General features: G+C 40.2%; 6 protein-coding genes across 10 annotated transcripts; 2 read left to right on the forward strand and 4 right to left on the reverse strand.

Annotated features, from left to right (window-relative positions):
• Positions 1-14,779: 14,779 nt before the first annotated feature.
• Positions 14,780-18,893, reverse strand: LOC144705699 (KH domain-containing protein At1g09660/At1g09670-like). Of its 2 annotated transcripts, XR_013582090.1 has the most exons (8): positions 18,502-18,893; positions 17,321-17,406; positions 16,628-16,770; positions 16,369-16,503; positions 16,165-16,281; positions 15,482-15,625; positions 15,158-15,398; positions 14,780-15,056 (listed from the first exon to the last, which is right to left on the reverse strand). XR_013582090.1 is itself a non-coding variant. In XM_078578470.1 (7 exons), exons 1-7 carry the CDS (start codon positions 18,609-18,611, stop codon positions 15,252-15,254), a joined length of 882 nt encoding a protein of 293 aa, XP_078434596.1. In that variant the 5' UTR covers positions 18,612-18,893; the 3' UTR covers positions 14,780-15,251. The 2 variants fall into 2 exon arrangements, 1 of the variants encoding a protein (XP_078434596.1); XM_078578470.1 differs by having other exon boundaries at positions 14,780-15,398.
• A 3,176-nt stretch (positions 18,894-22,069) lies between these two features.
• Positions 22,070-24,053, reverse strand: LHCB5 (light harvesting complex of photosystem II 5). The gene is made up of 5 exons (XM_078577815.1): positions 23,721-24,053; positions 23,585-23,635; positions 23,374-23,494; positions 23,160-23,294; positions 22,070-22,430 (listed from the first exon to the last, which is right to left on the reverse strand). Exons 1-5 carry the CDS (start codon positions 23,990-23,992, stop codon positions 22,170-22,172), a joined length of 840 nt encoding a protein of 279 aa, XP_078433941.1. The 5' UTR covers positions 23,993-24,053; the 3' UTR covers positions 22,070-22,169.
• A 7,914-nt stretch (positions 24,054-31,967) lies between these two features.
• Positions 31,968-34,980, reverse strand: LOC144706092 (elongation factor 1-gamma 1-like). Its single transcript, XM_078578988.1, has 7 exons — positions 34,845-34,980; positions 34,524-34,673; positions 34,381-34,441; positions 34,248-34,300; positions 34,066-34,167; positions 33,465-33,981; positions 31,968-32,560 (listed from the first exon to the last, which is right to left on the reverse strand). Exons 1-7 carry the CDS (start codon positions 34,851-34,853, stop codon positions 32,181-32,183), a joined length of 1,272 nt encoding a protein of 423 aa, XP_078435114.1. The 5' UTR covers positions 34,854-34,980; the 3' UTR covers positions 31,968-32,180.
• Positions 34,981-35,088: 108 nt separating this feature from the next.
• On the forward strand, positions 35,089-40,218 carry LOC144706091 (protein serine/threonine kinase). Of its 4 annotated transcripts, none has more exons than XM_078578983.1 (14): positions 35,089-35,194; positions 36,375-36,484; positions 36,572-36,618; positions 36,698-36,768; positions 36,854-36,967; positions 37,044-37,219; positions 37,302-37,390; positions 37,474-37,591; positions 38,007-38,080; positions 38,187-38,234; positions 38,559-38,727; positions 39,073-39,165; positions 39,268-39,393; positions 39,926-40,218. In XM_078578983.1, exons 2-14 carry the CDS (start codon positions 36,401-36,403, stop codon positions 40,112-40,114), a joined length of 1,398 nt encoding a protein of 465 aa, XP_078435109.1. In that variant the 5' UTR covers positions 35,089-35,194; positions 36,375-36,400; the 3' UTR covers positions 40,115-40,218. The 4 variants fall into 4 exon arrangements, with proteins under 4 accessions (XP_078435109.1, XP_078435113.1, XP_078435110.1 ...); XM_078578987.1 differs by having other exon boundaries at positions 39,271-39,393; XM_078578984.1 differs by having other exon boundaries at positions 35,101-35,202.
• Positions 40,219-53,284: 13,066 nt separating this feature from the next.
• LOC144706113 (Class I peptide chain release factor) lies at positions 53,285-54,552 on the forward strand. Its single transcript, XM_078579016.1, has 6 exons — positions 53,285-53,587; positions 53,696-53,771; positions 53,862-53,992; positions 54,052-54,122; positions 54,212-54,293; positions 54,372-54,552. Exons 1-6 carry the CDS (start codon positions 53,309-53,311, stop codon positions 54,390-54,392), a joined length of 660 nt encoding a protein of 219 aa, XP_078435142.1. The 5' UTR covers positions 53,285-53,308; the 3' UTR covers positions 54,393-54,552.
• Positions 54,553-60,085: 5,533 nt separating this feature from the next.
• On the reverse strand, positions 60,086-61,628 carry LOC144705510 (pfkB-like carbohydrate kinase family protein). Its single transcript, XM_078578235.1, has 4 exons — positions 61,388-61,628; positions 60,744-61,289; positions 60,500-60,616; positions 60,086-60,397 (listed from the first exon to the last, which is right to left on the reverse strand). The coding sequence occupies exons 1-4, from the start codon at positions 61,571-61,573 to the stop codon at positions 60,257-60,259; spliced, it is 990 nt and encodes a 329-aa protein (XP_078434361.1). The 5' UTR covers positions 61,574-61,628; the 3' UTR covers positions 60,086-60,256.
• Between the last annotated feature and the right edge of the window lie 8,731 nt (positions 61,629-70,359).

Consider the following 70,359-nt stretch of genomic DNA (forward strand, 5'->3'; position numbering starts at 1 on the left):
TCATAAACAAAGAAAGATGAGACACAACTGACTGTAAGAGGCCGATGCGGGACTACCAGAGGAAAGCCCACACCCGCTAGCTAAGATAGATAGTTATTCCCTGTGTGCATATTCTATATTTAGAATCTCTTCCCGACCAGGCTAGCAGGTTGGGATGGGAATGTCTCAGCCCACATGCATCATTTGATTGATGAAAGCACTCCACCTTTTCAATGAAAGCTTTGCTTGGCAGGCGCTGCATACTCATCCTACTCCCTCAGACAATGCAATGCTCTGAACACTCCAATTTGAAGTTCATCCCCCTTCTCCCATGAGGAGTCATAGGCAACGCCCCAAAAAAAAGCATGAACGAGCCCACATGCAGGAAAACATCCATGTGTGGTTCTGGCCGGGAACCCCAGGATATTGTACTAATATGTGTAGGTCCCTGTAATTTGAGTGAGATTGTCATGGCGCAAAAGCAACTACGGTTTGGTATTCCCTTGTTCCCCGTATTGGTTATGTTCCTTATTTCTTGTCTAGCAGCAACTAATCGAGCTCTATCTGAATCAGTTGCAAGTTATAATGTAGAATATGTGCAGGATGTGATCCTTAAGAATTCACTGTTGGCGGAAGCCAATGTCCCGGGGTCCTGGGGACTCATTCTGACTGAAACAAGGGGTGGGTCTTTACCAACTTTAAAATACAAGATTTCTGGTTCAGCATTCAAAGGCACTCTTCATTCTTCATTCGAAACTCATGAATTTCGGGGGTTTCTGTTCAGTTACGAAGTAAATGAAGGGAGTTGGGTGAAGAAAACTCCCTCCTTGGACGAGCATGGAGCTTAGTCAAGTAGAACTGGGTTGCGCTGCTTCATGCTCCGATCAAAAACAAATCAGTGGGGACATGTCGGTACGACAGAATATGTGTTAGAAAGGTCAATCCCTTTCCCCCCTTTTCATGTAAAAAGAAAAACTGGGCCCGCCCGCTTCCATAGAACAATATCGTGGCAACATAGACCTAAGTGAGTTTATTGGATCCTAGGAACCATCACAAGTACGGTCGGTTGAACGAGAATGCCGTGTCGTCCAGCGGAGCTTAGAACACGATGATTTGCACAGATAGCTGACTCCTTTTCAATAGAAAGGAATAGCCCAATCAACCCAGCTGGCTGGTCAATTTCAGTGATCTTATCCACCGGTAAACCAGAGATGGATGACCACGGTCCGGACCTTACCAGCATCATAGGTTTATTAATCAATGAACCCCTAAAACCCATTGTACTTGCTGACAAAGTCAACAAAGTCAGAACAAACCGTCATAATCACGAAATGTTTTTGATATTGATGGAGTTGGAGGGAGTCAGAGACAACCACTGAATCCATCCATAAACCGTCACCCCGATCACCTTCGTAATCAAAGCGTCACTTTTCCAAAAGTCACCCTTATCGAACCTCCTGTATGGGGCTAAGGAGGAGCACGTAGGAATGCCGACCACTACATAAGCCCCTGGTGGCTGAGGTTCAGCATGAAAAAGCAGGGGAGAGTCAAGTAAAGAACAACAAAGTGGGACCCTAGTACTTAAACAAGGGTTGCTTCTTAGCGCTAATCTTGCCTTTTTCAGCAGGTTCTGCAAGAAAGAAGCAGTAGGTTCTTCTTTTGCTCCTAAGCGCTAAGCACCTTCTCTAACTTCGGAAATATTTTAAAGTATTTTCTTATGATGACCTGGTCGAGAGAGTACGAAACATCGGTGTAAAAGATTGAGTGGAATCAGTGAGGTTTACGAAAGTAAATGCTATAAAATTTAGGTTAGGTTTACTTTGCCCCCTTGGCTTTTTCTACATCTCCAGATAATCCCTCCACGGGCTTTCTCTTTCCCAGCCACTAAGGTTCCATTCGGTCCTCTTCCCCATGGTATGGTATATGAGCGTGAGAGCAGAGCTTTATATAACACACATAAATGAATTAACTTTATTACTGATAAGCCTAAATTTAGGGGTTTTATGTTGTTGTTCTGATTCAAACTTAAACAACAATATTTATCAAAATTTTCCACTTAAATACTCTATAAATAATATAGGGCAAGTAATGGGTCGATCCACAGAGAGGCAGAAATTTAATTTCAGAATTTGACACGAGTGAGCGAGCATGAAGATTAAGATTCAGATGCGAGTGAGCGAGTGGGTTCTTAATACCTTTTCCGCCTATCGCCGGCGGCGACGGCAGAGCGGTGGCAGAGCTGCTGCGACAGCGACGGCAGACCGTATGAGTTGGGGGGGGTCCTTGTGTAGCCCTTATAGGGCTGGCCTCAGTGGGTCACCCCACTAAGGTTCAGCCCAATTCGGCTAAGTCAAGACTTAGCCAAATGGGCTATGCCCTAATTGTCTTGACCCAATATGGTTAGGACTTAGTCAATTTGACTAAGTCGTCCCCTCTCCACTTTTTTTGCCCTAAATGATGGATTTTAATGGTAAATGGATAGATGATGATGTGAAAATGGAAATCTAGGTTCCTAAAACCTCAATGCAAGTAAGGTGAGCCCTCAATGCTTCCTCTCAAGTCTGGATCCTTATATTTTTCCAAGATCAGGCATTTTTCAATGCAAACAAGAGACGAGATAGAATGAAAACTTCAACAAACTTACATCAAGCAGGTTGAACAACCTGGATTCTGAAATATGCCTTGTCCTACTGGCCAGCCACTTGCTAGAGCACGTCCAGAATGAGGGGAAATGAGGGAGAAAAGATTATTTATACATTGGAATAATTACTAAAATACCCCTTTGGGTATTTATTATTTCTGTTTGCCTCTTTTTCTCCATGGGTTGAGAGTTTCCCTTGTAATCTTCAACCTCTTTATTTGGAAGGCTTTTGAGAGCCCAATGGACAGGTCAGGTAGTGGCCCATCTTCCTCTGATTACTCATTTGAGGGCCCCAAACACCCTTTTCTCCTTTCTTGCCCCTTTTTGAGAATCACTAAACTCTCAAAAATTCTCCAACTCTTGAAGAATTGTATCTTATTATTCCTGTGAATTTATGTACATGTGAAACAATAGAATACTCATCAGTACTAAAACTGCTTGACTTCAAAGAAGTCAAGGAGTTTAGTCAAAAATAACCATGATGTGGAAAAATTGGAATTTATAGCTTATGCATAGATGATTCAAATAATAACATGATAAATTATGAATTAATAATACCATAATCATTTAAAATGTATCTAAATATGCATTAAGTTATCATGTTATCAGTTACCTAAAGTGGAATAGGCCGAGTGAATTACATGTGTCCTGCCTTCGGGTTCCTATCGAATGAATGATTGAAGGAAGTTTGTTAAACATTTTTTTTTGACACTGACGCTTGTGGAGCATAAAAAAAAAGCCCACTCTGATTCTTTTTATTTTATTTGAGGGCGCACGCGATAAAGCTTCTATTTAATACCAAAGATATGCCTTACCATAGAACCATTAAAAGTGCACGCCCACTGGAGTTTCCTTGCAATGTGCTTCTTACAGGGGACATTCTCCACAAACTTAGTGTTTCCATATCTATATTTAAGAACCTGTTTCAGGAACCATGATGGAATTAGATTCCATGTCTGAATCATTTCCATACACCCAAACTTTTTTTCCGATCCTATTCTATAATGGTGTGTATTCATTCTTCGAAAGGCACAACCTTCATTTATCTGCTGCATAACCTTCGCTCCTGAAGTCACTTTCGCTCCCGCTCCTAAAGTAGTGTGTCGCTTCTGCTCAACATTCGCACCTTGCTTCTGCTCCTTTATGCTCCTCGTGCCTGTAGAACATAATTTAACTTTTAGCATTCGGCTAACACTCCCACTGCCTACTCCCTCCTTTCCAAAAGTTAAGAATGAATTCGATGATAATCGGAAACAACCTCCACCCAACTTTGAGATCTCCGTTTGGTTATATTATGTAAAGTTGGATTGGATTATGATTGAATACAACCACTAGCTCAATGGATATTTAAATCTGGGTCCTGTTCCTTTCCACCTAAGCTGGAAGCAGCAGATCTTACTCTCGCACGTACCTCAATGATCCTTTTTTTGTCATATGTCCCTCTCCCGCTCCTCACGCCTTCTTCTCGTTTGGATAGATAAAAGAGTCTGGTTTGATCTTAAGTCACATTTCTTGAGGTGAATCACAATAGGCCCGAAATAAACTAGTTGACTAATTGTGAGTGAAGATCAAATAGCATCTATATTAATATTAAAAGCTAATTAATTTCACCTTTCTCTGAACAAGTCAAATCTCTGATTTAGGAGTTGGACTTTCTATGACAGGAAGATAAAAATGTTCTCTAACATTGTTCAAATATTTGTCCTAATTTGACCTCGCTTTATTGATTTAATAACTTTGTCAAATTCTTAATTACTACCTTCCAAGATTTTAGGCTAATTTTATTGATTATTTAATGAAGATTAATTACATGAACATATTACTATCCAAGGGTGATATCTTGGGTAAAACAATTAGTAGAAATGCCCGAAATTTTTAGATTATTTTAAAGTTTAAATCGTTGGCAGGACAGCTAACTCTTAACAGTTCAGAGGTATTTTGAACTTATGGCTAAGTAGTACATATAAAAATTTAAAATTATAAGGATAAATATTTCATATTTTCTAATAATAATCAATATGTATAATTGTTGGACTCTTGAAAAATTATCATTATGCCCTTTTGAATTTCTAACTCTATTTGTAGAGTTTTGAGCCCTAGCTTCTAACTCCCCTTATCCTTGCAGTCCCAGAACTAGTTTTCAAGCCATTTTCAGGACTTCTTCAAGATAATATATATTGCTAACATAGTAACACCATATATTTGGTATTTAATTCAAGTAATTAGTCCAATTTTATGCATTTAAAGAGCTTAAAATAAAGTTTTTATCATATATTTACATGTAATTAATTTTTCCAAGTAATTTCTGATTTTTCCCAATTTTCTGTAATTTTTTGAATTTTCTGTAATTTATTTAAGCATAGAATAATTATGTTTAAATGACAATTGCATGTTTTAAATTTTAATTTTGATGGTAATTAATGTGGGGACAAAGCACTCAATTTTCTAGAATTTTCTGCAATTGTATTGGAATTTTTGGGAATTTATTCAAGGAAGAAATGAATTTTAAGTAGAAAAATGATATATTTATAAGGAAAATATGAGTTTTACAGAAGTTTCTAAAGTCGGAAAGGTTTTCCTTGAATTTTTCTTGCAATTTTTGTTACATAAAAGTCCCTTAAAATAGCTCTCAGTCGTGTGCACAGGTGTAAAGATACTATTATTTGCAATTATTAGCAGGTATAAGTAGCAGGGTTTTATTGCAATTATTCAGGATTTTTTATTGATTTTCAGGGACAAAATGGAGGAGAGAGGAAGCAAGAGGGGCATAAACACAAATATTTTTTGGGGGGCGTCAGTTTGTGCGTGCCCATTTAATTAGGGAATTTTATGCAAAGTTCACCTCCCGCACAACACATACACAGCGCACACACAGGACTTAATGTGGCACCGGCTGATTGGCTGGATGAAGTATACATGCACAGCGCTATGTATGATGTTTATTATTATTTTTTCTTACTTATAGGAGGGGGTACATGGCACCCCGAGAGAGGAAGCACCAAATGAACTTGAAATTTTGCAGCCAATCAGCATTCGATATGTCATTGCGTGTACGCAAAACAATTAATTAAATAAATGAATATTGATCTAATGGCTAAGATTGGTCAAATTCATTTATTACTAGTTTTGATCCTAAAGTCCAATTTAGGTGATTTTTTTATGGATTTGCTCGTCTTGACATCCTCTTTCTGTCTGTATGGTTGGATCATTCAGATCAATCTTATATTGATGGATAAAAATTAATTACTTATTGGGGGTAAATTTGTAATTTTACCATTTAACCAAGTATAAAAGCTGACATTCGAGATGAAGAGGTCATTCTGGAGGTGGCTCTATCACAACTGCAAGACAAATAGGAGCTTCATCTTGGATCAACCCTATTAGATGCTTTCTACTTCCTTGAATTTGAATTTTAAGTGTAATTTGGATGATTTGTTAGTAAATTTCTTCATGGTTATTGATAAGCCAAAAATAGGGGTAAATTTTATGCAATTTTAAACCCTTGTCGTTGTCAATTTTAGCTTATACAATAAAATTTATAAAAACTCTACTTAAGATGTGTAGTGATAAGTACGAGTGTCGTCCAAGGGAAGCTAGTAAGGAATCCAATTGATATTCTTCTTTAATAATTTGAACCTAATTGGGGTTAATTCAATCTTCAACAGAGATTAAATCACCCTAATTAGATGAGAAATTTGGAAAGGGGGTTAGAATAGATGAGAGAAGTAGAAGAAATAAGGGGCTCTAAATTGAATTAATTGATCCAATTGAAAGGATCAAATAAGTCAATTAGAGAGATTAATAAGAATATTTAGACGTGTCTTGGTTGATTCTATAGATTTGATAATTCACGAACAACTACTCTATTGAATAATGGAATGGGAAATTCAATCTCCTAGAAATTTAACCCTTTTTATGTTTTTTTATAGTTTTCTTGAAATGCACTTGAATAGCCAGGTAAATCTCTCAATTTCTACTCTCAATCCTAGTCAGCGCTTGTACATGCTTCTCAAGCCAAGAGATTTAGAAGTTCAGACAGAAATTAAGAAGAACGATTACGAGGTTCAACTAACAACATCCAAAATACACCAAAAAATTCAAATACAATGAAGGAAAAAGTACCAAATAGGTTGATTCAAGCTGGAGCTCCTCTCTGTCTTGCAGCTGTGATAGAGCACCATCAAGAATGAGCTCCCCCTCTCGAAATTTAGCTTTTATACTTAGGTTACATGGTAAAAATCACCATTTTACCCCCATTTAGTAATTAATGTTTATCTATCAATGTAGGATGGATCTGAATGATCTAATTATACAGATAGAAAGAGGGGATCAAGACGAACAGATCCATAAAAAAATCATCTCAATCGGACTTTAGAATCAAAAGTTATTAATAAATCAATTTGAAACCAATTTAATCCATTGGATTTAAATTGATTTATTTACTCATTTCTTTTTTTAACACACCATGACGTGTCGCTCTCTCATTGGCTAGCGCATTTTGAATTCTCCTTTTTGCAGAAAAGTCCTTAAAAAGCCTGGAATTGCTGCTGGACGCCGCCCAAAAGTAATTGTGTATATGCCTCTTGCGCACTCTCTCTCCTTTGGTTTCTCCTAAAAACATTAAAAAATATATTAAATAATTGCAATAAAACCCCATAACATTTTAAATCATATCTTTACGCATGCAACCACGACCGACAGCTGTTTTGAGGGTATCATTGCTACAAAACTTTACAAAAAGGCTCTTCAATGTTTGAAAATAATGTTAATATTCTTTTTTTCTTATAAATATATCTTTTTCTTAAAAAAATGTATTTCTTCTTCAAATAAATCTCAGAAAAATCCTAAAAAATCCTATAAAATTATAGAAAATTTCCTGATTCATCCCTGTATTGATAAATCTCAAAATTAAATATTAAACTTTCTGTTTTCGTTCAAAAATAATCATTTCAAGCTCAAATAAATCCCTTAAAATTCATAGAATTAACAGAAAATTAGGGGAAAATCAAAAATCACTTGAAAAAAGTATTTTCATGTAAATCAATGATAACAACCCTATTTTAAGCTCTTCAACTGCATAAAATTGTGCTAATAGCATGAAATAAAATCGAATTTAGGGTGTCATCAATTATTCTCCATCTTGGTCTGAATTTCTAAATTGCTAAGCTTGAGCGGAATGTACAAGCCCTTATGAGATTAAGAGGAGAGATTGTAAAATCTACTTAGCTATTCAACTTGAAAATTAAAAAATTTATAAAAAGTTTAATTTCTAGGAGATATTAGATTGCCTTTATGATCTAATAGTTAGTGAATTTTGATACCAAATTCAGATTTTCTTCTTATCCCCTTTAATTCACCTCTTTGATCCTTTTTATTGGATCAAAAAAGTCAATCTAGAGCTCCTTTCTTCTTCTATTCTTCCAATCTATTCTACCTCATTTTATAAAATATTCATCTAATTATGGCATTTGATCTTCATTGAAGATTAAATTAACTCTAACTAGGTCAAATTATTCAAACATATCACTAATTAAATACCTCACTAGCTTCCCTTGGACGATACACATACTTATCATTACAAATTTAAAGTCAGGGTTTTATAAATTTAAATGTATAAGCCTAAATCAACAACGACAAGGGATTATAAAATTGTAAAATTCATCCCTATTTTTGGTTTATCATAGCACCAATATGATTCCATAGAACATGGAATCGTGTTTTTTGCTGGCCTATGAGTTTTGCACATCCTTGATATGCCAAAAATAGGGGTGAATTATAGAATTAAAATATATTACTGTAGTTAATTTTAGCTTATACAATAAAATTTACAAAACCCTAACTTAATATGTATAGTGATAATTATGGTTATCATCCAAAGGAAGCTATTAAGGTACTTAAAATAGTGATCTACCTAAATAATTTAACCCTAATTGGGGTAAATTTCATATCCAATGAAGATCAAACCACCCTAATAAGATGAAGAATTTAGAAAGGAGGTTAGAATAGGTGGGAAGAGTAAGGATCTTTAAATTGACTTCTTTGACCCAATAAAAAGGATCAAAGGAATCAAGTAAAGGGATTAAGACAAAATTTTGGTTTTAGTTTGTTTTGGTGGGACTGGAATCGAAGCTAACTAAGTAGTATCTCATAACTATAATTCAATATTTTCCTAGAAATTAAACCCCTTGTTATTTAATTTTTTTTGTTCTTAATTTTGCAAGTGGAATAGTTAGATAAATTGAATACTCACTATTCTTAATCCTAGGAAGGAATCATACATGTCGCTCAAGCCAAACGATTTATAATTTCAAACCACCATCAAGAAGAATAAAAACAAAATTCACTAACACATAATCCAAATTACCCTAAATTTCAAATACAAATACAATGAAGTAAAAAATACCAAATGCAGTTTATCCAAGTTGGTTCTCCTCTCTGTGTTGTAGCTGTGAAAGAGCCCCTTCCAGAATGACCTCCTCAACTCGAATTTCTGATTTTATACTTAGTTAAATGGTAAAATTACCATTCTTCCCCCAACAAGTAATTAATTTTCATCAGTCGATGTAGGCTTGATGTGTATGAGCCAACCATACAGATAGAAAGAGGAGGTCGATGTGAGCAAGCCCATAAATTTTGAGCTCAACGCGACTTCAGGATTAAGAGTTATTAATAAATGAAAACTGACCAATCTGAACCATTGGATCAATATTTCATTTATTAAATTTAAATTTCAAAAAATCCCGCATTTTGTGTTGCTTCCTTTTGATTGGCTGGAAAAATTTTAGAGACTTTTTTGGTTCTCTCTCGGCGCTCCACGTGCCCTGTCCTGGCAATAAGAAAATAAAACATAATACATGATGATTTACACTTATCTGTACGTTTATACTGCCAACTTTTCCCTCATCCACTCTATTCACATCACTCTAACTGCTGTCCCATCTACCGTCACATCTTTATTCATCACCTAGGACCTCTCTTCACATCTCATGATTTATATCACATCACCACCTTACCATATGTGTATCCCTTCTCATCCTATCTGAATCATCATCTCCCTAAGTTTTGTTCCTTGTGGAGATGACTCCTACTCATCCATTAGCTAGAAGTCCATCAGAACGTAAATTTGGCCCACAATTTGAGTTTATCATGTCCACTGATGAGGATGGGGACCACTCAACAGACGAATCACGGAGAATAATTTCTGAGAGGCCACTAATGAAGCATTTAACTTGGCACAAGGGTGCACTAGAAATAAGAGAGGTCTATGGCTGTAATTTAATCGCAGCCATTGGATCATGCAAAATGGATATCATTCAGCTAGGGGTAGATCCGACACTCTCCACCCGTATCCATCATTTTCCTTTCACCAAACAATACTTTTCAGTCACATTGGATGATTAGAAGTGATCCAACGGACAAAGAGACCCCTCAAGTCAGACCCTTGCCATCTACAACCTCCAAGATGTTTTACTAGACCTTAAAAGGGGTCTCTTCTAAAAATATTTGATTATGAATTTCAAAACATAGAGAATAATCAAGATTTAGGTTTTGGGTAAAAGAGAAATAAAAATACAGTTTAGTTTTTCAAAATGCATAAGTTTCAATTTTGTGTGCCTAGGTTATCATAGATAAAATAAAAATGTTATTATGGTTAGAGTTGCAGGAATATTTTAGAAAAAGAGAGAAGTAGGCACGAAATAGAAAAATAAAATAAAATAAGGAAGGTAGTTGGTTGTGAGCAGTGTGGGAGAAAGAAATCGAAAAAAAAAGTGTGATTCAGCTTCTTGGAAAATTTTTGGCAATCTTGAGTTCCTTGGGGAAACTTGGCGATTTTTTTTTAGATTCATTGGAAAATTTGGCAATCGTGTGCAGCAACTCAGATTCCAGGGAAACGTGGAAGACCTTGTGCCGCGACTCAGATCATTCTTGCGATCTTTGATGTTGATCAAACTTGTCAACCCTGAAGATCTTGGGTGAAGGTTCTAAACGGCATTGGCAACATTGGTAAGTGTGACAGATTCTACGACCTCAGCATTCCTGGTAAGAACAGAACATCAAATTCATTGACATTTTGAGTTCCTTTGGCGAAATTGAATGTTTGAAATTCGGAAAATAACAATCAGGCTTGCATTCTGAACGAATTCTCATTCCTGCTGAAATCAAGATTAATCTTCCTTTTCATTTGCAGAATAAAAACAAATTCTGAACGAATACTCATTCCTGCGGAAATCTTCGATTAGTTTCTCTTTTCATCTGCAGAATTTAAACTCTGAACGATTTAGAATTACCTGCTAAAATCGTTGATTAAGATAGAAGAGATCAAGATTAGTTTCTCTTTTCATCTGCAGAATTTAAACTCAGAATGATTTAGAATTACCTGCTGAAATCATTGATTAAGATAGAAAGAGATCAAGATTAGTTTCTCTTTTCATCTGCAGAATTTAATCTCTGAACGATTTAGAATTACCTGCTGAAATCATTGATTAAGATAGAAAGAGATCAAGATTAATCTCTCTTTTCATTTGCTGATTTTAACACTCTAAAAGAAGAGAATTGGATTTCTATTTTTTTTTTACTGTTGAATTTCAAATCTGAAAAAGGGATCAGATTTTCAATTCTCTTCTTTTCAGAGTCCTGATACCTGAAGAAAGTAGTATTATCACAGTATCAATCTTATTCTTTAAGTTTTTTAAAAAATAATAAGGACTTGAAAAATATTCATATTAAAAAAAATTATATTGGAATATTTTTGCTCTTGAGCTAACCTTTCAGGTAAATCGAATACAAGTTGTTCAATATTTTCACAAGGTCTTTCAGCACTTGTGAGAATTGAGACACTACTTTGAGTAAAGGCAGTTTTTGGAAGCTGAGAAGGACTTGAGTGGTCCATTGGAAGAAGAAGTGAAAGCAAGGATACCGTCAAAAGGCTGAGGGGGCTCAAGGTCATTCTTGTTTTTCAATTTCTAGATAGGAGGTATCCGTGTATCCCTATTACCAGGCTGTTTTAGCTTGGGGGGCTATAAAACTTGGTTAGGGACATATTAAAACTCCGGCTGGATACCCCGGGACAGGATTAAGGGATTAGCCCTAACCTGTATAAAAATTTTGGGTCTCCACTTCTTCTCTCTCTATAATTAGGTAATAGGTAGAGATATCAGGAAAATAATAATACAAGAAGAAAAAGAAAAACAGGGAGTGGTCTAATTCACCCCCCCCCCTCTTAGACCATTCGTAGGATATTAATCCAACATCTTCAACCCCCATATCCTCTTCATACACCTTAGTTTTCTCTAGCCATCAGGGGTGGAACTTTGGATGGTAGGAATTGATGTTCACATCATCACCATTGCATCTCCCAATCATAGCAAAGCTTGTCTTTGATATTTTCATTGGGCATTGAATTCTCCTCATCAACATCTCCATGCAAGTTATCCTCATCATTCTTAAATTTATTAGATGTTCTCGTCATGTCTCCTTCTTTAGGAACCATTTCCAGCACATGAGGAATTAAAAAATATTTCGTTGTGACCTGGACGATGAAGTTGAGGATGTGTGTGACACACACACGTGTAACTTAGTGGTAAAGATTGTGTTGATGACTTTTATCTTCTTTCTGATCACTAGTAGCATCCTTTTGTTTAGAGAGGCATTATGAATTTCATGATATACACTTGCCAAAAAAGTATATTCTTATAAGTGAAAATTTCCAAAAACTTTTTTGAAGATGTATACCTTGCCACGTAGTCCAAACTCTTCTAGAGTCTGTAAAATGAGTGATGCCATATCCTTGTCATTGTGTTTACTTTCAAGTTCTTGAATGGTGATTACTCGTTCATGGTACATCCACTTTGTATCCACCCAATGAACAATGATGCTTAATAGGCCAGCACCACTCTCCACAGTCCATGCATCAATAGGGAGCAACATTTGCTGAACGTTATCCCATAAGTTCTTTAACATCTCCTTCATGTGGTCGTGCATCTGGACTGTATATCACTTAATGACTTTTGTACTATAGAGGTCTAACACAACCTCCGTGCATCTGGACTGTATTGCCACAGCTCGTTGAATGTTTTTCTCTTAATGTGGTCCAGGACATATTCAAGCAAATGAAATCTAAAACTACATTTTTTTATTTCATCTAAGGTATGGTCCCTTAAAGGTCAACATAGTAGTGACCCTCCATGTGATTTGCCACCCATAGCCTGTGTGATAGACAGATTATTTTTCTCATAAAACCCTTTAGTTTGTCATGCCGTTAATGCTGAAAAGCCATAAAATGTTTCCAAAAGATATTAGTAATCATGTCCAGCTTCTGTTTTCTCGCTTTCTTCTTATTGTGACACAAGAGGCATGTGTAGTACACACCAGCAGATGATGTGAAGTAATATACAATGTAAGATCTGTTTAATCGTGGGTGACTTTGGCCCCCATAAGTTCTTTTGCCATGCATATCCTAATGTTATTGCATTTTTCCCTCACATGTGTATTGGGGAAGGACATAACTATGATATGCAGTCATAATTCTGAACATCAATAAAAGATAGTCAGATTTCTGAGAAGTTTTTTACGAAGGAAATTCAACTAAATAAAATATATAAAAATAATAAAACCAATAAATAATTTAAAATAAAAAAGCATATTCACGTCCAGAAAAAAATACACAGAGCAGAATAAGCTATCTGCCCAACGAATAATTGAAGGATCAAAATAAATTTAAATGGATTGTTGGTCAGTAATTTCTTATAAATTAAAAATATATATTAATTCTCAAATATGAACTAAAAAATCATAGTTTATTTCTCAGAAGAGGAATGAGAAAAGGAGAATGAGGAAAATGTGAAAGAGGATAAAGTGAAGGCAAAGGAGAAGAAGAAGAAGAAGGTGAAGGCAAAGAGGGAAGAAGGAGGAGGAGGAAGAATAAAATGAGGAGGAGCAGAAGGTGAAGGTGAAGGAGAAGGAGAAGAAGGAGGAAGAAAATGAGGAGGAGCAGAAGGATAAGGTGAAGGTGAACTCCTGCTCTGAAACAACCTTTTCCTCGATAATGGATGCATTGACATTGTGAGATCTGAAAAAAGGGAAACAAAGACACCGCTAAAGGTGAACTCATGCATTGACATTGTGAGATCTGAAGAAAAAGCGTAACTGAAGGTGTCATGATATCAAAATTGAGTAACCTTGCCCTTTGGGTCGTTTTATGGAATTGTAATTGCTCCAGCACCACGAGAAGCTTTGTATATAGTTTAGGGAGCTGGAAGACCAGGCAAACAGCTCATTCTGAATGCATAAAGCCTTAATGACATGTTCCTAGTATACGAGATGAACAATAAGGCCTCCCTAATGAAAATAAACCCTGATGTGAAATCGTTGACCTCTGAATGATCATAGTGTTCTAGATGTGGCAAGTCAACTAGGTCAATACCAACAGATATATGATACCTGATACTGTTAAAAATGATAGGTATCGATGTTGAACCAGACATGTATCATTATCAGATATTGAACCACCAATACTGATACCCACATCCACTATTGGTCTGATTGTGTCAATATTGGATACCATTATGGAAATCGAATATCTGTCATTAGAATTGTTAAGAATGTTAATGGGTTATTATAGATCTTGAGTGGTACAGTTTGGGGAACTAGCTGAAAATTGAATTCTTCCTGTGAGACTCTCTATGTGAGGTCTATCATGAAATAGTTAGTAAGCTATATTCAAATGAAATTACTGATGAATTCTAAAGGTTTTTGAGAGGACGGGACAACATTGGTCAGGGGAAAACCAAAATCTGAAAAAACATAACATGATGTTGAGCTGTGACCCATTCCTGATGTGCATGGAGCCTCCTATGGGAGATCTCGGATACGAAAATGTTACTTAGAATTATAAAACTTTTAAATGTTTACAAACGGAATACATATTGGAGGTGAATCCAATTCAGATGATGGTATCTGTTATTGATATCTGATAACAGTAACAATACTGCTATAATCAATATCTGTATCAAAAGCCAATGGCAGCATCATTATTCAATCCTTCGTTATTGGCAGGATGATACTTGAGTACCATTCCCTGCTTATGGACTTTGCTTGTTTCTTGCTAATTTCCGCGACGAAAATACATCAGTTTTTCCTCATACCACTGTAAATACAAAATACAAAATACAAAATAATATTTATTTATCTCTGAAATAATGAGAAACTTTCATTACAGAGTCAGATAAAATAAGGGGATGAAACGGGAGATAATTGGTCCCTTTTGTTTTTTTGTTTTTTTGTTTTTTTGTTTTTTTGTTTTTTTTTCAAATGGCACCAGATCTTGGATAGTGAAATATCAGTCACAGCAACAAGATTCAACCAAACGAGAGTGAGGGAGAGAGAACTGGCTGAAATTGCTGTCTTTCCCTCTGACAATATTCCTGTTCCCTTTTTTCTGCTTTTCACCAAAAAAGAATCTCAGACCAATCAGTCACTTGGGCATGACGAATCCCAGAAGATTCAGCAAGACATTTTACAACGACGATGACTACCCACCTGAAGATCTTCAACTTCTCCCGAGAGTCCTAATGGATAGCCACAAACTCCACTGCCCATTAATCCACAACAGTAACTAGTGCTAGAGAATGGGTCATCGCCCCGTCTTTGCTCTCTTCATTCCATTACCATTAAATGGTGAAGCGCTGGGACTTCTGTGGGGGCTTTCCTCTCTCAGAGTACCATTGAGCAGAGCCAATTCTCTCAGCTGCTGCTTCTTGTAAAAGTCCAGGGCCTCATCCTGCCAGGGGTAGAGAGAGATAATGGCCTGGTCTGTGATGATCATTTGAGCTGGACATTCTGGGAGTGGAGTGCATGACTTACCACAGGCTTCAGAAGATCTTCTAAGATGGTTATTGCCTGATTTAGCTGTGTGTCAATTACTTCCGGCGGAGACTCTGCCTCCACCAGTACATGAAGGGGCTCATTCAGATGCTCATATCCCGGCTTATCTCTTAATTGTTCTTCCTGTTCCATATATACCATAAGACTTAAGAATGACATAAAGAGGAGATGGAAAGTTAGATGAATAATTGATGGGTAGATGGAGAGAGAGTGGTAGAGAAAGCGGGAGAAGGGACAAAAGGTACAGGGGAATGAGAGAGAGGTAATAATGAAAAATAGAACAGTTTAAAGTGACATACAGACATACAGAAAAGCGGTAGAGGGAGAAGGGGAGGGAACATAAGAATAGGTTTGGAGAAATGGGAAGATAAAATAAAACACACACATAGAAGAGGAAAGAGAAAAAAAGAGAGCAGTTTAGAGAAAGAGATTGATAGATAGGTCGATAGATTGAGATAGACATATATCTCCAGAGATAGACTAAACTATGTTTGTATATAGAGTGAACAGTTTAAAAATAGAGATATAATGAGCAAAAAGATTCAAGATAGAGATTTACCAATTGAGAGACAGACTGATAGGATGTAGAGATAGATCGATGGATAGAGATAAATAAATGGATCGATAGAGACATCAAGATATAGAGAGAGAGAGAGGGAGACCTTGAAAGAATCTTTGACAGAACCCCGACCACGTATGTAGACCCTACACTGTGTCGTGGCTTCAACCCTTTTGAGAGAATTGCCACGTGGCCCCAGAAGCCGGCCCACAAAATTGTACTGAAACGTACAATTAAACAAAGAGGAATGAATGAACCAGGCATAAATAGGTAAAATTTACAAATTCCGTGTGTATCTTGTGCATACATTTGGAAACTTATCAACCGGCACGTCGAGGCGGACAACCTTTTTTACCACAGAAGTGTTAGAGAGGCTGGAATTTCCGTGCCACCCAGCTGAAGAAGTCTGAGCGCTGCCCATTCTCGAAAAACCTCCATTTTCCTAAAAAAGGGAAGATTTTTCAGAATTTCAGACACACAACTGAGGAAAAATTAGCTACTGAAAACAAATTTGATATGGATCATTAACTATTCAGTGGTAAATTGATACAAGTTTGAGGGTTTACCTCTGTTCCCATTCCAGACCAAATCTCCAGGTCCATTGGTCCAGCATTAGAAAGATGACCAGGGAACCTCGATGGACTACCGAGCTCGATTCGGTCTGGATCAAAACTTTGGTTCGAAGCTAACCCAGATACCCGGAGAATCTCTGAATAAAAGATCACAGAAACTGTTAAATGATTTTTATTTAGAGAGCACTCAAAATAGTACAGTATTTTTTTCAGTTTTAAAATGTACGGGTTGCAATTTGACGCTGCAAAAAGAAGAGATGGGTTTTCTGCAAGTACGCAGGAATTTAGACAATAATTTAACTGGTGTTTGATTAAGAAGAGTCATTCAAACGTTAACTTAAAAAGTTTCCAGCATACTGAAAATGAAAACTTCTGCTTGATGGGGATCCAAAAATGAACAAGATCATGAAACCAAATGTTGCATAACAACATTAAAGTTAATCCAGGCTCAGTCAACTCTCTTCTTGCGTCAGAATCGAATTCGCATTCCAACTTTAATTTCCAAAAATATGCATAAAAACAACTTATAAGAGGATGAGGCTCCAGAATCCCAACGTATGTTGAATAGGTCATGACAATATAATGAAGCAAGTGAAAGGAAACAAATTTTTTTCCCAGATTATGCTTCAGAATCGGTGAATTTTTTTACGAGCCTACTTCTAAAGAGAAATCGAAGAAGATGCCAACCCAGATTTAAAAGCCTGCTGCAAAATGGTAAGACTTGGATAAAGGGTGTCAATTTCTGTCTCTCTGCCAATAGTTCAGCCAAGTACCTGTCGTTGGATGAACATAAATTATATCAACCGCATGTCTTACGAAAAGATTCTCCAGGACAATGTCAGAGATTATTTGGTGTTTCGAGAACGGTTAGAATAATCAGTCATCATTAAACATAAATCTTCCAGTCCTCAATAACAGACTGATGAGTGCAGTTGGGGTAATAAGATTGAGAATTTAATATATGACACAAATAGGCTAGAAAAGGTACAAACTTAAGGAAATAATCCATTAAAAACTTTGATGGTAAACACAACAAATCATTAAAACAAGTGATGAGCACGAGCAAGTTTTAAAAAAGAGCAATAATCACTGGGACAATTTTCAACAGTAGAACCCTTATGGAACATAGATGTCAAGAAGGTTAAGAAAGTTGTATCCACAATAACGAAAACCAAGTTCTTCATCTTCTTTCTCTTCCCATCAGTCGCATCGTTAGTTCTTTGCTCTAGCAACAAAAGAAATATCAATACGTTTCTTACAGTCAGTCATGAAAAATATCTCACTAGCCAGAGGGCAAGAACAGCTTAATTTATTTCAGAACCGAACACAACTAAAAAAGATGAGAATTAACAGCAGCTGGTTCGAATAAAGACCTCAATTACGCATAGCAAGTCAAAATTTTGCCTCAATGGACGACGCTACCAAGCACCAAAGTTATAGAGAAGAACAAGAAAAGGCGAAACATCCTTTTAAAGGATTCACTATATCCGCATACTTGTTTTTAGCCAGTCGTTAGGGAGGAAAGGGCTGACTCAGTTCGATACCAACATGAATTTCATCGCATAATCGGGAGAACGTATATCAAGAAACGATCAGCATCACAACTCGGCGACTAATTCACAAGACCCTGCGCGAATCTAGGGCGAATTTTTGAAAGGCATGCTATCGAAAATCACCAAATCCATAAACAGGATGAATTTAATGCTCTCAAATTCCAATTGGCGAATCTATAATGAACGAAAACACTGAGCTGCAACTCAGCCGCAATGCGAAGATGAAAAAAACGCGCAGGATCTCTGACAATCCAACGAGATCTCGCAAATTTCGGCACGAAATCAAGAGCGATAATCACGGGCGAGAAAGCAAACCTTTCTCTCTCTAAAGAGGCCGTATAAGACCTGAGAGAATTGCGCGGCGATGCATGGATTCCTGATGGGGAATACTGAAAGTACGAAGCCGAAGGAATCCTCTCGTCCATGCTCCGATTCTCCACTTAGCCGGGACGATTCAACCAACGATTCCCAAAAGATCTTCACCCAACGGAGGAGTTCTAGAGCGCCACTCCTCTCCAGACCCAATCAGTAGAACCCGATGAGAGACTATGAGGGCGCCTCTGGATTCCAAATTATTAGCGTTTTTGAGAGCAAAGATGAAATCTGGTTTCAAGACTTGGTTTTTTGCGTGGACCCCTCTCCCAACCTGGGCATCAATCTCGGTCGTCGAGCCCGCCAGAGGTCAAAGACGACAACTTTGAAGAATCGCGAACTCTTCCCTCTCGATTGGATTCGACCCTTCTCGCCGGATCGCTCGCCGTGTCGAAATTTCTACCTGGGTCTCGCTATTAAGCTCGTTGTGATAGCTTAATTATCTGATTAAGCGCTAGTCACGACAGGGGGAAATACGCGAACTCCCTCCTCACAGTTGGATCCGACCCTTCTCGCCAAATCTTTATCAGCGTCGAAATTCCGACGTTTGTATCGCGATTAACCTCACTGTGATTGTTTAATATCTGACTAATCGCTAATCACGACTCATCCGACAGGCCAAATACGCGAGCTCCCTCCTCACATTTGGATCCGACCCTTCTCGCCGAATCTTTATCAGCGTCGAAATTCCGACGTTTGTATCGCAATTAACCTCACTATCATTGTTTAATATCTGACTAATCGCTAATTACGACTCATTCGACAGGCCAAATACGCGAGCTCCCTCCTCACAGTTTGATCCGACCCTTCTCGTCGAATCTTCATCAGCGTGGAAATTCCGACGTTTGTATCGCAATTAACTTCACTGTGATTGTTGAATATCTGACTAATCGCTAATCACGATTCATCCGACAGGCCTAATACGAGAGCTCCCTCCTCACGGTTTGATCCGACCCTTCTCTCTGAATCTTCATCAGCGTCGAAATTCCGACGTGGTTATCGTAATTAAGCTCGCTGTTACAGCTTTATTATCTGATTAAGCGTTAATCAGGATTCATCCGACAGGCAAAGTACGCGAGCTCCCTCCTCACAGTTTGATCCGAACCTTCTCTCTGAATCTTCATCAGCGTCAAATTCCGACCTGGGTATCGTAATTAAGCTCGCTGTGATGGTTTAATATCTGACTAATCGCTAATCATGATTCATCTGACAGGCCAAATACGCGAGCTCCCTCCTCGCAGTTTGTTCCGACCCTTCTCTTTGAATCTTCATCAGCGCCAAATTCCGACCTGGGTCTTGCTGTCAAGCTTTGCGTTGACAGCTTAAGATCGTTTTACGAAACAATAACCTCTAATTAATTGCTAATCACGAATCCTTTATCTCTACCGGAAACTTTCGTTTCTTCTATAATACTTTCGCATTCTCAGTCGAATCTACTTGGATCTTAGCTGTCACATCACGCTTAACTGAAAATTTGATTAATTGCTAATCACGATTGATCTGTTTCTGATCTACTGGTGTTTAACCCGACAAGATTACCCAGGGCGAATACTGGGGTGGGTCATTGAGAAACGATCGTTGAGTTTCTGGTCTGTTAAATCACTGCCACTCTCTCTTTCTTCTGTCCTGGTGGGAAACTGATGGGATAGCTCACAAGGGTAATTTGGTCTTTGGGTCATTTGTATTTTTCCTCGATAGTAGCAGGACAACCTGTTGGGGGACAGCGAACAAGAGAAATCAGAGAACTCTTAGATTTTATTATCTTCTATCGAGTACTATTCACTCTCTTACCCTACCGTTTGGTCATCCCTCTGAAAAGGGTATTTTGGTCTTTGAGTCATTTGTATTTTTTTCTAGTAGGACCAAACAAGCCAATTGAAAGAACTCTTACTTGTTAGTAAATTCTGGTGACTGATTAGTTTTTCTCTCACAAGGGTATTTTTGTCCTTCAGTTGTTATCTTCTGTTTAAAGAACCTGCTTACCTTAGGAGAGCAGCAGACAACTGAAGTGAAAGAACTCTATGATGTCGGTATCTTATTTTGATTTAGTTTGTATTCTCTTACAAGGGTATTTTTATCTATCAGTGTTTGTATCTTTAGTGAAAGAACCAGCTAGTGTTCGCCCATCCCGATACCAACATCGGATTAGGGTATTGGGACGGATGCTCAATCGGATATCAGAAATCACATTTCCGATATCCATTTTTACTGATATCCGGATATGGGATAACGATATTGGACATCGGATAACAATATCGGATATCGGTTGCTACAGTACCGATATCCGATATCGTTATCCGTCTCCATGTCGTAATCTGCCTCCATATCTCTGAAAGGATGACAATATTGGATATCGGAGTTGGATATCGGATTTCGATATCCAACTCGGAATTGTTGTAAAAATATGTTTATTTGTTGAACCTGTCATCATGCAATGGTTTGGAGAGGAAAACTGTCGGCCAGCAGGTAAGAAGAGAGTTTTTAAGTATGTTATCAGCTTGTTTAATATATACAATCAAAAAAATTTATTTCTTCCATTTGGGAGAATAGGATTTGGAGGCAAGAAGAGAATATTTAAGTTAATTATTACCTCGTTAAACTCCGAATCCTATTATCCCATATGGAAGAAAATAAAATTTTTGAAGCGTATACAAATGAGGTAATAAAATTATTAAAAGATTTGGGTGTTGTTAACGTTAAACATCTAAAATCATGTTCATTATTGATTATTTCTCTTGATACTGAAAATCGATATCCAGAAATCGTTTCCGATATTTGGATATCGAAAGTCGATATCCAGTATCCGCCTCGTCCTTACCTATTCGATATCTGCCCCGATGTTCATTTTACACATTAATGTCGATATCCATTTGATATCTGATCTCCGGTATCAGAAACCGTCTAGATCTTTTCCAGATATCGGATATCAGTTGTCCGATACTGGATATCGGACGGATATCCGACAGCCGTTTACTAGAACCAGCCCTCCTCCAGGACAGCAGCAAACAAGAGAAGGGAAAGAGTTCCTACATGTTAGTATCTTTTAGTGCTTTAATTAGCATTCTTTCTCACATGGGTATTTTCATTCTTCAGTCGTATATTTTGTATATGTTTGTCCTTCACTCGTATGTATTTTTTGTTAAAAGAACCAGCCCTCCCCCCAGGAGAGCGGCAAACAAGTGAAGTGAAAGATTTTCAACATGTTAGAATATTCTGGTGATTAATCATCAACACATTTTGTTAAAAGAACCAGCAGGAGAGCAACGAACAAGTGAAGAAAAGAGCTCCTACATATTAGTAGATTCTGATGATTAATTAGTCTTCTCTCTCACGAGGGTACTTTTGTTTTTCATTCATTTGTGTCTTTTGCTAGAAGAACAAACCATCCCCAAGGAGGGCAGAAAACAAGTGAAGTGAAAGAACTATTATATGCCAGTATCTTCTAGTGATCAGTCCTCTCTCTTGATCCCTTCCTTCCATCATGACAGGAACTTGGAAGAGACTGATCAAATTAGATGAAGGGCAGATGTATTGGAGGGCTGATGTCCAGACAAGGAAAAAGTATCACCAGAATGGCAGGGCAAAGAAAAAATTTGCAGATACAATGACGATTACAGAGTGGGGACTCTCTCAGCAGAGCTGGAGATGACGGTGAGGAGGTTGTTGCCAAAGGGGTCGCTGAGGTGCTTGGAGAGGTTCTCCACTGGGCCCTCGCCGGTGACGTAGGCCTGCAGGAAGAAGCCCAGCATGGCAAACATGGCCAGCCGCCCGTTCTTGATCTCCTTCACCTTCAGTATCGCCGCCTGGTCTGGGTCACTGGCCAGGCCAAGTGGGTCGAATGGGCCTCCCGGGTGCAGCTTGTCCTCCAAATCCTAACCCAGAAGAAGGCACAGGTTAGAATTTGAATTACTTAGCACTGTGCTAAAAGCTATAGCTGACAGCAAAGGCTCCATCTTTTATGTAAATATAACAGGATGTTGATCTCCAGCACCCCAACCCCACAACACCTGCCACTGGCCTAAGATATCATCTGGCCCTCTGTGCTATAAACTATATCTGATAGTAAGGCAATTCAATACCATGTTAGGCCTTTCCTTGTCAATACCATGTTAGATTTGAGGGCCTATCCACTGTGCTAAAAGCTATAGCTTCCCATCAATACTTAGGATGTTGATATCCGGCAAACCCCCCACCACAAACCGCGCCAAGGCCCGACCTTGGCTTCAATCCCACGTTAAAATTCAAGCGCCTACCCACTGAGCTAAAATCTACAGTTGATAGCACACTGTTAACAGCAAAGCCACTACGCCACCCATCAACACTTCGGATGTTGACCTTGACTTCAATACCATGTTAAGATTCAAGCACCAACCAACTGTTCTAAAAGCTATAGATGAAAGAAGGCTCTACAAACAGCAAGCCCACCTCCCATCAACACTTAGAAAGTTGATTTCAAGCACTCTCCCCCTAAACACTGAGGAGCGACCTTGGGTTCAATACCACGCTAAAATTCTAGCTCCTACCCACTGCGCTATAAACTATAGTGGGTCTCAATGATTCTATGTTTCATTCTAGAACTGTGGGTTTATCTTTCTCCTTACCAGCCCGTTGATGATTCTGTAGTACTCGGCCCCTCCGAGGAGGACGACTTCGGCGATCACAGCAACAACAAGGTTGATGGGGATGTTCTTGCCGAAGTAGTTCAGGGTGTTTCCGTCGAGCAGGAGAGCCCCAGTCTGCAAGATATCTAGAGAGTGAGCACAATTAAACAGACTTCTTCTCTTTCATCGATAGCTTCTTCATCGATTATCGCACCTTGAACCAGACAGCCTCGGGGCCGCAGTTAGCGCCGAACTTGTTGAAAGCTTCAGGGATGATGAAGCCGGCAGCGCCCAGCATCGCCCACCTCGCGTGGATCAGCTCGTAAGCCTGGTACCTGAACAAGAAGACAGAAAACGGTAAACAACAAGAGAAGAGAACGAAACACCGACCGCCATTAACGGAGCTCGAAGGAAGAGAAACCCACTTGGCGAAGTCCTCGGGTTTCTTGCCGAGGCCAAACGGGTCGTACCCATAGCTGTCAAAAACGATAAAAATCTCAACTTTAGGCTTCTCCGACGACGATAACGCTAGAGAATTGCACTGCAATGAAGGGGACTTACTCGCCGGGGACTTCGCCGTTGAGGTAAGCGGGGACCTCGGATCTGTCGAGAAGGCCGTCGGGGAGGAAGATCCGACGGTCAGGGCCGTACCACTTGGCGAGCTCATCGTTGGCAGGGGGCGGGGGGGCCTTGGTCTTGGCCGGAGCCGCCTTCTTCTTGGAGAAGAGGGCGACGATCTTGGCGGGGGTGGAGGCGCTGGCTGAGCTTGGGCGAGAGGCGACGGCGAACTTGAGAGGCGAACCCAGCATCTCCGACACGCCAAGGGAAGCCATTTCCTCTCACGCGAAGGGGGAAGCTGAGTTGCGGTCTGTGAAGGTGGGGAAGGAAGAGGAGGTGCAAGAACGACTAAATGCAGGATCTAGTGGATGTGGTGGAGACGAGGGAGGACTGACATGGAGAGTTCTGATTGGCAGGGGGATATCCGTTTGTAATCCTCTAGGAGGATTTGGTGCCTCTTGAGAATTGAGATGGCAGATTGCGTGCTGACGTGGTAGAATGGTAGCCTACAAAACCCATGTTCGGATATACCAAAGACTGGTGGCTGACCTTCAGGAATTTTCATTTTTGCAAGTCTCAGGCCACTCTTTTTATTGGTTGTGTTTTTCTGGGTACCCATTTAAAATGATAGATGAGGGGGGAAATGAGAACAGGCATATTTTCATTAAATCAAGTGGTGGGGTGTGAAAAGAAAATGGTATCATTTGAGTTTACTTCACTAGCTTTTAAGTTAACTTGGGTTAACTTGGTTCATTGTTTATTCTTAAAATTATGCTGACATAATCTGGTCTTTTAAAATAATTTTCAATTATACAATGTTTTTATGTTTCAGCTCATGATGCCTTTACTTATTCATTGCAAGCTAGGTGCGGTGTTGAATGTTCACTTTGACGGTTGTCATGTCAAAGGTGGAGAACACATTACCCCAAACTGAGGATGAATTGGCAGGAGACATGATGTATGACCTGTCAAAGGTTATAGACTACTGAAAAATGTTCCCATCACTAAAATATTTTACACTCTTAAGGGATTAAAAATATGAGTGCTAAATTTGTCATGCCAAAAATGCAACAAAGATCATATATGTGAACCAACTTTTGAATGGCAATACAAGTGTCTTTTGGCGACACTTCAAATTTCTCCACCCTAAAGAACATGATGTGTTGAAGGGTACTAATACCATACAGTGTTGTTTGGAGGAGCTCTCCGGTAATGGGATGTGAGGACTCTTTAGGGCTTAGTGACCCTGGAGGTTGAAGAGTTGACGAAACCAAAGACGTCATTTCTCGCGTTGTTTGTCATTCCAACTTGACATGGTGTTGGGTAAATGTGATGCATGGAAGAAAACATGGTGATATGCCACAAAAATGGAGGTGAACCCTCCTGGTGCATGTGTTATTAAGTTGTGGATGTTATCTGACGTTTACTGGGTATCAAGCAAATCCAAGAGGTTGACGACAAAGAATGATTGGGCCCTTTTAGGCATAATTGTTTACTAGATTGATGTTAGTTGGAAGTATCATAAGTGTATCTACTCCATTTGAAAGCTATGTGGGAAGCATAATGGGGAGTCTATGGTTGCGATCCTCGTAGAAGTTCTGAAGGAATTCAGCTTGGCCGAAGAGGTGCATAATGAACAATGTCCTTATCCATGGTATTATAGTTAATGGGATGGAAAGTTTTTTATAATGACTTGCATTACATGTTTGTGTAGTGACGAAGAAAAAGGCTTCAAGCGACAAAAGAATGATAGTTGTCCAAGGAAGAAAATTACACAATCTGTAACTCCAGACAATACATTCTATATATCACACACATATTGAACATCATTTTTCAGGCAGCACTTAAAACTTATGATATCCTTTCTAAGGCACCTATAGTTAGGCGGAGAGCATTATCATGAAGATGGCAGACTTGTATGACATTGACTCGGAGACATAGTATGTTTAGACGAGGACTCATCACAGGGGCACACCAGATCTTTGGGTGATGTGGTGATCAAGCTCAGAATGTTGGTTAGGGTCATTTGTCTTAATACAAAGTGACAGAGGTAAAATGCAGACCTTTGACGAATGCACAGTTTGAATGCAAAGTTACCTGTACTTGACATCCCGACATGGTGGAGTAGCACTAGAGATATTCTCAAGGAATCTATTGCAAAGTGGGACATGTTCAATGCAGGTGCTACATTCTTCACAAAAAGAGGGAAGTACACAAAAACTTGTAGTCTACAAGGCATTATTTTGGAACAATTACATCCTTGTTGCTTCCCCACTTGACCCATTTTTCAATAGTATGTGTTTGATGAGGCAATCTACTCAATAGCTGTCTTATAACTGAGTTATTTTCCTTGTTGGACTACTGGCCACACAAAGCAGAAGTGATGCAAATGTCGTTAGATGTCAACAACCACCATCATGGCCTTGGTTTAATCAAGGCCTAACCATTGAATATGCAACATAAAAGACATTAACAGTTTCATTGTAGGAATTCGACATCTTCCTAAGTGTGAAACACTAAAGAGGAGGTAAAACACGCAAATTGGGGGCGGGGGGGGGGGGGGGGGGGGTGTGAAGTAAAAGTGTTATCATTTACCCTGCATTAGCAAAGATTGCTCATGAATATCTATTGGTCTCATCTACAAGTGTTATGTCGAATTATCTTTTCTTTCAAGTGTCACCTATGAACAATCTTTGCTAGAGGCATTTAGTATTGAGGCACTCATGTGTGTCAAGGGTTGGTGTCAAAGAGGAAATCTAGATAGGCATGGCATTTGTCTTCAGGTACTACTCAAATTTAATATGCACTTGTGTTGGCCTTATTGATACTACAATAGTTTGCCCATTAACTTTGTTCATTTCACTATGTTATCAGCTCCAGCAATGGCTTAGAGATTGATAACACAATGAGGATCGGAGAGAAGTTTTTATTCATCAGTCCAAAAGGCTCATATAGTGCCTGAAAATATTATCTCGTGTTTATTTTGGACTTTCTAGAACATTCGTTATCCTTGACATTGGGATGTTTCCTTTTAAAAATATATTAAATGTCAATCTACATATGTCAACTTTGTGTGACTCTTTGTCTTCCAAACATGGAAAATGAATTCTTGCATGGTATCATAGGATATGTTGCATCTAGTCTTGAAGGCTTACCCAAGTGTGGTGATGGCATCATGCGGAAAACTAATTTGATTTACTGAAAAAATTAATAAGTGTTGGAATGATCATCTTAATCTGAAAAACTGTCAATATTATTAGGTAAATTAAGCTTTAGTATTTTTCATGTAGAGGCTTCTGCACATGAGTGAGGCACAAGGGTTGGCAAATGATGAGCCATGTAGTGCCCATGCAAAAAATAAGTCCCACACACATGGACTAAATGTGTTGCATTTAGATTTCCAAATCTGTATCTATTTTTTATGATAAAAGGCTATGTCACTTGGAGATTCAAATCATGGGATTAGCCAATGTCCCCATCTTAGTTGTCCAAGTCCACAACGGAGTTGTACCACCACATATTGTCAACATAGAACCATAACTTCACACTAACAAGCGATTCAATGCTGAAAGGGGAGATGTGTGCTCCCTTATAAGTTAAAATATCATTCCCCAATGAGAAAAATCATCCTGCTAGAGTACTCATTTCACAAGAAAACAATAATTCTCTTGTAGCAGTTGCAAGTACGGGAACCATTTGTCTCATGTGTTGGTCTAGTAAGATAGGGGTGTAAAACTACTCTATCAGGTGTGTTTTTTTCCAGATATGGCTTGTGAAATTTTTATCATCCATGACTCATTCATTGTGGTTGTACATCATGATTTTTAAAATTCTTAATGACTTTTAGGTTAAGGGTCTAAGTATGCATGCCTGGCAGAGCTCCACAACTCCTTAAATGATGATTTCTCAATAAGGGTCCAAGAATAATCAGTCATGCCAACAAAATGCTTAAAAGCATCTTTCATATCATCTGAGGTATGATCCTTCAAAGTTTGACATTTTAGCACCCCTTGATGGGATCCATCGTCTATAACTTGAGTGATTAACAACTGAGGAACGTTGATATCAACCTTCAGTTTGTCATATTTTTTAGGACATTGAGCCGTGGAATGTCTACAAAGACACCAATACTCATGTATGCCTGATGCATGATATATTTTCTTCTGATATAGAGGACTCTTTTTAGGACGCATTAGGCAAGTGTAATACCTGTCGCTAACCTGTCTGATGTTTTGGCGCTTGCTTCCTCATTTTGTCAGGGTGTGCCCTAGACGTGTTTTCGGTCAGGAAATTATTCTCATACATAGTCATAGTTTTAATAAACATTGGAAGGTGATCAGATTTGTGGGCATTAATACATAGAAATATAAACCAAAATAAATAAATAATACTATAACATATAAATAAAAAATATATATTTACCTTCAAAATAATGACACGTAGCATAATAAGATACTTCTGAAATAATAATTCAATGGTTAAATAAAATTGAAAGTTTTTTGGTGAATAATTGTTTATGAATTTATAGTTATTTGCCAACAAAACACAACAAATGTTACAAATGTTACAAATGAAATAGAAAACGCTAGTGATAGAGTTCAACTTTTTGTCCAGAATGGACTATGATTAGAAGTTGACCTCTAATGGTAACTTACCCTCTTAAGAGAGTCATGTTTTATCATAGTCCATTTTTTTTATTCGACTTTGGATCACAACAGAGCTCTAACCAGAGTTGACTATGATAAGAAGTCACAGTTTGATCATAAGTTGACTCTGATTAGAGTTGCCTCTAATTAGAGGCTATTTTTTATTAGAGGTTAAACTCTGATGAGGGTCAAAATTTCATAAAAAAAAGATTATGATCATTAATAGCACCTCTAATCAGAGTGGATTCTTATTAGAGTATATCCATTGGTCATATACAACCTCCATTCAAATTTGACTACGAGCAGAAGTCCATTTGTGATTGGCATTAAGCTTTTATCAGAGGTAAATTTGAAAATAATAAGGATAAGAAGGAGATTTAGAAGAATAAGAAGAAGATGAAGGAAAAGTAGATTCCTTGTTCGTCACTCTCCTGTGCACCACTCGTTTAACTGCCCACTTGTCATCTGCAGCTTAATGGATGAAAATTTTGGTGATAATTTTGGTGTTGTTGTAAATTTATTTGCCAAAATCCATTGAAATAAAAAAAGTTATTTAAAAAATGTCTTAAATACATGTAATGGCAGTGAGGTCATCCCCCCAAAGACTGGTCTTTAGAGATCTATTGAATAATTGATTTAGGATTAGGGAAAATTGGATGATTATAAGGATAATAAAATAAAATAGTCGTACATTTTTGAAGGAGAAGGGATAAAGTAATAAGGAGAATATAGTAAATGTTAAGATATCTATAATATAATATATTAATTATATTATTTTTAGGATTATTTTTTTAGAGGTACTTGAGATAATAAGAAAATAGTATAAGAAAAAATAATGTTTAGTATTATGTTAAAGCAGGATAGTAAGAATGATGGTAAAAATTATTTTTTTGATTCAAATTATGATGCAGGAGGAATAAGGTGCAGATAGATGGGCATGGATACTATGATTAATTAGTGATACAATTAGTAGAATTATTTAGTTTCATTAATACTTCATGATGTGTAAAATATAAGGGATAGTAAGTAAATATATTACTATTAAAGTAGGTAGTGTGAATATCAAATATTATTTAAAGAAGAGTGGAGAAGAAATGTACAATAATATTACTGATAATAAGAAAATTATTTTTTAGTTATATATAGAAATTATGGAAGGTGATTATAGACATAAATTGGAGTGTAAGAATTAGGTAAATAAGATCATAATGGTTTTTTTTATTTTAGAAGGATTTAGGAAATTAAATTGAGAGAATTTATTTTTAATTATTGGGAGGCATATAAGGATTTAGGTGGAGAGAGAAGAATGGAAGATTGTGAGGAATAATTAATTATATATATCAATTTGAGGTTAGGGAATATCATGTAGTACGGTAATACAATTTACATCTGTACAAATATTTAATGAGTATTTTTAATATTTTTTAAAATGTCCAATCGGGAGAAAATAGTGGAGAATTGTAGAAGATCCTTGGTGTCTGGTAAGTGTAAGTGTTTGATGAAATGATTAAATGAGATAATCCCATGATTTTTATTCATATTTCGATTCTGATGGATACCAAAATAATTCTAAACCTTAAATCAAATATAAGAGCATCAAGAGGAAGATCAAGATGCCATAATTGCCCTGATTTCATGGCTACAAGAGAAAGGGGCACTGATCGCTTCTTTGAATCATGTCCATTGTGCTGGCTCAAATCCTAATGATCTGGAACTTCCCTTGCACCTTCCTGAGTCTGTTGAGTCATGGCAAAGCTATCATATTTCTAAGATGCATCCCCCAAGCTCTGAAAGGATCTCCACCATTTCTATGATTCCTCTAAAGAGAGATATTGGAATTAGTTTTCAAAATTGAATCTAAAGGGTCGAGAGGGACTCCTTATTGACCCTCAATCGAGTGGTCCCCAATCCAACGGATCGCCCAGGCCATAAGATTGGTCCATGGCTTCCTGTCACCAAACTCCACTAGCTGGATGATGGAATGGACAGATTTACCCCCTCGGTCTTCCAATTCCCTCTTCGATGAGTCCAACAGCGTTGATTAACTTACAACTGTAGACCCATCTCTAATGGTGTATCCCCTTGTTGCTACATTGTCTACCCTGCAAGTGGCTGACGCTTTGATTGATTCATTTTACAGCCCCATCGTTGTCATTCAAAGCTGCTGGCAAATTAGAGAGCTGAAAAAGAAAACAATAAACAAAAACATCCGATGATACTTGGGCTATCTGATCTTCCTTTATAGGATCCGACAGTTGAGATCAAATGGCCACTTATGTTTCCTATCATTTTGGGTTCATCACTACTTGTTTCTGGTTGCTTGCTACACAATGCCTATTGCTCTCCGCCTCGCCTAGCTATCACTAACTGCTTGTCACTTGTCATCCACGTCAGCCCTCCTTTTAAATACCTAGGTCCCCTAACACTAGCCAGTCTCACGTAGTGTTCGTAGTGTTCGTGTGTCAAATACTGATATTTGTGATGGAAATTATAGGGTACAATACTACGCGGATGGCAGGTGTCAGACTGTCAGGTATCAAAATCAACAACAGGAATTGATATATGGATATCAATTTCTGACAACTGGATAACAGTTTAAAATATCACCCATTGTCCCATATTGAACAAAACAAAAAGTAGAGAAAGCTCCATCATCTTTTTCAAAGGGAAACATAATCTAAAAAATGTTCTTTGTGACTCGTGTTGACGCTGCCCAATTGGGATTAGAGATCGTGGATGTGATCTAGTTTTGGGGCGGGATGGGATAAAAATGTTCGGACTTGAAACCGACAAAACTCCATTGCTTTCAAGCTTTATGACTAATCACATTAACAATGTTTTACGTTATGCAGATAGATAATAAATATACCTTGTGCAGCTTATGTATTTACATGTTTCATAATAAATAATGAATTGTATAAATTATATTTCAATTTATATCTTAGATATGGAGAATACTAATATCCAATACTTATATCTGATATCATCATACAACCCCTACTACAAAGACAATATCAGATAAAAGCATTGTGTACTCATAATGTGGCAACCAATATCCAGATATCGGTGAAGACACATATTTGACATCACACTTCAAACTTCTGATCTCTAATGCAGCATCCATCCCAATATCAGGATCAGGATGTGTATAGACATATCTCACTCTTACACTGGCTCACCCCCCATCGCACACTGAAAGTAATCATGGGAATGCAAAATCAAGAGTTGAGAATACATAAGCATAATAGTAATGATTCAAATCTATATAGTACCTGACAAACTTATTTTGTTACACATACATTTGACCAATTTAAAGTAATTACTTTTATTCATTCAGAGGAGATAAAATATAAATAATTTAAATATATATTATCAATCTTCCTACTAATGAATATTTCTAATGATATGTAGTATACAGATAAACCAGTACCCAAAATCGTACCAAATAATTTCATCCAACCTCAGACAGAAAGGAGAGAAGGAGAGGGACAATTTAATGTACCAGTTAACCCGATTGTATTGGGCTACATGGCAGTAGTACTGTAACAACTAATAACCAAGATCATCTTCCAAGCTCCGGATATCAACAGAGGGAGAGAGAAACTTTTAATATACGAATAAGTCCCAATTTATTGCGTTACTTCAACCCAGCCTAAGACATGACGTAACAGCAAGAGCATTCAACTCAAAGCGGGAAGAAAACTAAGGAGTGTTCCATGGGGCCAAAACAGGTCACCGTCAGGCCTTGAGAGAGAGGGAAAAATTAAGGCCACAGCAGAGAGATAGATAGAGAGATATAGTCAGAGAGAGAGATAGATCACTTGAAGCACTTGGCATCCAAGAGGGGCTCGCCTTCAAACGGCTCCAGGTCTTCGATCATGGCGTTGACCCTTTCCTTCTGAACTTCATCGTTGATATCCGCCTTGGTCCATTCATAAAGCTCCATATCATAGCACTCGTCCAGCACAAACTTTGGAATTTCCGTGCCACGGAATAGCCACAACCCCTTCACCTTGTAAGGCGCCGCCGCCCCGATCACCAGCATTTTTCCGAAGGCGTATTTCCTGGCCAAGTCCATCCTCTGAAGAAATCCGCCCACCTTGTTCAATGTCACGAACGAGACCGTGTTCTCGTCGTTGTACTTGTAGTCGCAGAACCACAGCGAGTACCCCTCTGGATCGTACATATCCCAGAATCCTGCAATCAAGATTTCAGTTTTTATCGCCATTTCATTTCTCCCATCTACTTTGTTTTCTTTACAGCATAAAAAGAAAACTTATGAATCAGTTGATACGATGAGTTTTCAATCAATTCATTTTACCCGTATAATTTAATTTCGTTTTAAGGAGATATAGATGAAAACCAACGCGAATTTAACGTATCCCAGAACCCTGTCATAAAGATTTCTTTCAGTTTTTATCGTCATTTCATTTCTCCAATCTACTTTGTTTTCTTTGCAGCATAAAAAGAAAACTTATCAACCGATCGATATGACGAGTTTTCAATCAATTCATTTTTACCCGAATAATTTAATTTCGTATTAAGGAAATACAGATGAAAACCAACATGAATTGAACGTATCCCAGAACCCTGTCATAAAGATTTCAGTTTTTATCGTCATTTCATTTCTCCCATCTACTTTGTTTTCTTTACAGCATATAAATAATACTTATCAATCGATTGATAAGATTAGTTTTCAATCAATTCATTTTACCCGTAAAATTAAATTTCGTTTTAAGCAAGATACAGATGAAAACCAACATGAATTGAACGTATCCCAGAACCCTGTCAAAAAACAAAAGCTACTTTACCATCGCTTCATTTTTTCGTTTTCAAGGAAATGAAAAAAGAAATCCAGCAAGAATCGTATTATTTCATTCCACCCATTAAAATTATTCTCGTTTTACAGGAAATGGAAAAAAGAGAAAGAACTGCTATTTCATTTTACCCATGTATAAAATTTAGTTTCTAAGGAAATTAAAAAGATACCCGGCATGATAAACTCAAATCCCAGAACCCCGTAACAAAGATGTAATCTTTTCATTTCACCCATTCCTACATTTACGTTCTAAAAAAGAAAACTAGCATGAATCAGTCATACCTTTGATGGCGACCTCGCGGAAGTTCGTCTTGGTGTTGGAGTAGAGTCTCTTCCAGTCGTCAAGAATCATCTTGCTGGGTGGGAGAAGATCGAGAGGGTTCTTGGGCTTGGGCTTGGGGGCCTCTTCTTCCTCCAAAGCGGGGGTTTCTTCTTCTTTAGGTTTGGGCTGCTCCTTCTTGGGCTCCTTCTTGGGCTCTTCCTTCTTCGGCTTGGCCACTTCCTTCGTTGGCGGCATGAACTTCTTCTGAATCGCCGGCACAGCCTCGGCCTGCTTCACTTCACCGACTACTTTGGCGATTTTCGGCTGGTTGACAACAGTCCAGAAATATCTCTCCACATGGGGAAATTCAGAGGTGAATTGCTTGGTCATTATAAGCTTGAAACCAAGGTACAGATTGCAGGCCATTACGATATCTGCCAAGGTGATTGAATGCCCCACCAAGTAAGTGTTGGTAGAGAGATGGGTGTTCAGAGCACCCAAAGATCTCTTCAGAGAAGCAACGGCAATTTCCTCAGCCTGCTCAGATTAAAAAAACCCAATAAGATTCAGAAATGAATTGGTAACTCGTTTTAATTTGTTTTGATGAACGATTTTACTAACCGGAGCCAAGTACAGCATAAACCCCATTCTGGGATACAGCCACCGGCCGATATGTGCATCGACTTCCGAAGCAGAGAAGTCCATCCATTGTTCGATTTGAGCCTGATGATAAACTTGGATGAGTAAAAATTTCTTTTCACAATGCGGTAACTACCAAATAATGGTCAAATGATAAAGCTCACGTATTCAATCAGGGATGATCCGAAAAGGGGATTGTCAGGAATCGAACGGGCAACTGGAGAAACAAAGATGAATTCAAGTGAATGTAGAGTCTACAGAACAAAATTAAAATTTCACAGTCGGAATTTTGCTCACCATATCGAGCAATCGCGTTGCTTTCAAAGACGGGACCGTCGGGAGTCTCAAGGACAGGAATCTAGAGACCGGATTCGCAGAAATTTCACACTTTAGACATTCAGAACAAAAAAATTTCAGAAAAATATCAACGACGAACTAACCTTTCCGATCGGATTCATCTTCAGAAACTCAGGCGTCTTGTTGGAAACACCCATCTGAAAATCCTTGGCCAGCTCGATACTGACGCCGCTATACTCAGCAGCAATAAGAGCCTTTAAGGCATTCTTGTTGCCCGGACCGGTGTGCAGAACCTAAGAATCAAAACCAGGCACAAACCAGAAGAAATCAGGACAAAATCCTAGAAAACCCAGCTTCAAAACCCTAAAAAAGTACCCCACAAAGAATCACGAACTCAAAAAAGAACCCCTTGTCAGCCATACAAGACGAAGAACACAAACAAGTTTGAAAGAACGGAAGTTTACCAAGACCATGGCGAAGATCTAGAGGAAGATCTTGAGAAGAGACGGACTTCGCTTGCGACGATGCGTGCGCCGGAGGATGAAGAATTCTCGAAATCGAAGGAGAGGGATCGAGTTATTTATATGGGTTGATAGGGCAACATGGTTGAGGGGAGTGCGGATGGGAAATTCCGAAACAACCCCCGCAGATTTCGCGGAAACTGTGAACTGCCACCGTCAGACTAATTAACAAATATAAATGCGATAAATTTGCTTATTTATTCCATTTGTTTAAATCCATCAAACGACTCTCTCCCTCTCTCTCTAAACCTCCGCCGTCGCCGCCGTCGTTGCTGCCGCCCGCCGCCATCCAGGCAATCCTGTCTCTCTCTCTCTCTCTCAATCACCAGCGCTAGTTCTCTCTCTCTCTATCTTTGATTTGGAAGATGGAATTTTTAGTTATTTTCCATTGTGGGTAGGAGAAGAATCGATGAAATTCGTCTTTTTTCCGCTTGTTGCGCCGGATTCTGATTCTGACTTGGTCGTTTTTCTCTTCTTATCTGTGCTGTTCTTGAATGGATAACGTTGTCCCTCTCTCTCTCTGTTATGAATTTTAGTTTTGTTATATGCTTTTTGATTTATCCTGTGTGTTTCAGGTGTCTCTCTGTCTATTATTTTCATGAATTTACATGATTTTTCATCGATTTCGAGCATGCGGACGAAATTTTCTATTTCCGCTTCACCATCTTTACCTATCCTGTGTTCCCCTTGAAATTCTACTGATTTTTTGTGTAAGATTATTTCCTGTCGAACCATGCTATTCTATTTATTCATTTTCGTGGAGTTGGATTGCTCCTGAAGACGCTAGAGCGTGGAGTGACGTTTTCCTCAGTTGTAACAAATAGCTTGTTCAATCAATGGCTAGATCGATCACTATTTGGTTTAATTTTGGGGGATAAAGCTTACAAAATCTAAACCTTGTAATGCTATTTTGCATAATTTTATAATGAATTTATTGAAAAGCATGTTTTTCATCATTGTTTTTCGAGAGACTGAAATACAGTTTTGAGTACGCGATCTAACCTTAGTTCGTGATAGTTTAGAGAACGCCATTTAACAAACGAGTCAACGCCGCAGGGACCTGCGCGAGGAAATATGATTCAATGACTCGTAGGCCGACGGAATGGGACTGAAAATATAATGTCACGTTTCAAACTTTTTACTTCTTTTTAAAGATTTAAATATCGCACTTTATTTCACATCCTTTTGATGTTTTCAGAATTCTTAAATTAATGGAAGAAGCCGAGGAAGTGGACAAAACTTTATCTTCTATCTCTCTTCCTAATCTGATTCGACCATCAGTGTTTTATTCTAGATTCTTCAGTTTACACCCGAAAATATTTCTCCCTTCAATGATTTCTCTTTTTCATTGATGTACCAAAACATTCTCGCTCATTTGTCTACACATCGTCCTAATTCACGTACTTCAGTCGTTGAGAAGGATACTTGAGATATCGGGCATAATCTTAAACTGAACCCTGAAACTCTTTTCAGTTGGCATTACTGTTTCTTAATCAAACATGAAGCTCGACGTCGATGCACTTCGGTACCTCTCCAGAGAAGATTTTAGGGTTCTCACAGCTGTGGAGATGGGAATGCGGAATGTAAGATTTCTGCCATCACTTAGAACACATTTTATGCCCTCAAGTTTTACAGTGATGATTCTGATTTTGTTTGGTTCCATTTGGCAGCATGAAATAGTTCCCTCAGAACTCATTGATCGCATTGCATGTCTCAAGTAAGAAAAGCGCCTGATTTTCTGTCTTTTTCTTTACTGATTGGTGTTATGCTTCTAACATTTATATATACCATTTCAGGCATGGAGGCACTTACAAGGTACTAAAGAATTTATTAAAGCACAAGCTGGTCCACCATGATTCTTCCAAGTGTAAGATACATAATCTTTGTGGATATTGATTTTTTTTCTCCTTTTGGTTGTAACCCGTGGGATGAATTCCTTTTGCTCTTTATAGATGACGGTTTTAGGTTGACCTACCTGGGGTATGATTTCCTTGCAATCAAAACTCTTGTCAACCGTGGTGTCTTTGTTTCTGTTGGACGTCAAATTGGAGTCGGAAAAGAGTCTGGTAATGTCATGGCTTACATACTATCCTTCTAATCATCAGTTTTCTCCACATTGCTCATCTCACATTTTTTTGAAAGACATTTTTGAGGTTGCCACGGAGGATGGTACCATTTATGCTATGAAGCTGCATAGGTTGGGTCGGACGTCCTTCCGCGCTGTGAAATCCAAACGCGACTATCTCAGGCACAGGAAAAGTTTTAATTGGCTATATCTTTCAAGGCTAGCAGCTCTCAAGGAATTTGCATTTATGAAGGTATGTTTTTATGATATTCAAACTATTCATTTTGGATTTATGGGATTACTTGTAGTTTCTCAAATTTTATGCAACACATTAGGCTCTTGGAGAACATGGATTTCCAGTGCCCAATGCTGTGGATTGCAATCGGCATTGTATAATCATGTCCCTAGTCCAGGGTTACCCGCTGTAAGGAGTTACTTCTCTATTTTGGCTAATCTGGATACTTATTTTCTGTGTCGTTTGATTCAGAAGAATCCCATTGTGTGCAGTGTGCAGGTGAAGGAATTGCAGAACCAAGATGTTGTTTTCCAAACTATACTTGGTCTTGTAGTTCGTCTTGCAGAGCATGGCCTCATTCACTGTGATTTTAACGAATTCAACATTATGGTATGCTTCCACCATTTTCTTATTATCACTTTGCTCTTGTCAAGGCTATTTGTCTCTTGTGTAGTCCCTCTTTTTTTTTATAATTGAGCATATACATAGAAAAGAACCTGGCATGGCACTTTCAAATATAAATGAAGAAATATCTGCTGAAGTTACTTAAATATTATTGCCTAATAGACACAAACTATCGTTGATTTGAGGTGATTAATTTACCATGTTCTCCAAACCTTGTAGACCAGTTATATTGATCCAGGATAAAAACTGTTTTACATGAAGATGTTTATGGAGACTGATAAATGGGTCCTTGTATTCCTAATGTGCATGTGCTCTTTAAAACTCTGATATGTGAAATGAAAATTCTTGATAATGTTGAATCTAATTTGTAGACTGACGATTCTTTTTTGATTCTTCACAGATTGACGATGATGAGAATATCACAATGATTGATTTTCCCCAAATGGTCTCAGTTTCTCACCGTAATGCACAAATGTAATGGTTATTCATGTCCCGCACTGTTTCTTTGTAGATGTTATTAATTTTAGGCCTTTTCTTGCGGTCAGTTACCTATATTTCTGAACTATATTTATGGTTTCAGGTATTTTGATCGTGATGTGGAAGGCGTCTACAAATTCTTCAGAAGGAGGTATATGCAAATTTATTTCAAGTCTTTCACTAAGCCCTAAGTGATTGATAAATCAAACATCAAGTTTTGGGTTAATTCTGCTTTTCTGATCCATAATAGAGGAATAGATTTGTCTTCATATTACTAGGAAGATTCGTGTGTGCTTAGAAATGTTAAGTATAAGTCCTGAATTATGTTTCCCGAAAGATTCACAACGGAATGATCAAGTTGCCCTTGTGGTTTCCTACATCTTATTGACATTATTTTCCACCGTTCTTTCAATAATAATTATCTTCCACATTTCACCTGTTGAAACTTGGATGCGTGAAATTTCGATTTTTTCAGGTTCAGCCACTCTGGTGAAGACTATCAAGAGAATGGACATGAGACCGACTCTGAGAGTGAAGAAAATGAAAGGCCATCATTCTCTTCTGTGGCCAAATCTGCTGGCTTTCTGGATAGGGAACTGGCGGCCAGTGGATTCACTCGACGGGATCAAGAGCAAATAGAAAGTGTAAATTCCCTATTCAATGAATCATTTTATTTTACTCATCAACAGCGACAGAACATATTCATTTTCCATCTGCAACTCTCTTTATTTCCGAATATCACTTATCAGTTCGACATGAAACTCTTGTTATGTTATGTATGTTTAATTTGGTTGTTACACATTTTTATTTTTGTTGTAAACATCTGTTGAATAAGATATTAATCTAGGACTGATAATTTTTTTGTTTTAATTCATAGCGTCTCTGTTTAAATGTTTTGTAGAACTGTTTTTTCTATTTTTTCATCTCTTTGCACTTGCCATTTGGCTTTTATTCTACAATTAAGATGAATCCTGATCACTGGTTAACAGTTCATCGAGGGGAGCGAGTCTGAGGATGGTTCTATCTCAGCAGAAGAGATTGAAGATGTGAACTCGATGAGTTCTCTGCGTTTGACTGATATGGTGCAAACTCTTTGATTTTTTTGTCTTCTTTGCATTTGCCACATACTTTTCGTTAATTTTTTGCTTCCGTACATTTTTTGATTCGGTTCAATATCCATTCAGCAGGACAACACGGTTTCGAATGGCGAGGATGGTGCAAAGGATGATGTTCTTTGCTCAGTGTCTGAAAGCAGCGCCCTTGATTGCAATAATGATGATTCTGACCCTAAAGTTTCGACAAATGAAGATGTACACAACTCTTTCCTTCTTTCTCTCTATCTCTCCGATTCCAAATCACTTCACCGATCTTTCTTTATTTTTCTTTGTTTCTCTTTCTTTCTCTGTCTCTCTGACTCACTTTCTCTCTCTCTCTCTCTCTCTCTTTCCTTCTTTCTCTGCCTTTCTGACTCACTTTCTCTCTTTCTTTGTCTTTTTTCTATCTCTCTGTGTCTCTTTCTTTCTGTCTCTCTCTCTTTCTTCTCTGTCTCTCGGCCTCACTTTCTCTCTCTTTCTTCTCTGTCTCTTGGACACGCTTTCTCTCACTTTCTTCTCTGTCTCTCAGACTCACTTTCTCTCGCCTTCACTTTCATTCTCTGTTTCTCTCTTTATTTCTCTCTCAACACCTCTCTTTCTCTCTCTGACTCTTCCCCTCTCCTCCCCTCCTTTTCTCTCTGTTTCTCTGCCTCCCTCTCCCCGCGCTCTCTTTCTCTCTCTCTCTCTATCTCTCTTTCTCCTCATATCTGAAATCTCTATCTCTTTTTTCTGGGTTCCTGTAATTCAGGGGGAAGTGTCTGAAGATGACACTGGTGATGCTGTTCTGGAAAGACGCTTGCTCAAGCAGAGGCGCCGGGCTGTAGCGGCTGCCCAGGGTGCAAAGAAGGCCATCTCCTCTAGAAACTCTTACAAGGAAAAGGGTGGCAAGAGCTCCCAAAGCAACTCAAAGGCTATCCGTCAGGCATGCAAGTGGTAATTTTTACAGTCTCCTCTCAGGAACCCTCAACCCCTTTTTTTCGGGTTCTTGGGAGCTTTCTTAAACCCTTCAGAATTTAAATATATGATCTCATTTTTCATTGAGATAGATTTTAAACTTAAACCCTTCGGCCTAGTGCAATGGAAGGAAATGAGATGGTGGGTCTGAAAATCATCTGGGTGAAAATGATATTTAACGGCATGGTATACAACAGCTAGTAACTGAGTGGACCCTAAATTAGAATCTTACTCCTACACCTCATGTTGATCAGTCATTCTGTAGAGATCAGTGTTTAAACCTAGAGTTTGACTTGTAACACAAGTCCAATGACAGAATTGAGGTAAATCTGCATCGAAAAGTTAAAAAATAAGAGTTGATAAAATTGAGGTAGACTCTACGTCTGAGGCTTCAATGGTGCCCAACCAATATTGTTAATTAATTTTTAAATCTAGCTTAGAAGAAGAGCAAAGTAGATCCAATAAAGGATAACTCAATGTGTGTGAAATCCTAGACTTCTTAATGTGATCCTTATATAGGGCATATTAGAAAAAATACAATCAAATATCTCACCAACTCAGAACAAAGTGGTGAGCCAGGGGTCTAAGCTAACATTGGACAGGACTAGAGTGAATGATTTGTCTAAGCTGACATCAGTTTTTAATAGCAAAAATCTCATGAAATTTGAATGAAAATGGATACACGTTAGGAGGAATAGAATTATAATCAAATCTTAATGAAATAGTGTGGATCTAGTCCTATTTCTGATATTCAGCCTAATTGTACAAATTTATTTAGAAACTAAAAATTATGAGGGTATATCTAATTGTATTAGCCCACATGAAAAGAGTTTTATGGGACATACTACCTCCCCCCCCATTCGTAAAAATTGCTACAAGAATTGAAAAACCGTCACACACGCATAAGGGGATTTTATCAAGCTAGTTTCAAAATGCATTCAGCCACTATGTGAAGTAACACATTATGCCTGAAGCTCACAAATCCAAATAATAATGTAAGAGCTCTTGTCAATTAGGGATCAGGGAACAAATAGGATAAATTGTTTGAATTGGGATCAAATGATTTGATTGATCAAAACTGAATTCAACCTGATCTGATAGAATTTCTGTATCAAAAACTAAGTTGGATTGAGATGGTTCTAGATATTTGATCAATTCAATTTCAATAATAATAATTGATTAAAAGGTTATTCAAACTGCTTGAAAAAATTGAAACATCTACCACTAACCATATTGGTCAAGCTTCACACTGTACAACCGATCCTGGGGATAACATCCATTTTTACTAGCTTAATATGACCCTATCTATATGTGTATTTGCATTAAATTAATTATATATGCATGTTATCAAGCTTGAAATGATTAAATTTATTTTTTGAATGATATTCTGATATTTCTGCATTTTCTTGTATTTTTGGGGATTTTTATGACATTGCTGAAAGAATATAATTTTTTGAGTAAGAATATGATTTTTTGGAATTTTTGGACATTAAATTTGTTAATATATAAATATTCTAAGTCAAAATATATATTTTCATATTTTTGGGTTTTTATTTTATTTAATTTAAATTTTAGAACATATTTAAAATCCTTTATTTTCATGAACCCTAACTTATAAAAACCTAATTAGCCGCCTCTTATCATTCACTTTCCTCTCCTCTCACGCCACCATTCACATCTAGCTCAATCCTCCATCTTACGCAACGATACACTAGTAGTAAAAATCTGCTACTTGTCCAGCTTCCTAAATTCCACCTACCTTTATCATAATCACTATCTCTATTCATTCACTGGCTTGTATGTTACGTAATGCTTCTCATATTCTCGACTTCACCCAATCAAGAGAAATACTTCCCTAACATTGGTTCCCTGTGGAGATGACCCTTACTCATTACTAGCTAACTAAATTATTTATGAGTATATACTTATAAATATTATTGATTAAAATTAATTTCACAACGGCTAAATTTTAACCCTAATTTTGAGTTGATCACCTGGTGTAGAAGATAATGCTTCTTTCGCACCATGTAAAGGAGGCAACGACAGTGATGACATGTGTAGAGAAGCTGCTGCAATGGGAGGTTTTCAAGTGCGTGCTGGATCTAGGCATGACCCACCTCCTCTAACTTGCTTTTTCCCTCTCTATCCTGGTTGCCCTCCTCTAATGGGTGACGACTACACACAATGGTGGTACCCAATGAGCTTGAACATACTGTTATCGGCATTCTTGTCCGCCATCATGTACCCAAAGTTGGCCTTGTTTATAGTGTTTGTGTTGGGTTCTAGGATCTTGATTGAGAAGAAACTTAAAGTATTTGCACAATGGAAAAAGAATGACGAAGTCCTAATGACTTTTCTAATCCAATGATTGAATCACCTTAAAACAGATTGGATCCACAATTTTCTCATATCCATGAGCGAGATTTGTTGGGCTGTTTATGCGTCTAGCCTTGAGATGTATACATGTGATCCCCAAAATGTCAAGTCTCCTCCTTTATTTTGATGATACACGTTATCACTCCACCATAATTGTTTGTCATTTTTATTGTGTCAATAATGAAGGGGAGCCAAGGGAGATTAGAGGAGGCTGGGCACCTCAAAATTTTATTTCTGGGTGCCAAGGGGAGAAGGAAGAAGGGTGATAATTTGATGAATCAAAATGCCAGTTATTTAATTTGATCATACCCAATGGTGGATCAAGTATGAATGTTTGATCCGATCAAACATTTGATTAATCAGATAAAATCGCCGATATTCCTATTGTTAGTGCACTTGTGAAGCACTTTAATCACATGTTTATTGAAGGCACAACCCTTTGACCGATCTGGCATGGGTTTCCATGAATAAGAAGCTCTTAAAAATATTTAACATTGCCCTCGAAAATCGTGCATTTTCTCCAATGACAGTGGTCAACCTGTTTACAAATAAGATGTAGTTCAATGCCTCTTATAGAGCCCCATCATGCCAGCCATTCACATCCGACGCATCATTGTCCACAATTGACTTTGCGAGTGGTCCAAGCATGGGGATTGGTGGTGGGCATCCATCATGATCTGCATAGGCACTGTCTACATCACGACACTCATGCGATGACATTCTATGATGGCTGCATACTCTCCAATGCCCTTGGGGACATGAAATTGCTTCTAGAATGTGAAACCTACTTAGTGAATTGCCAAAGGATGACAGTTGTATGCCTTTTCTTATTATCGTTGGCATCTGAGAGGGGAGTCCATTTCTATATTGGGATATTAATGCTTATTCCACACTAAAAAACTTTCACAAACACTAAAATACCCATAGTTAGATCAGTCCATGAGCACAACCATCGTGTCGGCAATTCCTTGCACCTTATTTCTGCTAATAAAAAGGCTTCCTACCAGTATGTCAGATATGAAATCATCCCAAGTGAAATTTACTCTATCACTCATAAAGTGGCTTGTTGATAAACCAGAATGGGGATAAAATATGCAATCATACTTATAATTTATTGAAGGAAGAGTTGAATTCACAAGGAACAATTAATTAGAGAGTAAATTTTGGTTTAATTTTTTTGGGGATTTTCAGCTATTATATAGAAATAAAATTCATTAAAATAAAAGAAACCTCGGTAAAACTATTCGTAAATAATTGACATAAACATTTATTTTATTAATTTTTATGATTATAATATTTTTTGGGATATTTTTAAAGCATAAAATAACTTCAAACACTTTATGTTGGAAATTCAATGCCAAAATCTACAGATAATTGCATTAGCCGGGCAGAATTTGGGGCCAGATGCACGTTAAGGGACAACATCATTGGGCAAGGGCATGTAGTGGATGATAAGTGTCGTTACTTCTGTTAGCAGGGGAATCTTTTAACATTGTTTGATGTATTGGAAAGCTTGTCATTTAGGTTCTCACTTGCTCAGCCTGGAAATTTTTTTTGAGAAAATTCAAATCAAACATACCTGAGATGACACACCTTATTATCTATTTTCCCAAGGGGCAAGTGGTACTTTTTCTCCAAGAATCTTTAAGAAACTTGAATCCTCTATCCCATAATTGTGTTGAACAAGAATGTATCAAAGAAATATTATGCAATAGCATGCCAACAAGAAGTTGTGAGCAGAAATGTAAGATGGGATACAAGTAGATGGACATGACTTTAAGTAGAGTTGCCCTAACCCTCCCAACCATTGGATTTAATTCTCAGGGTTATGAGGGCTTAGTTATCTTGTTCTCCACCCTTTATCCACCTCATAAATGGTTAAATTCAAAAACAATTTTCCATAAAAAAGTTTGTGGGTTTGTCCCATAGTTCTTGCCTCTATTTGGCCTAGCTCGTAAAAGGCCTCAAATGGACTCCAACAATGGCTTCTTGGGTAATAGACCTTTTTTTAATTTCTATTCATGCCATGGGATTCTTGTTTAGTATAAGACATAGCTCAGCGTAAGGCCCCAAAGCAGGTGACATTCTTGCACAAATGCATGTGTGCTAACTCGAGGATATGCACGCATACATGTACTCACTCGTGGAGAGTAAGTTTGCAGCGTGGACACCACATGCATCACTGGTAGTGATGCTCTGCCCTCATCTTTAAAGTCAAGGCCCACCAGTGCTTATGTTTGTCGTCGCACAAGCGCGGTGGATCGCAACAAGCTGCGCCCGCGTGCTATCAATGATACGTGGGCTCGGGCGCGACATGTCGTGTGTGAAGGCCGGAAAGCTGTGCTGGGTTCTAGAGGCCTATGTATGGATGAACAAATCAAAATATTCAGCAGAGGAAGACTTGAATGGAATTGAACGACATCGTTAAAACCATGAAATGAAGTACCTTTGCACAAATCACATTTTTGATTTCTTGTATCCCCGAGTGAGACAAGTTGAGCTATTCAAGTGTGCAGCCTCTAGACGTATCCACACGATTTTCGTCATGTCATCTCCTCCTTCTAATTGCTAAGCCCCGTTCTACATGCATCGTCATCGTTACGCCGTCCCGATCGCATTGGTGTTAGAGAGGGGGTGTGGGAAGAAGGGAGAAGAAGGGAAAAGGCCCCTGAACAATTCTGGTATGTTGAATTTTGTTCAGGGCCTTCTCCTATTTATACTAAGTGGGTATTTTTCATAAAATACCATTTGCATAAGTATAACTTCCGATGTCCAAAAGACCATTTGCGTGTGACCCTCTAGGCCCATGTATTAGTCTAGTTAACTCCAACAGCCCAATAACCTTTTTTGGCCTTCCAAATTAATCAACTATATCATCATATAGATTAATTAACGTCGGATCGATTTAACCCATTCGATAGGTCGAGTCTCCGACACGTGGGGTGCCAAGCTACACCTCGTGTCCTAGAAGATACAAAGGAGTGTGTATCGACTCACTCATGGAACATGTTCATCATCGGTTACCGTGTATGTATAATCCCTCATCCACTTGACGCTCTTTGGACGACTTAGGGTATGGTCAACTGTCAAACCCTAATCGATCATCTGAGTTAGTACTGATGCATTCAGAAATCATCGGAGAACTCTTCTTAGATATTTCACTGCCTTGGCCAAGTACTTCATCGCTTAGTCTTTCTTGAGTTGTCACCTCTTATACCGAGGGTGGACGATCCTATCTTGTCCACTCATTCATCTTCGTGAACTTCTTGATGTACCCGAACTAAGACCGTTTAGAATCCCATGATTAGAAACTCGTTGGCCATAGTTAAAGTAAAACCGTCCGTCCACAAGACGTCTTTGGTGTCTCAAACCTAAGGAACACTTACACAACCGTGATGTAAATCAACCTGATTGGCATTTTGGTGTAATACCATTCAGGATTCGCACAAATTAATTCAATGAACTCTTTCCACTAAAGAGCACCACTATCTATCCTTAGTGTTTCTATACAAATGGCTACAGGACCGGCCATACTCATCATATGAGTGAGGCTATATAGTGCTATTCTATCCGGATACTTCGATGTCCTTCTCGCGTATCCTTTGAATAGGAATGTTTAGAACACATGCTTAAAGACTAGTGATCTTCGTATTACGATCTCATCATAATTCACTAAGTCCGATCATGTATTCATGGACTTCATTATAAGCATCACACGTGCACTATAATAAATAGATTGTATTAGTGAACATGGAACGAGTTGTGGAATGTGTGATTGGCTTGCCGACCACATATCTTTCCATCACGTTGTGCACACAAGCTGTGGGTGCAACACACACTAGCTACTGCATATGCATGGACGCTAAGCATTGTGTGAACATAGGTCGTGGGTTCTATCCGCACATGGCGTGGGGTGGGAGGCATTGCGCTAAAGGCATGACATATATAACATTGAGATAGTTGCGAGGTGAAATGTGCCTCCCCAAGTAGTGATATGGTGCATGGGTACCAAGGCTTAGGGCATCGAGCACGGCATATTCAAGGTTGACCAAAGCAGTTGAGGTGTTTATGCAAGTGCTGGTGGCATGTGGAGCGTCAAGGTTGGGACTGCACAAGGTTGCAGCGGATGGGCATCGGGGCGTCAAGAGCCATGACCCGCGAGCAGCTGGCTCCCAACCCGTGGGCACATTTCTAGTGGTGATGCGCCGCGTGCATGCGGGGCTTTAGGTCTCAAGGCATAGGAGCGCCACAACCAAAGGTGTGTATTGTGTCCCGTCTTGTTACTTCAATATCATCTCTGGTCTCCCCCTTGTAATGGCTAGGACCTATGATGTAATCATGTTTATAATAATACAATGTCCCTATGAAGCTACGAGCCTAGCCTTATCCTCTCTCCTTAAACTCCAAGCAATCTAAAGCTGCCCAAGAGACTTCTAATGCACAAGTGAAGGCTGCTCAATGTTCCTGCCCAAGAGTTGAGGTCGGCACGCATTCTATTCGAACATTGTTCGCTGCTCCATATTTGACCGCGTGACTCTTGGGCCTCTCCTTTTCTCCCATTGGCATCTAAATTTTACCATTTTATTCACATTAAGTCATTTACTTCAAAACAAGTCCAAGAAAATGCCATATATTTCAATAAAAACTCAAAGAAGATTTAAGAAAAAACCAATTCCCTAAGAGTCAAGTGGGATTTATCTTAAATGCCTAAATGCATTGGCGTTTGCTCTTACGCACCCATATACACTAATATCGATAGAGTGTTTTGACAAGATCTTTCTCTCATAAACATGCTCTAAACTTAGCCCTTATCTACACATCACCATAACATACTTGCTATGGGAGCTATAGAAAGAGCAAAAGTCTTGAAGATTAAGCTTTAAGGGCATTTTTAGCATAATGCTTTAATGTCTATTTTGATGAATGTTCAAAGTTGTGCATGCTTTAATACAGTTTGTGATCAAATCACAATAGGCCCTTGGTCAAGTAGTTGACAGATTGTATGTGAAGATAAAATATGAGCCTTACATATATTAAAAGGCTATTTAGTTTGACCATAAGTTGAACAAGTCAAATCATGTATTTAGGACTTGTATTCCTTATGGCATGACGATAAACATAGTTTTTAACAATATTCAAGTATTTGTGTAAATTTTTAGTCATTTGATTTGTTGAATAACTTATCCAAGATCCTATTTATTACCTTCGAGTATTTAAGGTGCATTTACTAATGATTTAATGAATTACATAAAGATATTTGGTGGCGACGACGTCACCGCATCGACACCAAATGCACCACCGACGTCATCCGACACGCCGGGCATGCAGAATCGTCAATGACATCAACCAAATAACTGCCAAACTTCGGATGTGCCACCACCGCATCTCGAGACGTCCCGCATCATGACACGTTGTCAACGACAGATCCAAAACTGCCCATTGACGTGACATGATTACACGTCTCCCACGTTTTATTTTTACGTCATTTCCCATATTTTCTCTTTCCTCTAAGGCCTATATGAAGGCCAAAGCTGTAAGAAACCTTTAGGCAAAGTTTATTTCAAGAATTGTGTTTTTTTTCTCTTCTTGGAGGACTTGCCCTAACTCCCTCTCCTTCTTCTCTGGATCACCGCCGCCAACCGCCATCCTCTCTCGTCCTCTCCATCTTCCCTCTGCAAGTTGTCATTCGCCCACGCTTCAAGCCATCTTGCGCCCTAGTGCCAGCCGCCTGCCAGGGTTGCCCTCACCGAGAGACCTAGTGCTGGTCGCCCACGCCAGGGCCGCCCGCACAGGCCACCAATCAGCAGCCTGCGCAGGCGCCCACACCACCTATGCAGGCAGCCAGCCGGCCGCGCAGCGCCGCAGAAACGGAAACCGGCGCCGCCGCCGGCCGCACGCGCTGCAGCGAACCGGCCGCCCACGCAGGCAGCCAGCCGACCGCTTGTGCTAGCAGCACCCGCGCAGGCCACTGCCGGCCGGGCGCGCCCAGGTCCGCATGCACAGGCAGCCAACCGGCCGCGCAGCGCCACGCCACCGCGCGAGCAGCCAGCCGGCGCCGCGCAAGCAGCGCCTGCGTAGGCCGCTGGCCACCCGCGGCCCTCTCGGCCGCGCAAGCTGCCGCCAGCCGCCCAAGCAAAGGCCGCCCGCACGAGCAACCGACCCCAGCTGCCCGCGCCTTGACTGCCCACGCAGACGTCTAGCCAGTGCCCGTGCCCCTCTCAGCCTCGCAGGCTACCGCCAGCCGCCCACGCTGAGGCCGCCCGCGCAAGCAACCGACCCAGGCCACCCGCGTCTTGGCCACCCGTGCAGGCAGCCTAATCGGTGCCCGCGCCCTCCTCGACTACGCAGGCCACCGCACCAACCTCGTTCATCACTCGTCTGGTAACTGTCCTCGCTCGTTAGCCTTGTCCTTCACTAGGGCCGCTCAACGCCTGGAACGCCCAGCTATATCGTCCAGTGGGCCATACAATGCCCGGATCGTCGAGCCACGTTACGACCAGAATTCCCGCAGCCTCATCACGCACTCCGGTGCCGAGGTACGCCTGAACTCTTTGGTGTCGTTTGTTCTTCGTCCACTATTCCACGAGAATTCTTCCACCGCCGTCGGATTTGTTTTGAACTTCTTGGAATTTTCCTCGACTAGTGGATTAGGTCTTTTCGTGAGTTTTCCCACGAACGCGAATTTGGAGTTTTGGACTTGGTGCTTTGGCATCGTGGTGGTGGTTGAAGACAGTATTCTCGCCCTTGACGAGGAAAGGGGCTACACCACCATTATTTCATCGGATTTAAGTTTACGAAACCGATCGTATGGATTTGTGGTCAGATTTATCCCTCCCATTCCCAAACCATTCCTGCGTCCTGCACCCATCGTCATCCATCCCGTATCCTTAGTCGTCAGCACCCGTTCCTCTAGTTGTCCTACATCAATATTATTATCCAATGGTGATACCTTTATTTAAATGATGTGGTAAACATACCTAAAAGTTTAATATTATTTTTAAAACTGAAATCGTTGGCATAACGCCTAGTTTTCGCTCTAACTCTTGAAAGATGTTTTGAACTAATGGCAAAATTATAAATACAAAAAATAAAATTAAAGTGATTATTATTTTATGTTGATTAATCATAGTCAACGCATATGACTGTTGGACTTTTGACAGATTACCATTATGCTGTTTTGGATTTCTAAGTCCATATGTGCAGTTTTGAGCCCTAATTTCAAAATCCCTTCGTCTTGCCCTTTGAAAATTTCAGTCCAAAATCTAGAGAAATTTCTCAATTCATGGAGCAATTTACAAGCACTGTTTGAGCAATCTTTGAAGAGATCATTTGTTTCTGACATCAATGCAAGTCCATAGAACTTGGAATCGTATTTTTTTGGTGCAGGGTATTTTAAGATTCGAAGGAAAGAAATCCGACATCCAAACTTTGCACATCTTTGACCTTGTGATAAGCTTACAATATTTGGAATAACTTTCATACTGATTTTGAGCTTTTGTTAAACATATCAATTGTTGCTAACGTCCATAAAAAAACCAAAAAACTTGGGTTCACATCATTTGGTTGAGTCTGGAAAGAGTTATATGGGTTTAGAGTCAGACACAAAGGGATCGGGCGGTAAACTAAGGACGTGGAAAGATTGATCTCTAGATATTTGTCTGATTTATTTTTGAATACTGTGTGTGAGATAATAGTTGTGAAAAATTGTGTTACAAAACTGTTCCAGGTAGAATCATTGCATTTGGTGCAGCATTGAAAAACATATTGGAGTTTTGAGCATCAAAGGTCAAAGGCGAATCAAGAATTTCATACAAATAAAAACATGGAGGAGAAGAGGACTGAAGAAAGAACAATTACACACAAGGAGTTATTACTGAAGGGAAGCCATAGTTATATATATGAACATTATCTCAGAATTAATTAAACTTTGAGATAAAAATATTCTTGTTGGAATACATAATATTGGTCATTGTCTTGAATACTATTTTAAGTAGCCATAATATTCAGAAATACACTATTATTGCTTGATCTTTGTGATCACTCAGGTTAAGGCTTTGGGGGCCATAAGAAAAAGGTTTTGGGGGCCAAGTTGAAGTAGATCAAACAAACTCATTCTGCTAAAACCTTTGAGGGTTGAGGACGACAAAGCTTCATCAACTTTTTTTTTTTCTTTGTATCATTGTTCAGCCCTATATCCAAGTGATTTGCTTGGGGGGCATTCACACAAAATTGGTTAGGGCACATCATCACCTTGGGACGGAGACCCCCGAACAACATTAAGGATTAGCCTAAGCTGTCTAAAAAAAATAATTTTCTCTCCCATTTCCTGTACCTCATTTCTTAGGTAGAAAAATCCTGGCTAATTAAAAAGAAAAATATAATATAAATAGGGAACCTAATTCACCCCCCCCCCCCTTAGGTTATTTCTTGGCCACCTAAACTAACAAGTCTTCTTGTTTTGCAGGGTCTACCATGAGAGCACTGGATGTCATGCAATACGTCAAGTAATAGTTATGGAGAGCACACCACCTTATACCACCTATTTTCCAATGCTCCACACTTACGTGTGATATACTTTGCACTTGGGGAATCCTGATGGCTTTGACCCCTATCACTACTCTGCTACAGATTGTCCATTGGCATACACGACCTATAGGCTTTCTAAAGCTCAAGTTAAAGGAAACTCGGGCCTAGCAGGTGGAAGTGGTATCCTACGAGATCACACAAAGCGTATCACTTTTGCTTTCTCATCTTTTTATAGAGTACATACTGATACAACAGCCGAAGCTATGGCGATACATGATGGCTTGCTCCTTTGTGAGAAGCGAAACCTTCACAATACCATCCTAGAATTGGACTCACAACTGTGGGTCAACATGCTCCGTGTAGACTCATCTCTTAGTGGCGTCTCTAGAGAGTACGTCAAGACATTATGCGGTGTCGCATACGCTTGACCAGCGTTCATCATCAGTTGCGTGAGGGTAACTAGACAATGAATGCCCTTGTCAACTATGCGGTATGCTCCAACACCCCTTCCATATATCACTTGGTAGGATCTTCCTCGGGCGGCTCGTGGCTACCATTGCGTTGTGAGCCTTAGCTTGCTCACTCTCCTCACGCGTTGCATCCTACCAAATGTTGGCCCATGTGAGTGACATATTGCATGGAGCACTAGAGGGGGGAGTGCACGACTACACGCCAAACTGTTGTACCCTTTGCACACCTCAACGATGATATATGATGGCACAAGGACTGCTCATACTCCATGCATCATCACCTTTGAGGGACACAATCACACTTTAGGCGCCCCCCGACCTTCTATAGGAGCTCCATCAATATCACTCTTGTAAATTTTTTGTTTCGCACCATGGGTATGGGTGAGTAGGGTACATGTGTAAATAGGAAATTTACGCTCGCTCCACATCTATAAACACTTCACTACATAAGTAAAACCCCCTTGGGTGGTGTCAAGGGCACAGTTGGATCGGTCTACGCACACAACTTTTTGGTTGATCGTACCCAGCTTCGGGGTTTTGCCAATAAAATAAAAGTGGGATTAGTCTCAAAAATAAAAATAATATATGTATAGAAAAATAGAACGTATGGAAATAAATTAGAATTTTCTCATTTTAACCTTAAATGGTGAATGATGAAAGTAAAAACCTAAAATAATGGCAAAGGGCATGTATAAAAGCTCATTTTTATTAACTTAGTTTGATGTTATCACTTGTCCAATGATATAAATTTTCAACTTCAAAATTATCACTTATATTATGCAGCAATAAAAAGGTGAAGTCAGCGTTATTAGAAGAGTTGAAGAAGTACCTGAATATGACACATTATATAATGAAATAAATTATTTGCCTTGATGGGAGTGTGACACTACATACTACTTTCAACCCTAGCAAAACTTGTGAAAGACTTTTTTGGCTGTACGAGCAAAACTTTGGCTCATTGGGCATTTTTCTTCAGTTTGCTTGGGATGATGATGTTTTTTCCTCTTCTTGGATTTGATTTCAGAAACCAGTTTGATTGTAGTGAAGGGGGCGGACTGAATGATGTACTTCTGAATTTTTCTCTTCTTCCTTGAACAAATTAAATTTGGCCCTCTTTTAACCCTCTTCACACCTTTGCCCTCAACTTTCAGTATTGGGAATTTAGTCATCTGATGTGATATAATGTATGCTAATCCCGATGGACTTAAATCAAAATTATATATATATATTTAAATTCAAAAGATTTACTAATGTGTCCAAATGCTATCCTAGGCATTTTGATGTTTATCAATTAATATAAGACTTAAATGCAGCATTTATATTATTACGGATTTTATTATGACTTTATTTTGTGTTCGTAATTCCTTTAATGCATTCGTAAATCTAATATAAATATTTTTTATAAAATTTCAAAGATTCTCTACCGGGTCCATATGTCATCCAATGCCCTTTGATGTTTACGAATTATGATAGACTTCAATCAATAAAGAATCTTTAGATAATAAAATAAAAGATTTATCTTCATGTACATACTTCATTCAATAGGCTCTGATGTTTTAGAGTCAGGATAGCCTTAAGTACACTAAAAATGCTAGTACAAAAATATGAGTGCTAGAAAATAATAGAATTTCTTGAACTAATATTTCATTCAAGGAATGAACAATCAGTTCAAACTGTTAATTCATTGAATGAAATATTTGGATGGTAGAGAGAAGGGGTCAATTAAGTACACATTTTCATAACCAGAGAGACTTCAGAGCTCTCCAAAATCTTTATAATAAGAAGAAGCTTAGCTGAGTGAGATAATGGCGAGGACAGTAATTCGCTGGGCTCCTCCAAGCTTGGGGGGGGCGCTACGCTTCCGCTGGAGGGCGCCCGCGGCGGCGATCAAAGCCTTCTCCGCCGGCAGCGGTGGCGGCGACGGCGGCGTTCATGGCAAGAATTACTTGCGATTGTCGGATGAGGAACTGATGGGGCAGTGCGAGATGGACACGTTCAAATCGTCCGGTCCCGGCGGACAACACCGCAACAAGAGAGAAAGCGCCGTCCGCCTCTCTCATCTTCCCACCGGAATCATCGCTCAGGTCAGCTCAGATCTCGCACCGAATCGCTTGCCCAACTCTGATGGAAATCATCCTCTTCGATGTGCAATTTCCCCGCTTTTTCTCTGAGTTTTTGTTTTGAATTCGCAGGCAGTCGAAGACCGTTCGCAGCACAAGAATCGGGCGTCGGCGTTGGCCCGTTTGCGCGAGTTGTTGGCGCTGAAAGGTTGGTTCGGCGTGATTTCCTGAATCTCCTATCTTGCAATGGGATAATCTTGAATTTGAGAGATTTGATTATCTGCTGAAATTGGAATAGTGAGGAGGGAAATCGACCTGGATGGGTACGAACCTCCTCCTGAATTGATGCAAATCCTGCCTGCAAAATCGACGATCAGAGATCCAAATGCCGGCCCGCAAATCGGGCCAAACAACCCGAAATTCGCCGCGGTAAATCCAATCACCGTAGCCCGTTAATCAAGGATTACTCTTGTAACAACTCTTTGCAGGGGGTGCAAGCTCTGCTGGACCTGATTTACGCCGTTGAAGGCTCTGTGTTGGATGCAGCGAAGAAATTAGGGTTTGGGTTTTGAAAATTTCCCAAATTTCTGGGCTTTTTTATTCGTTTTTCTGCGACCCAAAGGTGAAAATTTATGAATTGAATGGCAGGCTGAGCACGGGGGCCCTGTCTCGGCTACTTCTCTCCGATGATTCTCTAAGAATGGCGGTAAACGAGCTGAGAGCGGCCAAGGTGCGACGCAATCGCTGTAATAGTTACTATGGATTCTTTGTTCCATCGCTAAATCCTAATACTTTCTTCATGGCGCAGGGGCTGAAGCCGCTCAGATAAACTCGTTCTTCAATCTTTCCATCAAATTGATGCTTCCAAAATCCTGGAAAGACGGCTTTTATAATTGCAGGAAATAACCAGAAAATCACACAGAGAGAGATTGCTGTAGATACATTTTATTTACAGGTTAAAAACCTGCGACATCGTTTTGAAAGTTTAAGTATGAGATCCCTACCGTGTTGAGATGCCATTGTTGCAGAGACAAGAAAAAATAGTCATTAAACATTCAGGAATACAGTAATTTTGTTTATTTATGATACCATTCTACTATTGGAGGCTGGGAAAGGACAGACACTGTGGGTCCGGTTTTACATCTGGTCCAGTCTTGGTTAGTCATGTTAACTAGTCAATGTAAAAGTCAATATCAGGTTGACTTTGTCGTCTCACTGGATCTAATTAAACTTCATCCGAATGTTGCCTCTTTGTGCCGAATTACTGTTAGCTTGGAAGAGAATGAGAGAGGGAGAGAGAAAGAATGAGAGGAAATATAATTAGAGAGTGAAAGAGTGAGAATAAGAGAGGGAGAGAGTAAGAGAGTAAGAGGGGGAGAGAATGAGAAGAAGAGGGAGAGTGAGAGGAAAATAATGAGAGTGAAAAAGGGAGAGAGTCAGAGAAGGAAAGAGAGAGAGTGAAATAAGGAGAGAATAAGAGTGAGAAAAGGAGAGAGTGAGAGAAAGAGAGAGGGAGAGTGAGACTGAGATAGTGCAAGAGTTTGAGGGTGAGAGAAGAAGAAAGTGTGAGCGGGTGAGAGAGAGGGGGAGGGGAGAGAGGGAGAGAGTTTGGAAGGGAGAGACTGAGAGAGGGAGAGGGGCAGCGTGAGAGGGAGGGGCTAGAAAGTGTGAGTGGGAGAAAAGGAGAGATGAGAGTGGGAGAGAGGGAGAGAGAGAGAGAGAGAGCGTGAGGGAGAGAAATTGAGAGAGAGGGAAAGGGGTGAGGGAGAGAGAGAGAACAAGATGGAGAGAGGGAGAGAGTGAGAGGGAAGCAGGTGAGATAGAGAGGCAGACAGAACTAGAAGGAGAGAGTGCAGGCAGGAGAGAGGGCGAGCGAAAGAGGGAGAGAGAACAAGAGGGAGAGAGGGAGGGAGAAGGAGAGGGAGATAGTGTGAGCGGGATACAGGGTGAGAGAGAAAGGGCGGGAGAGAGGAAGAGAGAACAAGAGGGAGAGAATGAGAGTGAGATAGATAGCGAGAGAAAGAGGAAGAGAGAACAACAAGGAGAGAGTGAGAGTGGGATAGAGGTGATGGATATTATGTGGCCATCAAGCCAATCACACCATGATGTTTATTTAAGTTCATTGAATAAAATACTTATATTAGTTAATATTCCGGTGTGATATTTATAATGAAGTCCATGAATACCTGCAATGACATCGTGAATTATGATGAGATCATAATGCAATGACCACTAGTCTTTAAACATGTATTCTAAATATTCTTATTCTATAGATAATTAAGATGGACATCAAATTATCCGGATAGAATAACACTAATTGATCCTACTTATACGATAAGTACAGTTGATCCAATGGCTATTAGTGTGACGACACTAAGGACATATAGTGGGTGTTCTTTAGAGGAGTTCATTGAATTGATCCATATGAATCCCTGAACGGTATTATACCTAAACGTTAATCAGGTTGATTCATGTCACGCTTGCATAAGTGATCTACTAACTTGAGACACCAGTGGCATCTCGTGAATAGATAAGTACATTTTGACTATGACTTATGAGGCTCTTATCATGAGATTCAAACAAGTCATAGCTCGAATGTAGTAATAAGCTCACAGAGATAATTAAGTGGTTCATCCGCCCTCGGTATAAGAGGAGATTGACTCAAGGAAGATGATGCGAGAAATCCCTGGCCAGGTTAGTGAGGATATTGGAGAAGGCATTCTCCAATGATCCCCGTTATACATCAGAACTGATCGAATGACGTATGAGGGTTTGACTATAAACCATACCCTAAGTCATTCTAGAGACTGGCACGGATGATGGATTATACATATACGGTAACTGAATATGGAAAAGGTTCCACTAGAGAGTTGAAACACTACTCTATATCTTCTAGTGTGCAAGGTATAGCTTGGCACCCCACATGTTGAAAACTTAACCTATTGATTGTGTTTAATTGATCCTTAGTTAATGAATCTATATGTTGATATAGTTAATTAATAAGGTGGCCAATAATTGTCATTGGGCCACTAAAGTTATTAACTAGAATGATACATGGGCCTAGAGGGTCACAAGCATAAAATCATAAGGACATTGGTGGATATATTATACTTTGTAGGGTTTTTGAGAAAAACTTAAGTAAAATATAAATAGGTAAGGGAAATCATTTCAAGCACCCAGGCCAGCCAAATTTGAAAGCCCCCCTTTCTCCATTCTCCTCTCCGCTCAACCAAGGAGAGTGTCCTCACGATGAGAAGATCTTCAAGATTTTCAAGAAGAGTTGAAGAAGAAGTGGAGATCCAAGCGCCAAGTGATTGCGTGGATACTTCTATAGGCCGGGCACATGAGTGGCTTCAGAACCATCTTAGAGCATCAAAGTCAAGGGTGGAACAAGTTCCCCACAAGGTAAATTCGATGTTTGATTTTAAAGATACGACTATGAATCGATTAACATGCTTACGCATCCATGGAATCATGTTTTCCATGGATGAACCAAGGCACCGAACCCAACAAGAGGGCGAGAGAGAGGAAACGAGTGAGAGAAAACGAGAGGGAGAGAGGAAAGAGGAAGAGAATAAGAGCAAGAGAGAGAGAGAGAGGAAGAGAGTGGAAGCGAGAGAGAGGGAGGCAGAAGGAAGAGAGAGGGATATAGGGTAGGGAAGTTCATGTTTCGTCAACGAACAAACACTGTTCATTGACGAACGAATAACCAAAAAAATCCTGTTCGTGTTCGGTTCATTCGTTTTTTTATCGCTAATGAACACGAACAAAATGAAAATTTAATAAAGAAAAGGGGGGGCACTCTTTGGGAGGGTGGCAGCAGAGAGAGAGAGACAGAGAGAAAGAGAGAGAGGGAGAGAGAGAGAGAGAGAGAGAGAGAGAGAGAGAGAGAGAGAGAGAGAGAGAGAGAGAGAGAGAGAGAGAGAGAGAGAGAGAGAGAGAGAGAGAGAGAGAGAGAGAGAGAGAGAGAGAGAGAGAGAGAGAGAGAGAGAGAGAGAGAGAGAGAGAGAGAGAGAGAGAGAGAGAGAGAGAGAGAGAGAGAGAGAGAGAGAGAGACTGAGAGAGCAAAACTGAGAGGGAGAGATGGTGCGAGGGCAAGACTGAGATGGAGAGATTGAGTAAGAGAGAGAGCAAGAGAGAGAGATTGAGAGGGCAAGGCTGAGAGGGAGAGATTGAGAGGGCAAGACTGAGAGGGAGAGAGGGAGAGGGAGCTGGTGAGAGGGGAGAAAGTAAGACTTTGAGAGAGGGAGAGAGGAAGAGATTGAGAGCAGAAGGGAGGGTGAGAGCGAGAGGAGGTCTGGTCCTAGTCGGTCATGTTGACTAGTCAATGTGAAAGTCAATTTCAGGTTGACTTGGTCAACTCATTGCTTCAAACTGGACACCATCTGAATGTCACCTTGGGTGCAGAAGTAGTGTTGGGTAATGAGAGAGTGTGAGAGAAAGAGTGACAGGACTATAATTAGAGAGTGAAAGAGTGTGAGAAGGAGAGAGTGAGAGAGTAAGACAGTAAAAGGGGAAAATAATGAGAGGGAGAGAGAGGGAGAGAGTAAGACAGTAAAAAGGGGAAATAATGAGAGTGGGAGAGAGGGAGAGAGTGAGAGAGTAAGACTGTAAAAGGGGAAATAATGAGAGGGGGAGAGAGGGAGAGAGTGAAAGCGTGAGACAGTGAAAGGGGGAAATAATGAGAGGGGGAGAGAGGGTGAGAGGAAGATAATGAGAGCGTGAGAGAGTGAAGCGATACGGAGAAGGAGAGAGTAGGAGAAAGACAAGGAGAGTAGGAGGAAGAGATAGGGAGAATGACAGAGTAAGCCTGAGATAGTGCTGAGACAGAGAGAATACGAGAGGGAGAGAGTGAGAGGGCGAGACTAAGAGAAAGAGTCCAAGTTTGAGAGAGGAGCGGAGAGAGAGAGTGTGAGATTCAAAGAGGGAGACAGGGAAGTGAGAGGGAGAGAGTGCAAAAGGAAAGGGACTACGAGAGGGAGAGAGTAAAAAGGGGGGAAAGAGAGAAGAAGAGGGAGCAGGTGAGAGGGAAGAGTTTGAAAGGGAGAGAGTGAGAACGGGAGAGAGAGGGAGGGAGAGGGAGGAGGTGAGAGGAGAGAGTTTAAGAGGGAGGGAGAGGGAGGAGGTGAGAGGAGAGAGTTTGAGAGGGAGGGAGGGAGGGAGAGAGTGAGAGAGTGAGAGAAAAAGAATGAGAGATGGAGAGAGAATGAGTGTGAGAAAGTGAGAGAGGGAGAGCATGAGAAAGAGAGAATGAAGGAGGGAGAACGGGAGAGAGGAAGAGAGTGGGGGAGGAAGAGAGGGAGAGCGTGAGAGAGGATGAGAGAGAGATGGAGAGAATGAGAGGGAGAGGAGAGTGAGAGAACGAGAGGAAGAGCGGAAGAAAGGAGAGTGAACGCAGGGAGAGAGGGTGAGAGAGAGTGGGAGAAAAAGAGAGGGAGAGAGGAGAGTGAGAGCGGAAGAGAGGGTGAGAGAGGAGAGCAGGGGAGAGGGTGAGAGAGAGAGAGAGGGAACGACAGGGAGAGAGGAGAGTGAGAGGGTGAGAAAGAGAGGGAGAGAGGGAGAGGGTGAGAGAGAGATGGAGAGAGGGAGAGGGTGAGAGAGAGGGAGAGAGGGAAAGAGGGAAAGAGAAAGATAGAGAGAACGAGATGGAGAGAGGGAAAGAATGAGATGGAGTGAGGTTGAGAGAGAGGGAGAGAACGAGATGGAGAGAATAAGAGCTGGAGAGAGAGGGAGAGAGAACGGGGGGGAGAGAGGGAGAGCGGGATAGAGGTGAGAGAGAGATGGAGAGAGAACAAGAGGGAGAGCAGGATATAGGGTGAGAGAGAGAGAGAGAGAACGAGTGGGAGAGCAGGGTAGAGGGTGAGAACGAGAATGGGAGAGTGAGAGAGAACGATAGGGAGAGAGGGTTATGGGGAGCGAGAGAGAGAGAGAGAGGGAGAGAGAACGAGAACGAGAGCGAGGGAGAGACTGTGAAAGGGGAAGTGGATGCGGTCTTCGGTCCAGTTCGACGTGCGAACCGGAACCGGGACCGAATGTTCGGTCAGCCCTAAAAAGGCTGACCGACGGTCTGGTTCGGTCCGGTTCCCCCTAAAAAGGATGTATTATATATTACATCTCTACGAACGGTCTTTTGCCCTGCCAGAAATGAGTGGAACATTCCGTTAGCCCAAAAAAGGCTGACCGACAGTTAGATTCGGTATGGTCTGCCGAACTTCAGTCATACTGTGTCCTTGCCTAATTGGAGGTATATATCATTGTTATTGTGAAAAGGAAATAATAAAATACAATAGGGGTATTTGAGTGGTCTGATTATCTAGAGAGAGGGATTTCAGAGTTAAGTTATTGTGTTAATTTATTAACAGGTTAAAAACCTGCAACTTCGTTTTGAAAGTCAAGTATGAGAGCCCCACAGAAGTGAGTTAGTACGTATGGTATTGTTTAAGAGACAAGTTAAAGTCGTTACTTGAAATTTAATAAATTACAATGATTTTGTTTATTTATGATATCAGACTACAATTGGAGCAATCTATCATTGTTATTACTAAAAGGAAATGATAAAATAAAAACCGAGTATTTTAATCGTCTGATTATCTAGAAGAGTGGAAGATACTTAAATGACACGATGAGGATTATTCTATTTCTACTGATGAGAAGCAGAAAAAGAAGGGGAGGCGTGGATCTGGGAATGGACGGTCACATGGACTTGTTGGCGTGGGCGATGAGGTCGAGGGCGTCGGCCGTGGTGGGGAGAGCGGGAATGGCTCCTTTCTGAGTGGTGCAGATGGCCCCGCAGGCGTTGGCGAACACCAGCGCTTCTTTCAGCTTCGCCTCGTCCTGAGAGTTTTGACAGACTTAGAGACTACCGACAGCGTTGGGCGACAAAGAAGAAGAGCATCTATATATCGAGATATAAATAGAGAGATTGAGAGAACCGACAGAGAAGAGAGAGTCGTCCTTGGCGACGGAGAGGAGCAGAGCGCCCACGAACGCGTCTCCGGCTCCGGTGGTGTCCACCACATTCACGGCGAACCCGGGGACCCTGCCCTTGAAAGTCTGCCCACCGAGAAACCCATCAATCGTAATAACAATAATTACAATAGTTGTAAAAATAATAACAGGAGGACACTGCATGGAAGGAAGAAGAAGAAGAAGAAGATGTTAGAAGAAGGGTAGGGAGAACCTTGGTGAAGTATCGGCAGCCCTTTTCTCCGTCGGTGACGACGAGAAGCTTGAGGGTGGGGCGCCAGAGGGAGAGAACGACGTCCTCGGAATGGGGGTCAGCCTGGGTAAGGAAGGCCACCTCGTCATCGCTGACCTTGATGAGATCCGCCTCGTCCCAGACGCTCATTATCCCCCGGCGGGCAGCCTCCTCCGACGGCCACAGCGGCAGGCGCACGTTGGGGTCGTAGGACAGCAGTATCCCCGCCCGCTTCGCCGCGCCCACGGCCGCCAGGTGGGTCGACCGGCACGGCTCGGAGATGAGGCTGATCGAGCCGTAGTGGAAGATCCCCGCGGCCCCGATCAGCGCCAGGTTCAGCTCCGACTCCCGCAGCAGCATGTCCGCGCTCGGGTTACGGTAGAACATGAACTCGCGCTCCCCGTCCCGTCGCAGCGTCACGAAGGCCAGCGCCGTTCGCGCGTCCGCGTCGAACCGCAGCCCCCCGTCCTCCACCCCGCTCTCCCGCAGTATCTCCGCCAGCATGTGCCCGAACTCGTCCTCCCCCACCTGCCAATATCTCTCCGCTTATTCTTTCTATTATTCTTTATTATTATTGTTATTTCTTTCTTCACGACAATTGGCAAAGACTAGTGGAGATTCTATACCTTGCCGATGAAGGCGGATCTGCCGCCGAGTCTGGCAACGGCGACGGCGACGTTGGCGGGGGCGCCGCCGGGGGCCTTGAGGAAACCGCTGGCTTCGGCCAGCGACACGCCGGCTTCGTTCGGCACGAAGTCGATCAACATCTCTCCAAAGGAGACCACCAATGGCGTCCTCTCGTCGATACCCATCTCGCTCTCTCTCTCTCTCTCTCTCTCTCGCACTCTCTATTTCTCCTTGTAGTACTCGCTGTTATTCTACGGATTTGAGTCGGTATTTATCTGGTGTTTCGTCGAGTAACGATTTTAGCGGATTTCCCTGCAACTTATTTGACCGGGCTTCCCTCCGCAGGATGCGCTGACTGAGAATTACCCTTATGAATTAGATGGGGGAGAGAGAGAGAACGCGGGACTCGGGGGGCCGAAGAATGCGGGGGAGGGAGAGGGGGAGACGGCGAGTGAAAGATAAAGAGGGAGAGAGAGAGAGAGATAAAGAGGGAGAGAGAGAGAGAGATAAAGAGGGAGAGAGAGAGAGAGAGAGAGAGAGAGAGAGAGAGAGAGAGAGAGAGAGAGAGAGAGAGAGAGAGAGAGAGAGAGAGAGAGAGAGAGAGAGAGAGAGAGAGAGAGAGAAAAGCCAGGGGGAGAGGAAACGCCCTGTGATGTTATGGAAAGACGAAATAGATTCAGAGACGGATGAACGGATAGATGTGTAAAGAGAGTGAGAGAGGGAACGCGGTGTGATGTCGCGAAGATAACAAATATGGAGAGAGACAGAGAGATGGAGAGAGAGAGAGAGATAGAGAGAGAGACAGAGAGAGAGAGATAGAGCAAGTGAGAGAGAGAGAGAGCGACTGAGAGAAAGAGAGTAAGTGAGAGAGAGAAAACGCCCTGTGATGTTATGGAAAGACGAAATAGATTCAGAGACGGATGAACGGATAGATGTACAAAGAGAGTGAGAGAGAACGCGGTGTGATGTCACGAGGATAACGAAGGTGGAGAGAGAGATAGAGCAAGTGAGAGAGAGAGAGCGACTGAGAGAGAGATAGAGATAGAGAGAGAGAGTGAATGAGAGAGAGAGAGAGACAAAGAGGTAGAGCAAGTGAGTGAGAGAGCGGGAGAGCGACTGAGAGAGAGAGAGAGAGAGCGAGTGAGAGAGAGAGAGAGGAGGAGAAAGGAGGTGGAACACTGAGATAAGAAAGTTTCTACTGAAAGGAACAGTGTTTGATACTACTATGTAAATTATGTCTAGATGTATTATGGTGTCCTTGATGTATCACTTGTGCCCTAACTGTGGTTTGAATTGACAATCTTGGTTCATTATTTTTGTTGAAAGAAATCCCATGAAGCTATGGTCAAATGTGGTATGTATCAACTTGGACACGATCAAAATGACCACATATACAGACAGATAATAAGAACCTCTGTATGTCACCGGCATGATATCAACGTCCATGGTTCTTGGTGCGGGGACAAAGATTGTCATATGCTGCAACACAGGAGCTCCACCTTGAACTCCCAAGCCAAGGGAGTAACCACCAAGAAGAAATCAAAACAATGAAACAAGGGAGAGAGAGAGGAAACAGAGAAAAAGAGAAGAAGAATGAACAAGAAACACTTGGCGGCTATAAAACGGGGGCCCCTTTAAATAACAAGGTAAATGGGACCAAATGGGAACTTTCCTCACAGGAGAACAAGAGAGGTGGGCCTGTATTGAGCATGGCACCCACCCTTCACTGCCCACTTATAGAGGCAAACTATGTCACTAAGTTTACTGTCATTGTAATTTTAATTTTGTAAATCAAATAAAATTCAAAATCATAGGAAACTCACTCAAATGTATAGTAGGAGCATTTAATGGTTGTATAGAAGGTTGTCTCCACAGGAATTGGCCTTTAGAGGTGAATTTAATGGTTGAGTTATATTTAGGAGAATTAAGATAATAAGTAATAATAACTACTAGAAAGTAGTGATAGAGATAAGATGTGAAAGGAAGAGATGTGATAGTGATATGATATACCACAATATTGCCTCTTAGAATTAAAGTTTTTTATTGATATTTAATATAGTAAGCAAGTAAGAGTGTGAATTAGATTTTTATTTAGAATGAAGGATGATACCAAGATAAGTACTGGAAAAGTTATATGCAATTGGAGATAGGTATAATAATTGTAAATATTGAGATTTAGTTTCATAGGATGTAAGAAGTTAATTTATAGGAGTATTTATCTTAACAAGAGGTAAGAAGAAGAAGAGGAATAAAGAAGAAAGGAATATGACTTATGATTGGGGAAAAAAGGGATTATTAGTTGCTTAGACTGTAATAATAAGAAAGATAGGTAGCAGTATAGGTATTATCCAGTTTATGAGTTTGTTTAATAAAATCTATAGAGAGATGTGAGAATTAAGAAGATAAGGTGAGAATAATTTTGTCTTTAGTTTTAGAAGAGTTTAGGAGTGCTAGTTGAGACCATGAATAAGAGAAGATAGGACACATTGAAGTAATAAAGAGTGGGTATTTGTAATATTATAAGGTTAATAACTAAATTATACTCATAGAATACGGTTTATGTATGTATAATATTTAAGAAGTATTTTTTATTTTTTTATGAGAGAAAAACGAGACAAAAATATTTAAATCAGAGAAAATTATAGGTGCCCAAAACGTGTTCTTGAAAATGCCTCAAGGAGTTCACAATCCAAAGTCGATAAACATTCTTGGTTCCTACTGCGATCAAATAATGAAGATGCCACTACTGGGAGAATGATCAATGGAAGCCTGAACTCATAAACGCTCTGATTCTAAGAGCAGCAATGGGTATGCAGTCTGTCATCCCCCTCTCTTCGGTGTGCATTGATTGCTCTTATCCTCTTTCTTGGCACAATTCTATTATGCTCCAAGTCTTTCTTGATCTTCCTCAAAGACCTTAAAGCTAGTGGAGGTGTTTCATAGCCCCTTTTCCAGCTTCTAGGCTGCTTTCAAGAGTCCTTATCATCCTGCTTGATTCCTGCAACGAAGATGGTGGTATGGTCTCCAAAATTGCATTTTAAATACTCAAGAGTAGTTCTCTTGGCCCTGCCATGAACTATACTTGATCCAACTGCTCTCTATAAGCCATTGTATTGATCTGTGGTTCCCCCATCACTGGCCTCCACTAGCCGACAGACGAGAATGACAATCAAGGGTGTAGAAGGACAGGATTACCCTCGACTATCTGATCTTCCTCAAATGGGTTCAATAGTTGTGATTACATCACAGCCATGGACCCATTCGTTAGTGGTGTATCCCCTCATTGCCACATCGTCGTCCACATTTCCTCGTGCCATGCTCTCATTTCATGTCCATGTGGTCCTGCCATCTGATAATCTCAATTTAAGGGTTAAAATTTGTCGTTGGTGATTGAGATTATTCAATAAAATATATTTAAACGTACTTAAAAAATACTTAGTTAGTGATCAGTACGGATCGTCTCCACAGGGAACGATGATTAAGGATTTAATTTCTTATACTAGTGATGATGGCCGAGAGGATCGACGAAAGCAAGATGTGAGGGCGTGAGCTAGTGATATAGATAAAAGATACGTAATTATAAGTTAATTTAACTTAAAGAAAAGAGTAAGTGATTGTGATGGATATGACGATGAACGACGGTATGAGCGAGGATAGTGGTTGGATGTGGAGTGGTACGATGGCAATGATAGATAGACGAGAGAATGGGAATGTAAGTAAGTGGAGTGATAAATGAAATGTTGATGAAAAACTATAACTATGATAACGGTGATGTTGGGAGAGAAACAATGTAAGGCGAAGACACTTACCTTAGATCCTTGATGACTCTCAATATGTCATCGATTATTAAGAATTTCTTGAGCATTAAAATATCATTTGCATCCATTTAATCCATATTGGTTATATTCCATGTACATTATTTTCATACTTACTAACCCCACTTGATTCTTTGAATCGAGTGGATTAGATCTCACTTATTGGATTTAATGAGTTCAGATATGGATCAAGCATCAAGAGAAATGCATTTGACTAAGAGGAGCTGGCGAAAAACTCTAAGGAAGAAAAAGCCCTAAAAATCCCCAAGAGGCACAAATGAGAGAAACCTATAAATAGCCTCTTGAGGGTTCATTTTAGGTTGTCCAGAATTTCCAACTGAACAAGCTAGGGCTTGGAGAAGAAGGGTTCTGCACCCTCCAAGAGCTGATGAGCATTAGAGCTGGGAGAGAAGCAAATTGAGGATAGTTGGAGCACGACGATCACCATCTCGCCGGAAGGGGTGTGACACCAGGTGGTGCAAGGGTTCTAATTTCAGTTCTAGTCTTCTTCTCCCTTCTAAGAGAGTCGAATGTGGGACTGGAAGGTACTCAGCAGTATTTCCAGTCGTTCCAGACAAGATTGTTCTTTGTTCTAGCTTAATTGCAAGTTCGTTGTTGTTCAATTCGATTTTTCCCTTTGTTTCACTCTTGATCGATCATCCACCCTCTGCATCTGGTTTGAAATCGTCTTCTGTAGCAGCTAAGGCAACCAGCAACCAAGGCCACAGCCTAAGTTGCTAGCAGCCAAGGCCACCACAGCATAAGCTGCCAGCAGCCAAAGCCGCCAGCAGCATAAGCTGCCAGCAGCCAAAGCCGCCAGCAGCATAAGCTGCCAGCAGCCAAAGCCGCCAGCGACCAAGGCCTCGGCCTAGGTCGCTAACAGGCCAGGTCACCAGCAGCAGCACCAAGTGGCGCCCAGCTGTGCCGCGAGCAGGCCTCGCCCGCGCGCAGCAGAGCTGTGCTCAGCTGCGCCACGAGCAGGTCTCGCCCGTGGCAGCAGAGCTGTGCCCAGCCGAGCCCGCGCGCAGGCCCATCCTGCGCGTAGCAACTGCCGCGCGCAGGTGCATCTCGCACGCAGAGGTTGCCGTGCGCAGGACGCACCCGTGCGTGTGAGCGCCGGGTGTTTGTTGAATTGACAGACCCACAGACGTGACTCTGTGGGTAAAATTTGTGAACTTCTGTGACTTAACTCTGAGAAAGAATCTGTTAGTCCTCTGAGAAATCATCTTACATAACTTTTCTGAGGAAATTCAATGAACTTTACTGAAGATAATTTCTTTGATTGTTAAGATGGAATATTCAGAGCTGATAATCTAAAGTAAAAAGAAAAGATTTACTATTGTTCACCTGCTCCCTGTGGATCGACACCTTACTCGCCCTAAGGCTGTGAGGTTATAAATATTGTTGCATAAGCTCAATCCTCACATGATTAACCAGTAAAATAAACCATAAATTGAGCTTATCAATCCTTACGTTCCGCCAGGATCACGGCGATTTGCGAGTGCCGGTAAGCTCCCCCTCTACTCTTTTGTTTCTTCCCACACACCCAAGATACCAAGAAAACTCTCGATGGATCTCAAAACTCACTCTCTTTCAATCAGCCTACAAAAGTAGGAAGCAAGTTCAAGATGATTTTTACAATGATCCAGGCCTCTATTTATAGATTGGAGGGTATGGATAGAAAGAGGAGGGGAAGTTATGGCCGTCGGAAGTTGAAGCAATCCTAGCCTTTAATTTATTCTCTCTCCTCATCAATGTCATCAGTTTCGTGCCTGTTAAGAAGTCAAAGCACTTGGTATTCTATGGCTTTTCGTATTCCGTGGCTTTTCATATTCCATGGTTTTTCGTATTCCGTGGCTTTTCGTATTCTGCGGCATTTCATATTCCGTGCCACATGTACATGTCAAAAGGACAAAAAACAAAGAAAAAAATCTATTTCTCGATGTTGACGTGGCGGCGCATCGGCACGCCACATCACCCTATGCCATAAAAACTAAAATACTTAAAATTTCATATTAAATCAAATAAAAACCCAAAAAATACGTATAAATATATATTTTGACTCAGAAAAATCATATCTTTCCAAATTTAATATCCAAAAATTCCAGAAAAATCATATTCTGTCTCAAAATTTATATTCTTTTAGAATGTACTATTAGAAAAATCCTAAAAAATACAGAAAATTCAGAAATTTGTCCTAAAAATAGATTTAATCATTTTAAGCTTGATAACATGCAAATATGAGTAATTTTATGCATAAATACACATAAATATAATAATATAAGGCACTAGAAATGCATGTTATCACCATCCCCGTTAGCGACCTAAGCCAATCAGAAATTTAAGAAAAAAATTGTATGAAATGAAAATATCTAGCTGTCTGATCTACCTTATGAAGATCGGATGGCCAAGGTTATGTCCGCACACTTACAAAAGCTCATTATGACATGGGCTTTGGGCTGGGATGCCTGGTCAAAATTCCTTCCTAGTTTTATTCAGATTGTGGTATGTTGGGCCATGATCTGTTTTTTATTACTTTGGCTTGGTTCGACGTGGGGCTGAAAACATTATGGTAGACATTATCCCCTATTGATAATATTGAAAAGTAAAATGGGTCTATAAATGTTCCCTAGGGATATCGTTGGAACAAAATAAACACTTCCTCTCTCATGCATGCATCTATGTCCATTTTTGGGCTCTGTGGGCTCCTTTTGGGCTTGCTTGTGTCGGTCTTTGAGGAGGCCTGATGTTGTTCCTTAGGTGAGGCAATGATCACTAGCTGTAGGCGAGCTTGAGCACTTCTAAACGTGCTTGCTTGTGATCAGCTTGAGTGTTGCCGTGCTGGTGTTTAGCTCAACCCATATTTATTTATTTATTTCTTTTAATTTTTTTCCAGGTAAATATAGAAATGATTTAACCCATTAAAAATTTTAAAACTCATTTTGAATGGAAAAATGGGACTTGTAATTTATACAAAAAATTACATTAAAATTTAGTGCTGTAAACCAAGGCTAAATTTAATGCATGAGATGAGAATTCATATAAAGATGAAGATAATATAGATAAAATGATCCAAAAAAATGGTCTAAGAATATGCATAATTTCATGCCTTATTTAGGTTTCATCTTCTGTCATCTCTAACCCTTGACCCCTTTGTTAGATGTCTGCCCGACCCATGCCCATTGTCACGCTCTTCCCAACTCCCACCTGTTCTTGACATCTCTGCTACTGCACATTCCTATTGCTTTGCATCAATTTCGTTATCAGATCCTTGTTCCTTGTATTCTTCTCTCCTTTGTCAATTCCATAATGCTCTCTAATTCTATGCTCAAGTTCAAGAACCATGCTAGCTTTGGTATTGATGATGCAACATGGGCAGGTCCATGTAGTGATAGATACAGTCAAGATGGTGACAGTGCATTGCAAGCAGGAGCATGTGGCAACATAGATGTTGATGACATCGATAGTGGGATGAGGTAGTGATAAAGTCGATGGAGATGGTGACAACAATGGTTGTGAAAACAACGACGAGGTATAATGCACTAGCTACAAGCTAGTGCATGTTGGCAAAGATAGCGCTACTATGAGATGACATGGTGTTGTGACAGCTACATGCATCAGCAGTTGCATGGAAGAGGACCTCTTTCTTATAACTTAATTTTATTCTCAAGAACTTCTTCTCCTTGTGGGTATTGTGGGAGGGATTTGTATAACCTTTCCCATGATAACCCCATATTTTTTTAAAAAGTAAAATACAATAAATATATTGAAAAAGAAAAGGAAAACAAGATTAGATAAACGGTCCAATCATTATGCTAAACCCATTCCCTATCAAACTTGTCCACTCAAAGAACTCGACACTGGCAAGTTAAGTGAAGCGGCTCCAGTGACTGATGTTGGAGTAGGCCTGGAAGCAGGTTAGTAACTCCCTTCATTTGACCAATACTCCCTCAAACTATGTCTCCATTCCCATTATTCTTGATCATGGTCTTCTCGATGCAGGTCCGTGCTCCGCATCCTATATGTATCATAAGTGGAACATATCACATTATCATACCTTGTAGTCAGCACTAGGGCTTCTTCTTAATCATGTGTTTTATGTCATGATGACACAAGTTTGTTGTCATCAGCATATGCATTTTGGAAACATGCATAGTTGTCATCGTACATAATACTATTGGCATCACTGGCACCTCCCTCATATGGTTGATAAGGTGACAAATCTTTCCAATTGTGGGGATGGATCAGGGTTGGAAGTGGGTAGCCTGTTGGACCATTCATAACCCCCTTAACTGGTCAAGATGAGTCCGGTTGAAGATGACCCTTTAAGTAACCCATGACCAAATAAGGGCTTCAGGACTCCAAGAAAGACATTGCAAAGATTGAGCCAGCTATGATCCCTTAGTGTTGTTGGGGCTTCTTGGCCCAGTAACCCCACTTTGGGCTTCCAAATGGTCCCAGCCCTACCTGTTAAAGGTATGGTGGGGATGGTCCCTTTGACTGCTAGGGTTTATCCTCACTACTACATTTCTATTAGGGCCAAGCCTGGATGAGAAGTAAGCAATGGGTTTTTTGGTACTGTAATATCGGGGATAACACATCTTGCCTCTAGTGGGCTGTCCTTCCGAATTGGGCCTCCCTGGCTCGACCAACCCTAGCAGCCTATAGGCCATGTTGATGCCCAGTCTAGGCCTCACAGGCCAAAGACTTCACCAAAGGGGGCATAGTTGTAGTTGGCATGTTAGGGCCTTCTAGGTTCTCCACTTGACATGGCTGCCACTTAGTGTCATGGGCCCACGTCCTGGGAGGTGCATTGATGCCCTTGAAGCCACTAGTATGGAACTTTTTTAGAAGGATTTGCAATAGGCATGAAAGTTTTGGCTGTTTCATTGATGGCCCCGGTGGTGGCGACCCCCATCCCAAATTCCAACATGACTACTCTTCTAGGTAAGTAACTTTATTCTACCTCTGTAGGTGGAGGCGATGGCTTTAACTCATATGAGGGAGATTATTACATGATGGACGATGTATTGGATGGGCCTGGGGCATGCCTTGTCTGGGTGTGTGAGGTTGAGGCCAAGCATGTCCTCAAGATGCCTGAAACAAGCTTTAGTTGTTTTCTCGGGCAACACGTGCTACGACTTAACACTTGAGAG

The sequence above is a fragment of the Wolffia australiana genome, chromosome 7 (assembly GCF_029677425.1).
Source record: "Wolffia australiana isolate 7733 chromosome 7, ASM2967742v1".
Taxonomy (NCBI): domain Eukaryota; kingdom Viridiplantae; phylum Streptophyta; class Magnoliopsida; order Alismatales; family Araceae; genus Wolffia; species Wolffia australiana.

Coding starts and splice junctions, on each gene's coding strand:
- LOC144705699 (XM_078578470.1), bottom strand. CDS start 18,611: ATGGACGAGAGGATTCCTTCGGCTTCGTACTTTCAGTATTCCCCATCA. Junction 16,504..16,627: donor GGTCTGGAATGGGAACAGAG/GTAAACCCTCAA, acceptor TCCCTTTTTTAG/GAAAATGGAGGTTTTTCGAG. Junction 15,626..16,164: donor CTGTCAAAGATTCTTTCAAG/GTCTCCCTCTCT, acceptor TATATGGAACAG/GAAGAACAATTAAGAGATAA.
- LHCB5 (XM_078577815.1), bottom strand. CDS start 23,992: ATGGCTTCCCTTGGCGTGTCGGAGATGCTGGGTTCGCCTCTCAAGTTC. Junction 23,295..23,373: donor CCGAGGCTGTCTGGTTCAAG/GTGCGATAATCG, acceptor GATATCTTGCAG/ACTGGGGCTCTCCTGCTCGA. Junction 22,431..23,159: donor ACAGAATCATCAACGGGCTG/GTAAGGAGAAAG, acceptor CTTCTGGGTTAG/GATTTGGAGGACAAGCTGCA.
- LOC144706092 (XM_078578988.1), bottom strand. Junction 34,168..34,247: donor GATCATCCCTGATTGAATAC/GTGAGCTTTATC, acceptor GTTTATCATCAG/GCTCAAATCGAACAATGGAT. Junction 32,561..33,464: donor CCGCGAGGTCGCCATCAAAG/GTATGACTGATT, acceptor TCTTGATTGCAG/GATTCTGGGATATGTACGAT.
- LOC144706091 (XM_078578983.1), top strand. CDS start 36,401: ATGAAGCTCGACGTCGATGCACTTCGGTACCTCTCCAGAGAAGATTTT. Junction 36,485..36,571: donor TGGAGATGGGAATGCGGAAT/GTAAGATTTCTG, acceptor TCCATTTGGCAG/CATGAAATAGTTCCCTCAGA. Junction 37,592..38,006: donor TTAACGAATTCAACATTATG/GTATGCTTCCAC, acceptor GATTCTTCACAG/ATTGACGATGATGAGAATAT.
- LOC144706113 (XM_078579016.1), top strand. CDS start 53,309: ATGGCGAGGACAGTAATTCGCTGGGCTCCTCCAAGCTTGGGGGGGGCG. Junction 53,588..53,695: donor CCACCGGAATCATCGCTCAG/GTCAGCTCAGAT, acceptor TTGAATTCGCAG/GCAGTCGAAGACCGTTCGCA. Junction 53,993..54,051: donor ACAACCCGAAATTCGCCGCG/GTAAATCCAATC, acceptor AACTCTTTGCAG/GGGGTGCAAGCTCTGCTGGA.
- LOC144705510 (XM_078578235.1), bottom strand. CDS start 61,573: ATGGGTATCGACGAGAGGACGCCATTGGTGGTCTCCTTTGGAGAGATG. Junction 61,290..61,387: donor GATCCGCCTTCATCGGCAAG/GTATAGAATCTC, acceptor AGATATTGGCAG/GTGGGGGAGGACGAGTTCGG. Junction 60,617..60,743: donor GCTGCCGATACTTCACCAAG/GTTCTCCCTACC, acceptor CTCGGTGGGCAG/ACTTTCAAGGGCAGGGTCCC.